We start from the raw sequence: 72,089 nt of genomic DNA, 5'->3' as shown, positions 1-72,089 counted from the left end.
TACCCTTGTGCTTGCACTAATTTTTTTGGTGCCCACACTTGTTGATATGTTGGAGTTATTTGAGGAACTCGCATAGGCTTTTGTGGACGGTGTTGTGAAGTACTTTTATTTTTCCTTGGCCTCTGAGTGCTGCGTTGAGGAAGAGGCTTTGATTGATTGAGGCACCCAAATTGGATTGGTGCCTTTGTAGTAGCTTTGACCTACAAGTAGCTACTTCTCGACCCATATTTTGATAGCATTAAGATACCTTGATTTCTGTTGTCTTGGTGGATTTTTCTTTTTGGTGGAAGTGGAAGGTTTTGGGCCCTCCTTCACATTGGTTGGCGCTAAGGCTACCTATTTGAGACTCATGGGCGTTGTTGATGACGAGATGAGGTTTGAGTCTCTTGCAAAGTGGTGGTTTTGCTGATGTGGAGCGTTTTGAGCATGCAGCCCCCTCTTTTGGTGAGGTTGGTTGATGAAGAGGTGTTTGCTCCGGTGCTTTTCCCTTGAGTTCCTTCTTTTAAGATAGATGGTTTCGGTTGGGGATCTTCTTTAGGAATAGCGGTTGATTGTGTGGTTTTGGCATTATACTTTGTTGGGTGAGGATGGAGTGGAAGGGGTAGATGCTTTGTCTGAGTTGGTCATTAATACAGATGGTAGGTCATTGTGTAGAGGGGCTTATGTGGAAGAGGCTAGTAACTTTTTGCGTTTAGCATCATAGAAATCCAATAGCGTTGGATCCGAGCTTCCGTGCATTATGGTATTGTTAACTCTATGTTGTTGACCGTCATGATGACTGCTAGCAAAGCACAGTGGTGCTTAGGTAGCAATAGTCCATTTATGCTCCAAGATCAAATCTACTTCCAACACATACTCAACCACAAAAAACTTGCAACAAGTAGGGAGTTAGTTTCAATATACATTGTAGGCTCAAAGTACCCCAGACATGGCATGTTCAAGTCTTTTGTAAATGAAATTCTTTTAGGATGAGCCGTGAGTGTTAGTTAACCTAACAAATCCCATAACTCAAGGGTCATAAGATTCTGCTCACATGTTGGATGAAGATGTGCTTGAATTGTGGTGATTTTATTGGAAAGTTCCAATCCAACCATAATTCTTAGGATATTCTCAGTAAGATATGTTGGAAGTTCCAGCTCTTCCAAGGTCTCTTCCTCCCATTAAGAGCAATTTCACAATACCTGCAGGAGTGTTCAAGGTGACTATTTACATGGATTCATCAAGTAAATACGAGTCACGTATCCAAGTTCCACCAACGACAACATCATACTCAAGGGTATCTGGGGTAACATGGAATCTAAATTCCACATCTCCACCGATTGTTTGAGTAGCATAGCTAAAGTAACTTGAAACTTCAATGTTTTGTCCATTGGCTCCTCTTGTTGCAAGACCATTGTCTTTAGGGATGAGTTTAGGTTGCCCCAATGACACCCAAGTGTCTATTGTCAGAATGTTATGAGACTAGCTTGAGGGCTAATCAACACGCATTTGCGCTTAACATCATTACCCCCGCCACAGGGAAATCTAACCATACCACCATGATAAAATCTTCAAGAGAAACCATGGATGTTTCAGTTTTTGTTTCAACTTCTGATCTCGTTTTTGGTTTCATATTCCCATTCACTTTCATCCTTTTTTTGGCTCTCAATTTTTTCAATAGTACCCAATGTGTACAATGGTACACTCGGTCCTTTAATAATTCTAGCTGAGGTCTATTTGGAAACTAGTGAATCCATATAGTCTCATTCTATGTAGCTCTTAATGTCCTTGTATAACTCATGTTTAGCTATTAAAGGTGCAAGTGCTGACGCTATGTTGGCTTCAGAGAGAAGAGAAATCCTCCAAATGAGGATTTGAGAGATTGCTTTAAGGGATTCATCGAATTCCTCATGTGCTTTTTCAACCGCATAATTCGTGCAATCTATCTCTAATGACTCTTCTATAGAGAGTATGTCTTCCTCTTGAAAGGGAAAGCGATACTTCTCAGGGTTTAGTATTTTGGTTGCTTTTTTAGGATTGGCATTAGGAGGTTCAATCACAACCGGTGATCATGTATGACACTCAGCAATGCTAAGCATGCTCTCCTGAGCTTACCTGTTACGTTCCGCATATATCATGTGATCATGATTTTCAATGTGGGGTGGTTGGGCTGGTTCTAGTTTCTTGATTGTCCTATGAGGTGCACCTAGTGTGCCGAATCAAAATTTGTTTCATTCTCACTTAGCAACGTACTAGAACTTGTTTCATCTTCTGACTTTCTTTGGATCATCAAGTTTTCATTATGTTTACCCATGCGACGAGAACGAAATTTCTTTCGGGCTTTATGATTATGTGTCACACATATGGGTGTTGTGGTTTGTGTGGTAGCCTTTGAGGTGGATGCTTCTGCATAATGTGTAGCTTTTGGCTCTTTTGGGGTTGTGTCCTCCACAAGCTCTTTTTCCATGTCCTTTATTTCAGCTTTGGTTTCAATAGTTTGTTGCCCTTTGTCTTTCTTGGGTTTAGAAGGTTTTTCTTTTCCGTTTTCTTTTAGTTTCTGTTTTTAAGCATGTTCTTCTACCCATTTCAAAGTGTTTACTTTTGCATTCTTTTTAACTGTCTCTCGTGCCTTGTCTTGTAAGTGTGTAGGCACATTCAAGGGTACCGAGGACAATTACCCATTTTGTACACTTAAAATGTTAAGAGTTGTATTTTGTGAGACAAGTTGCATTGAAGTACCTTGGGAAATCTTGGAACATGTGATCAATGCCACATCATTCACACATGGGTTGCAAAGTATCAGTGACTATGGGCATCAAAGTATTCCAAACTGTGCATTTTGCCACTTTGTGAGGTCCACGACAATAGAAACACTGAAGTGTTTGCTTAACTGCTTCTTGAGCGGTTTCCACCCTTTGGACTATTCCTGTTTTGTGCGCATGAAATGGAGGTTTTGAGTTAATTATTGATGAATTGTTATATAGGGTTTGTCGACCAAAGGTTTTGCAATATATGTAGTACAAAAAAACAGGCACCTTGTATGCACAATGGGGATTAGGATGGTCATAGAGTGATTGCACTGAACACAAGGCATTTCGCTCATCACTTGAAGAGGCATTAAGGATATTTGGTTTTGAAGAGTCTCATCCTCTCTTAAAGATGTCGGTTGTAAGCTTTTAAGAAAGGTTGCATAGAATTTAGGGGATGACAACTCCGAGATCAATTTTTCATTATCCATTGCTTCACTTGGTTTAGATGAGGAACATCTTGTATCATGATCATCTTTCATCATCTTGTCATCTAATCGTATTGCTTCTTTACAACATTGATCGAATGTTTCCGGGTTGGATACAATGATCAAGTTGTGTAAGATGTTATTCTTTAAGCCCATCATGAAACATCTCTTCAATTGAGCATCATTTAGTTTCTCCCATGGCTCACGTCGTGAGTCCAAGAGTTTTATCCGAAGAATAAAATCCCAAATGGTTTCGTTCTATTTCCGCTCAATTGAATAGAGTTCTGTCGCTTCACTCCACTGATCACCTTGTCTTAAAAAGCCATGGATAAAGGCTTTTTTCAAGGTCCTAAAGTTTGTCTTGATCTCGTCGGCATCAATGTGATGAACCATTGACTAGCCTTTCCCACTAAGCATAGGTCAATGCATTTACCTTGGTGGGGCAGTTTGGATTTCCAAAGGCTTCACATCTTTGTTCAAACATTTGAATGAATTAAACAGGATCAGTTGTTTCATCATATTTGCCCACATGATTTTTGAAATCTGTTGGTAATGTTTTTGTATGAGTCACTGAGGCAGTGTGTGAGTGCTCTTGTGGGTAGGTACTCACTTAGTCCTTGGGCAATCCCCCTTCCTAGATTAGTCAATATATCCAAGAGGGTTGGTACCTATAGGATTTGTGGGAGCGTCAGGCAAAGGATGAAAGCCTGTTGGGATTGAAGCGATAGGGGATGTAAATCCCAATGACATGTTTGTTGTTGGCATGGCAATTGGTATTGGGAGTTACAGTTGGGGCATGGATCTCAATGGCTCGAAAATGTCAACCATTGGGTTCAGTGAGGGTGCTGGCCCATCATTGCCATGTCTTGACGCTGCCAATTGCTCCTTTACTAAGCAAGTATAAATATATTTTTTTTTGCTTTTGAGGTTTTCTTACAACTCGTTACAACCTCAGGAGGCTTGGTGTACTCTTCATTGGGTCAAACGAGGTTTTCTTATAACTCGTTACAACCTCAGGAGACTTGGTGTACTCTTCATCGGGTCAAACGAGTGTTCGTTTACCCTACAACACGCACGTGAACGATCTCTTAGAGATATTTTTTCAAAAAAAGTACATGCTAGTAGCATCCCAGATAGAAGAGGAGGTCTCAAAACCTATTTTCCATCACAGTCTAAAGATGTACTTTTTTTGGAAAGATTTTTCTTGTTTTGCAGAAGGTGTTCCAAAAGGAATTTGAAAAAACTATATATGAGAGAGTTCTAGTATTTTGGAGTGCTACAACTTTGTCTCTTTGAGTTTTTCGTGATTTTGTCGTTTAAACCCTCAAAAAGAAGCCTGAATATGGTCCGTGATTATTTTAGGCGACTTTTAGTGTTTTAAGGACCGTTTTTTGCCTCGATTTTTGGGTCAAATTTGGAGGCTGATGGTCGGAGGCCAAAATAATGGATTTTGCCCTCGAACGCTCGGGACCAATTTCAGAGAGCTTGATGTCGACTTTTCGATGAGCACTAGAGCACCTTCAAAACGGATTCACGATTTAGGAGATATAAGCCTCCAAACAGGGCTGTTTTTCGGAGTCGTAAAACAGCATGGCACAGTTCAAGTTGTGAAACGCTGGACTTCATGAAAAGATTTTTTTTTTCGCGAGACGACGAGGACTGTTTCACGCCATGAGATGCTTAAGGGTGTGAAACAGACTTCACGAGTTTTATCCAAAATAAATAAATTTACGTGAAACCCTAAGGCATGAAATGCCGATTTTTTATTTTTTATTTTGGGCCACGTGAGGCCTTAAGGTGTGAACGGCTTAAGGCATGAAATGTCGATTTTTATTTTTATTTTTTTTATTTTTTTATTTTTATTTTTTGTCGCGTCGTGAGGCCTTAAGGTGTGAAACGCCGATTTTTTATTTTTTATTTTGCCGCGTGAGGCCTTAAGGTGTAAACATCTTAAGGCATGAAACGCCAATTTTTTATTTTTTTTTTATTTTTTTAAATTCTAGAGGGAAATTCAAATTTTCTTCTTTGGGGTTTTTTTTAAATTAGGGAGATATTGGAATTTTCCCAAAAAGACAAGTGGGAATCAAAAAAGTCTTTTATGACACCCTTACACCCTTCATAAATGATCCCCCACATGGACAATTTGACAACGCATTGGCATCTTCTCATTTAATGCTCATTAGCCTTAATGAGTTATGTAAAAAAGTGTTTAGAAATTAATCAAAGATTAATCTTTCCACTAATCCTTTTCTCTTTTAGACTAATCAAGAGCTCTAATTAACCACTAATCACTAATGAAATCACACCATTGAGCACATCATTGGATAGAGCATGAAATTGCTAAGCTATGTGCATCAACAAATGTGTAAATTAATTTATAATTAGAGATTAATTAAGCTCTTAATCAATGGCTCTTCTCTTTAAGAAAAATTAAGCAAAAGAAAGGAAAATTCATCCAATTGATGTAATTAGGTGTTTTGATGTATCTAGATGCTCTCAAAACACTCAAAAACACTAATTTTGACTTCTTACATGATTAATTTGGACCCCAAAAAACACTTTTTCTAAATTTTTTACCTCTTGAATTGGATTAATCACCCTTAATGACAAAAACCAGTCAATTAAGAAAGATTAATCGATTTCAAGGGTATTTTGATGGTTTTGTGAATTTTTTTGAAGAATTAAGCTACTCCTAATACTTGCTAATACTCTAATGCATACAAATCAAACAAAAAACAAACAAATCAAGCAAAAATTAATGATTCTAACTCTATGTTTAACTGTAAAGAGAGCTAAAATTCAGTAAAAATTACATTCTATTGCATTATTTGATGCATGGATGCAAACTAAGCCTAATACACTCTATGTGCAAGCCCTAGGAACATTAAAAATCACATTACAACAACAAAAACAACAAATTAAGCTAAAAATTAAGCAAAAAAACATTCTTTACAAAACAAAAAAGAGAGCTATTTCTTACAAAATCACACACAAATCTCCATCAAATCCACATCTTTTTCATGGGAAACCATTAATCAAGACAATGGGCAATGGGTAATGCGTAGATTAGAGAAAAACGATGGAAAAAGCCAAGGGATGGCTCCCCCTGATAGCGGCGCTAAAAATGTTAATGGCTCACCCTAACCCTCTTTAAAACACATCCACAACAAGAGATTACGTGGTGAACCGAAACTGTCGTAAGGATCTTTCCAATGGCCGATCTCGTAACCCTTGAGGTCTCTAAGCTCTACAATTCTTTGAGAAGAAATTCCAACGCATCTCTCACAACAAGTGTCGTCACACCACCGTGCATTGCACTATGTGTACTCGTCCCTCCTCTCACCTCACATCACTCACACATACTCACTAGCATACATTAAAGAGAGAGCTTAGCAAGACTCTATTGTACAATGGGAGAGTATGCTTGTATTTTGAAAGATATTCACTTATATACATAGCCATAAGTGTTCACACTCACTTAAATTGTGGCCGACCAGGTACTTTAAGCTCATAAGAGGCCTAATGCTATTACAATGACTACTCTCATAATATATCCATGAAGTACATCACTTGTTGGTACTTCATCCTAACTTGCTACCACATGCTCTTGAAGCAAGAATCGCCTTAAGTATTCCATCGAACCATTACAAGTGCCCGTCCAAGTTATAGATTTGGACACCATTGCTTTTATCTTAAATGTATGACCTTTTGGTGTATCTACCTTAACTCCTTGATGTAAGATAAAAGTGGTAGCTCTTGTTAATCCTAGGAATGGGTTAACATGAGTACAAGGGCACTACATGTGAGGTAGCTTAGTTGTAAAAGCTCTTAATAGATATGACTGAGCCCATGGATAGAGATACTATCATATATTATAACAATATGAGCACATTGTAGCCCAGTGTATCATTTTAAAATGAAGCATAAAAGCTTCTTATGGTCTTAAGCATGCTCCTAGAGCATGGTATGAGAAGATATAGGCATACTTGGTTGAACAAGGGTTTTATAGTTATACTAACACTACCCTCTACATTAAGAGGACTAAAGATGAATTTTTGGTCATCATGCTATACATTGATGACATGCTGCTCTTTCACAGGCCTTGTTGATGATCATATTTCAGCATGTGGGTCAAAGGGCAATGCATGCACCAACTTCTACCCCAAGAATAGCGGAGCCGTCTCATGAATAAATCAACCACGGTTTTTCCTTTCGTAAACAAGACGTTAAAGAAATATTTACCAAGGTAGAAGATCTATGAAACCACCTTTTTGTGAAAAATATCATCTTGCAACCACTTCCCTAAATCCACCTTACTTGATGGTCTACGAGGATAGAAGAGAATAGCATTGCACATAGTGCATTACCACTGGAGAAGGTCCTCGCAAATAGGGGACATGGATTTGTTGTATGTTAACACAAAAGGGTCAGGTAGATTCAAGGCATTAGGTACAAAGAAGCTCCATAGATATAATAGCTTACTTAAAATGTAAGTTATGCAGTTAAGCTTAACGGTGGGAAGTGTTGAGATATCAAGCTTGACTATTACAGATATTAGACATGCCAGGATGATAGCTCCACACTTACACCACTAGCAAGGTTTGTAATATTATGGTTAATATGCTAGCTAGTGGTGATGGGATGACAGACTGTATGATAGCATCCACATTTGGATTACTAGAGTATGTCATTATAACGTCAGCTCATATAGTCAAATTCACACTATGGACCAGCCTTTGTGTGATATAGTAAAAAAGAATAGAACAAAATTCAGCCATCCGTCTCTCTTATGTGCTTGTCTACTTGTGTGTGTGTGTGTGTTTTCTTGCAAAACGAGCTCAAGATCATTCTCTCCCCTACATTATTCTCATTATCCCCTAGGGTACTAGCTTTTGGAGTAGCTTTTTCCTTTAGTACAAATGACAAGAATTGATCTAATGTAATGTTTACCTTCATTTTGTTGAGATCCAAGAGAAGTACCACCCCAATCATGGAGTAAGGTGGAACTAGCAAGTCTTGCCAAGAGTAGCAAACAAATGATAAGACCCTAGCACAATGTCTTGATAAAAGAATGAAAGAAATAGCTCCAAGAAAAAAACCTATGGCAAGGGAGACTCACAGGTGCGAGAGTCATAGTAAAGGAGGAGCTAGAGTGCCAAAAAGAGCCTAAAGCAACCTAAAGAAAGATGGGCATTAAACTCATTAAACCAAACATGGGTAATAAACTCATTAAACCAAACATGTTGGGATAGATGGGTAATAAAGTGATTAAACCAAACCTGGTGGGATATAACTAGCAAGAAATAAAGAGAAATACCACCTCAAATAGGGAGCAAGGTGGTGCCAAGAGTAAGAAACAAATAAGAAAACCCTAGCAAGAAGGGACATCTTGCATTCTTCCTTGGTGTGACCTTGATTCTTACACTTTTTGCACAAGACATATCCATCCTTACTCTAGAACTATCGATCTTATGTGTCCTTTGGTTATCTTGGTTATGGTGGCTTTCAGTTCTTCCTAAACATCCACTGCCTACTTTCTACCTTTCTTCTTCTGGGGCTTTTACTCTTCGTTGGTTTCTGAATCCAAGCTGGTATCTTTGCTTAAAGTATCCTCTCCATAATCTGGCTCTGAGGAAGATTCCTCTATTCCTTTGCCTTTCTAATCCCTTCTTCCTTTTACTCTTCGTTGAATCCAAGCTGGTATCTTTGCTTAAAGTGTCCTCTCCACAATCTGGCTCTGAGGAAGATTCCTCTATTCCTTTGCCTTTCTAAGCCCTTCTTCTTCTTATTCTTGGGCGTTTTCTTCAATAATCTCTTTACTCTGATAGTTGTTTGCTACCACCACTTGCTCGAATGTAAGTGTGCCCAGATCTATGGATGTCATTGATACCATCACTTGTTTGAATGTGACTCTGTCTAAATCTATAGTAGATGCCATTGATACCACCACTTGTTTGAATGTGAGTATATTGCCAGTCCAGTTAGGCTCATCCAACTTCAGCAGAAAGGTACAAAGTCCCATCCCATGGAGATCAAGGCTACAGTACCAAGGCTCCATCACTAAGAGCCAAAAGTTCTACCTAGATTGCACATGGCGATAGTTATCTTCTTGGGATTTTTTTGGGTGTTTTTAGTTTGTTTTTTATTTTAACTCGTTCACTTTTACAATTCATGTAGAAGGCTCTATTATAAATAAAGAGGGCATACTAAGGAAGGCGAAGTATTTGGGATACTTTAAGGTCGATCTCAGAAAGGATTAAGCTAGGACCAAACCCTGAATAGTTATCCAAGTAATAACTAGAAAAGTGATAGACCGGTCACAGAATGATGCAAGAAAGCACTCAAACAAACATTAATTAAAGAATAATAAAAAAGATTGAAATTCAAAACAATAGCATTAGTTAAGGATGGGTTTAGAATACACATGGTTTGTTGTTTGGTTTGGAAGTAGATCTTGCGAATTGTACTTGTAATGTTGAGAAATTCCCTTGTGCTTCTTGTGAACCTTAAAAAATCTTAAAAATCAATGCAATAGATCATCACGTCAAATATTCTAGCTCATTATCCTCACGGTTTTCTTCTAATATATATGTCTCCTCTGGTAGTCGAGGTAACGATCTGAGTGCATCCTCACTCTGTGATGATATAGCATGGGTACTATAGGTAAGTGAGCTAAGTAGATACCATTGGCTAAGCTATCTAAGTACTGGCCCACGATGCTTCAAAAGGGACAAGAAGTTGGTAACATTATTTCATAGAATGACAATGTAAGTCCATAAGTTCTTGCCCTCGTCCCCTACTCTACAAGCTCTTCCTGTGCATTTCTTACTTGATAGGGTTCTCCCACTGGTGGGTAAAAGTACAGTCATGCATCATTATGTTCTTATAGTGTCTCTCCTACTACCACGGACTGTAATAGTCATGTCCCATAGCACCTAAAATAGGTTTTACAATGCCAACATAAGTAGGACATTGTGTGCAACATGCGACACTCAGGTAAAACATGGTGCAAGGGAATAGATTTTGAAAGGAGGAATACATAGATGCCCTTGATAGTACCATTCCAGGCAATCCGAGTCCAGGATAGGGTCACTCATATTAATCCACAAAATTCCATGCTCATAGCCTGTAGTAGTCACAGCAGAGTCATACTTCATTTTGTTATTTTGACATGTGCTCTTTCTCATCATCTTTTTTAAAAAAACTTTTTATGGTTAGTCGTATTTTTAGTATGTGTATGTGTTATGTTGCTATACATGTTGGTACAAGTTATATTGTCATGGGTTAGCTTTTTCCAATAGGCTCCCTCTCGATATGGACATAAACTTTGTCGGGGAGCAAAATGTGGAGGGTAAAAGTAATGATATTAGCATAAGTCTCCCCTTCCTTCTTTCTATCATACCTTGACCTCATAGGGTATTGTAGGTTTTTTGTAACCATACCTTCCAACTGTGCTTCATTAGTGTCTATTGGCTAGGAGTACCCTTTCTTACTTGTTGTGGGCATGTTAGTTTCTAGCTTTAATGCAGTAGAGGGCTCTTATAAGACCATTTGGAGCTTATCGGTTCTCCCTTATAGATGAGCAATGGAGTTAACACTTGGCAATGAAATTTATACTTGTAAAGTGGGGTGCTCTAGGGAAACCAATGGGGTTGACCAACAATGGTTTTGTAACATTTTGTGACGTAAAAACTTTACCATTAATCACCATGTGTCGTATGGTAGGGTTTCTCTTTGGGATCCATACTTGTTTAGGCATTGGTGGTGGTGAAGGTTATTTTACAATAGTTTTCCCTTTGTTGGCATTTGAGCTATTGAAGCGTTTATCCATCACACTGAGGAGACTTGGGAATTTGTAAGTGGCAGTAGTGAGACTAGTGGTATACATTTATGTTTTGGTATCAAAATATAATGGTTACCCTTGTGGTAGCCTTGAGTTTTCAATAAGCATTTGGGTATCCATTTTGGGATAGTTTGTAATTTGGACTTCCTGCGCTGATTATTGTGTTGAGGCTCTCTTTGTTTTGTTGGTTGAGGTGGTATATATGGAGAACTTTTGGCAACCCATTTCAAAGTAGATTTGGGTTGTCACTCTTTTTTAGCTCGTCATATCTTGTCATCCTTTTGACATGCAGGTGTTTGATGTGTGGAGATAAAAGAATTGGGAGTTCCTTAAAGAGTGAACACCGAAGTGGAGGGGGTTTTCTTGAAGAGTGGACACCGAAGTGGAGGAGGTTTCCTTGAACAGTGGACACCGCGAAGTGGAGGAGGTTTCCTTGAACAGTGGACACCGAAGTGGAGGAGGTTCCTTGGAGAGTGGACACCAAAGTGGAGGAGGTTTCCTTAGATTTTGTGGATGTTGAAGCTTCCTTCTCGTGCAATTGTCAATAATAGTGAGAGGTGGCAGGGGTTTATGAGTAGAATGTTTAGCTTTGGGATCATCCATAGAGACACATCCTATTAACCAATCAATCATAGTGAGAGGTGGCAGGGGTTTATGAGTAGAATGTTTAGCTTTGGGATCATCCATAGAGACACATCCTATCAACCGATCAATCATACATCCAGCCATCTTCATCCATGTACGACTAAGTATTACCAATTCAGGTAATGTTCTAATCAGGAAGTCTCCCCACCAGGGGCTTGTTACCATCACAATGTGTCTCTATTTGTAGTAGCCCAAGAATCTTAGTATTTCTACCATGGATACTTTTCACCTTTAAGGTATCCGTAAGTTAAGCTTCTCCCAAAACTGGTTCCATGTATTGAAGGAAATTAGATTGTGATAGCTTCCATATCAAGTAATGCGTTATAAAGCACTTTACCATAAGGGCTAGGAAATTGAATGGATGTTCGTAGAGGTGCTAGATGCTTCTATGTGTCTCCTTCAACTTCTCCCATGAATGTAGATCCCATAATAGCTTCTTGTCGTCGTTGTTATTGCTATTGCATTTGCCTTTCTTTAGTCTTTTTCAAGTTGGAGCTTTCTTTAGTTCTACTTTCTCCTTGGCTGCCTTCTTATCATGTGCAACCCGCAAGGCTTCCTCGATAAAAGGACCATAATACTTTTTTAATTTACTACCATTAAGCAAATCAACATTTTCAACTTCATTAATACTCTCAACACATATAGTACCTTGTGGAGTAAATTTTGCAAACCCTAAATGGTCCCTTCCCATTATATTTGAGCTTTTTCTTTTCACTATGGACCCCATACATGAGTACAAGATCTCCTACGTTGATCTCCTTGTCTTTGAGATTTTAGTCAAACCACTTCTTTCTTCGGTCCTTTTCTGTTAGCATGTTTTGCACTGCAATTTATCTTTCCTCAGTAAGTTGTTATAAAATAAACAATTAGTAAGCCAATTCATTACCATCAAGCTTTTCATTTATAGCTACTCGTAAGCTAGGGATCATGAACTCCTAAGGCATTACTTTCTCAAGTCCATACACCATCTTAAATGGCTTGCAACCAATTTCAACTTTGTATGTTGTGTGATAGGCTCATAAAGTTGCTGTGAGATTAGACTCCTAGTTAGTGCATCGAGCCTTAACAGTCTTTGTCAATATCGAAATAAGAACCTTGTTGTTCTCTCTGCAGCTTGGCCATTTTCCTATGGTAAGATAGTGTTGACTTACGGTGTGCCATCATGAATGTGTTAGTGAGATTTTTTATTACATCGTTGATGAAATGCTTACCTTGATCACTCATCACTAGATCAAACAGGTAATGATGTTCTTGAATAGAGAAACTTAGCAGTCGCCATGGCATCTGCTTTTCATGAAGCTCTTGCCTCAGTCCATTTGGTTGCATAATCTATGGTAACGATGATGAATTATGCTTGTGTGCCACATGCAGCATGATTGATAGGGCCAATGAAATCCAAGCCCCATTTTCAAAGGGTTTGTTGACTCTAACAGGATGCAATGCCATCACGTCCTTCTTCTATGGCTTTACACAATGTTGGCACTCGTCACATCCTTTGACAAATAGTGCATAATCTTTGAAAAGCGTGAGCCACCACCAATACCCCGATTAAAGTATGTTTTTTGCCATAACATCACTTCTAAAGTGTCCACCAGCTACCCCTTGTTGGTGTTCTTATCGATGATGTAAAAGTATTCATCCTACCTATTGGGGAAACGTCTTAATATGTCATCCTTACCACATTTATAAAGCATTCCAACAATTGTGGTAAGGTTCTGCTTCTTTAAGCAACTTCTGTGCTAGATATTTCCTTAACTTTCTTTCCTCTGTAAAACCATTACCTAGAAAGTTAACAATTCTCTCACTCCACTCTAATATAGTCTCCACTTTAAATAGTGTAGCATCAAGTAGATCATCATCTATTCCAGTTGGTGCTTCACCATTGTGAGATCCCTCTACCCCCTCCGTGCACCAGACTCCCGGTAGGTAGCTGATAGCGGAAGCAGCCCTCTCATGCGCGGGGCAGGGTTTCTCACTCGCGGGGCCTCGCCCACGAATGTCCGGGCACGAGACTAGGCTGGTGGTCACTCCAAAAACCGAAACCGGAAAAATTTCCCATGCCCGAAAAGCGGGGACGATTCCACCTTTTTGAATTTTCTTAACGAATTTTTCTAACGAGATCAATTCTAAACTATCCTTCACTTGAATAAACCAGATAGAAGGAAACTATCACTGATATAATTTGATCATCTGAGTAAATTCAATGCTTTTTTCCTAATCAAGATTAGGCATAGTCGTTGATCCACTCAATTGAGAAATTTATCAGGGAATTAATTAGCTACTCGAATCCTAGCGTAATCCTAAGATTTTTCAGTTTGATTATTAAAACTCCACTGATTCCAGCCTAACCCCATCCGGCCCATGGGTTAGCCACCACCCTACCACTGAAATCGGTAGAACCAAACAAGTACTCACCCACCCATAATTGAAATGCCTTTCTTAACTTTAGCTTTAGAAAACAGATACGCACACACTCCTCTTTAAAACTTTAATAAAAGAAATAATCCATTGACAAAACAGATATGATCACAGATTTCATAAGTTAAAATTTTCATTCAATCCCTTGTTTCGCAAAAATAGTACCACTCTGGACTCTCTGTTGGGATGACCAGCTGGTCAGCAAACGAGATCCAGTAAACAGATTACAATAATCATTTTCATCTTAGTGAATATGAAACGGTAGAATTTCCTCTCACATATTATTTGCTTATTCATTTTTCTAATTTTTACGAAAATTAAGAGAGGATTAAGGAGAACCCTTATTTAATTATAAAGATTCTATATGCATCTAATTATGCATAAAATCCAATTCTGATGAAGGTCACACTTTTATCATCATAAAAATCATTTATGATGAAAATCACTCTTTTAACATGAAAGAACTTCTTTTATGCATATGTTTATGCATACAAATCATTTATGATGAAAATCACACTTTTAATATAAAAATATCTTTTATGCATATGTTTATGCATAAAAATCATTTATGATGAAAATCACACTTTTAATATAAAAAAAATATCTTTTATGCATATCATTTATGATGAAAATCACACTTTTAATTTAAAAAAATTATCCTTTTATGCATACTTTTATGCATAGAAATCAATAATGATAAAAGTAACACTTTTATAATAAAAAAATATTCTTTTATGCATACTTTTATGCATAGAAATCAATAATGATCAAAGTAACACTTTTATAATAAAACAATATTCTTTTATGCATAAAAATCAATAATGATAAAAGTAACACTTTTATAATTAAAAAATATTCTTTTATGCATACTTTTATACATAAAAATCAATAATGATAAAAGTAACACTTTTATAATAAAAAAATATTCTTTTATTCTATGCATACTTTTATGCATAGAAATCAATAATGATAAAAGTAACACTTTTATAATAAAAAAATATTCTTTTATATGCATACTTTTATGCATAGAAATCAATAATAATAAAAGTAACACTTTTATAATAAAAAAATATTCTTTTGAGGTCCTTCTGAGTAAAGATCCACTTTAAGCTCTAATGATCAGTCATCAAAGTGAATCTTTTTCCCAGTAGGTAGTGTCTCCACAACTTTAAGGCATAGACTACTGAAAGTAATTCCAAGTCGTTGGACAGCATAATTCCTCTCATGCGTTCGGAGCTTTTGGATTTCATAGGCCACTGCATGACCTTCCTGCATGAGTGCACCTCCCAGGGCAAAACCACTTGCATCCATTACTACCTCAAAGGGTAGAGAGAAATCTGGCAGCTTCAGAACGGGACTGGTTACCAAGGCGGTCTTCAGCTTATCAAAAGCACTCTGGCACCTACCATTGAAACGGGATATTCTTCTTGAGAAGATTAGTCAGGGGGGAAGCTATGAGAGCATACTTTGGTATAAAAATTCTATACCAACCAGTCAATCCCAAGAATCCTCTGACTTCTTTCATTGTCTTTGGTTCAGGCCAATCTATGACTGCTTGGACTTTTCCAGAATCTGGAGAAATTCCATCTTTGGATACCAGAAAGCCCAAGTATTCAACATGGTCGGCAGAGAAAGTGCATTTGCTCTTTTTGGCAAAGAGTTGGTGCTTCCTTAGAATCTCAAGGACTTTTCGGACATGAGTCTCATGGTCAGCTACATTCTTTGAGTAAATCACAATGTCATCAAAGAAAACTAGAACAAAATCATCCAAGTATTCTCTGAGGATGTCCTGCATTAGGCGATTGAATGTAGCTGGGGCATTAGTTAATCCGAACAGCATGACAGTAAATTCATAATGCCCATAGCGAGTATTGATGGTTGTTTTCAATATATCTTGATCATTGATCCTGATATGGTAATACCCGGATTTGAGATATATCTTTGTGAAGATCTGGTCTCCATTTACCCTGTCCAAAAGCTCATCAATTCTTGGGATAGGATACTTATTCTTAACTGTCAGCTGATTTAGACCTTTGTAGTCCACATAGAGTCTAAGTCGTTCCATCTTTCTTTTTCTGAAAGAGAACTGGCGCACCCCAAGGTGAAACACTGGTTCTTACAAACCCTTGTTCTAACAGCTGTCTAAGGGTCAATTCAATCACATGATCTACTTCCCGAATTGGAGGCATTTCAGTCAGCTCTGTTGGGAATAGATCATCAAATTCACTTAACCATTCTAGTTCTTTAGCCTTAAGCTTTGAGTCTACTGGGTTCATTTTGATAACATAAATTCGCTGCTTCTTCCTAAGTCCTTTCAGCAACCTGGAAGCTTTTACTAACTGAAGGTCTGGGGATCCGAAAACTCCAGTTCCTTGAACTTTGTTCCCGTGAAGGTCATGGAAGGAAATGGTTCCATTGTGAGACAGTGTATGTCAGCTTGATTTTTGTGGAGCCAATCCATTCCAAGGATCCCATCAAAAACTCCCAGAGGTAAGACTTTGAACTGACAGTCGGCCATCTATATTGAACTAGATAAGATTTGTCTCATGGTGAGTGAAAAGAATCTTCCCACCGGCCAATTCAACATGCATAGGTTTTCCTGATTTCTGTTCTAAGACTAGCTTACGCAAGCATCCAGGGGAAATGAATGAATGAGAACTGCCTGAATCAATCAAAAGCTTAAAAAGCTTACCCTGATATTCTGCTAGAGTATGGATGACTAAGAACTGACGGTTAGGTCCTTGGTTTTCAATTGCAGCAAAGATCTGCCCTCTTTCCTCTTCTACTACATCTGAAATTGTGACTGCTCTTGCTGCTGCAGTCTGAGGAGGTGGAACTCTTTCTCTTTGGTTGCCCCAATTCTGGGAAGGAGTTCTGAGGTTACTCTGGACAGAGGAAGATGGCTGAGCTAGAGTTCTTCTGGGGTTTCCCTGGCTTGGGCGAGACGGGACCCTGATTAGTAGACAGGTATGAAGGGGTTGGTCTCTGAATTCGGGGTCCTTGACTTCCCTGTCCCCTTGACATGGTAGGAGTCGGGCAGTCTTTCAGTTGGTGACCAAAACCTTGGCATCCAAAACATCGGTTTTCACTTCTGAGTTCATCCCTTTGATTTCTTGAAAGAGGTGGGGCTCCTGAGAAAAAGTATTCTGGGGGAAGGGTCTTCCTTCACTTCAGAATCTTCCTGCATCCTGATTTTGATTCGGGCCTTGCTGCCTCTTCGGGGGTAGAAAGTTTGAAGTACTTCCCTAGGCTTGGAATTTTTTAAAGTTAGAGGGTACAGGCTTTGGCGAGACCTTTACTACAAAGGCTTTGGCAAAATCCTTTGCCATTCTTACTGCTTCAGCCATGGACACTAGCTTGGCATTTTTGACCAGTGTGTCCAAGGGTTCGTTCATTCCCCGAATGAACCTGGCCATGAGTTGTTCTTCATCTAGAGGTGGTGAATATTTGAGTAGAAGAGCAAAGGCCTGGTGATATTCCTCGATGGTTTTGCTCTCCTGCTTTAGCTCTAAGAATTCATTCATTTTGATTTCCAAAAATCCAGGGGGACAAAATCTCTTTCTTAGATAAGTTTTTAGGTCATTCCAGGACTGAGTATTTCTATCCAGACGATTGGTGTCACAGTGGTTCCTCCATGCTACCCTGGCTGTTTCCAGTATTTTCAGCCGACGGGCAAGAGCCATTTTGCTCCACTCATTGTAGCCTGTGATGTCAAAATATTCTTCCATGGCTTCCACCCATTTCTCCACAGCCTCGCCTAGGTTCTCCCCTTCTCCTTTGAAGGGACCTGGCTGAGTCCTATGAAGAGCCTTGCGAACATCAGGGTCAAGCTCGTCATCTTCAGAGAGAGGGTCTGGCTGACGCCACGGTTTCCTCGTCTCATGATTCTATCAAAAATTTATATATTAATAAATTTTTATTTTGATATCATCCACGAGATCCTAAGACTTAAGAGGTTCGGAAAATAATTTCTTAAACAAGACAATGATCTTATTGGAGATCTATGACATATGTCCAATAACAGATTTTTCTTTATCAAATCGTCCGTAAACAATCTCTTATACAATAGGAAATTTTTCTTCAGAAAACATTTTTATATTTATATAAAAGTTGCAATATGTACATAGAGCAGCTCGGCTCTAGAATCACTGCCTCAGATGTAATCGTATAAAGAAGCGAAACTGTGAAGAAGACATACCATGGTACACACGATTCATTACACAAAGAGGTGCTGTCTCGTAGTCAGCTAGCAATTGTAGGCCAGCTACCACATAATCAATGACACATCATCAATATCATGGTAGTGCCATGTGTCACTTGTGCTATCTGACCCTACATGTTGGTTGCTATTTGATGTCTGGCTATGCCCTGCATACTCGCAGATGTGTCACATTCTCCCCTACTTGCATTGTAGCTGTCCTCATCAACTACACAGTGTCGATATAGAGTGCCCTTCCATAAAATAAAAAGATCCAAGCAAAGCTCATCCAAGATACCCAAGATCCCAAACACTGTGAGACCACTTTGTGTCCACTACTACTGCTATAAAGGCTCACATTCTCTCCTCACCATGTCAACACAAAGAGCTACAAAAAACTTGTGGATGACCAACTTCCACCTGAAAGCAGAACCAAGAACCATACTCCTCAGAAACATTGCACCAAATATGTATGCATAATTACTTTGTCTACACCACCTGTGTCATGTAGAACATACTCCAAGTAATACATTTGTTGATACACCGAAGTCAAAACTCAGACTGTTGTCGGTACAGTTTTCAAAAAATCAGTGTACTGTGACGATACTCACACTTTTAATATAAAAAATATCTTTTATGCATATATTTATGCATAAAAATTATTTATGATGAAAATCACACTTTTAATATAAAAATATATATCTTTTATGCATAAAAATCATTTATGATAAAAATCACACTTTTAATCAAAAAAATTATCCTTTTATGCATAGAAATCAATAATGATAAAAGTAACACTTTTATAATAAAAAAAATATTATTTTATGCATATTTTTATGCATAAAAATTAATAATGATAAAAGTAACACTTTTATAATAAAAATATATTCTTTTATGCATAGAAATCAATAATGATAAAAGTAACACTTTTATAATAAAAAATATTCTTTTATGCATAAAAATCAACAATGATAAAAAGTAACACTTTTATAATAAAAAAATATTCTTTTATGCATACTTTTATGCATAGAAATCAATAATGATAAAAGTAACACTTTTGTAATAAAAAAATATTCTTTTATGCATAGAAATCAATAATGATAAAAGTAACACTTTTATAATAAAAAAATATTCTTTTATGCATACTTTTATGCATAAAAATCAATATGATGAAAGTAACTCTTTTGTAATTTAAAAAAAATACTTTTATGCATAAAAATCCATAATGAAGAAAGTAACACTTTCATAATAAAAAAATTATCAATAAGTATATTTCATAGAATTTAATTCTATTGAAAATCATTCTTTTATAAAAATTAATCAATATGCATCTTTCTATGCATGAATGAAAATGACACTTTAGAATGCTCTAACGATGGGGATTACTCTTTTTGATTAATAAAAGATGAAATTTATTTCATAAATTTTCAAAAAATTTTGCCATAATCTCCTTTGTATGGCTGACCATTTTTCAATTTTTAACTCACTAAAATTAATTAGAAGTTCACCAAGAGTATTTAAATCATTCTAGTGTAAACATTTTCTACCTATTTAAGAGAACATTATGAAAAACTTGATTTCATCCAATAATCAATCATCTAGGATAAAGAATGGTTGGATTTATTAAAGAAGAGAGGGGAATGCCTTTTTTCAATGAGGCATAACATCCATTCAATTTAGAGAAGACAAAAATCATAAAAAACCATTAAAAATAGAAAAGAGAAGAATTTCCAACTTACATGGATAATTTGAGAGCTTTCCTTTGGCTTGATGGTTTGAGGGTTCTACTCTTGTTTGAAACAAGAGTGGCCACCAATCTTTTAGAAGAGGGAAGGTCAAAAACTAATGAATTATGAGTAAAATTCACAGTTTTTGGCACTTGGGAGAGGCAGGGTAACAGTGCAAAACACTATTGAGTTTCAACAAAGGGGAAGGCTTCTATTTATAGGAAAAAGTGAGCTTCTAACCAAGCCAACTGATTCTAGAATTTTCCAGATCAGTTTGGTCAATTTTTGACCATTTTTGGGTCAGTTTTGCTCACTTTTTGGATCTCGTTGAAACAGGAGAGAGGAGAGATAAAAATATCTCATTATTTGGGAGTTTAAAACTCATTCAAGCATGTGAAATAGGTGCCTCCTTCATGAGGGGAATTCCCCCATACTGAGGTGTCAAAAATGCATCATTTCACCTAAATATCTCTCTTTTTTAACTATTAACCTTGTCCTTAGTCAACTCTTCATCTTATGTGAGTATTTATTCATTTTTGGGAGATTTTTCTTTTATTCTTCTATTTATCTCCTCCCTACATTTGGATGAATCTTATTGGTCCATAGGAACCTTAATTTAAAATTTTGAAAAAATCTTGACCCCCAGGATAATGTCTCTTGAACAGATTATACTCAATTTCTAATGCACCTTCTGAAAATCTTTTTGAACTTCTGTTTCAGGGGAACTTATTTTAATAAGATGAGTTATTTTTCTATCTAAAAATATTTAAAATCTGAATTACCACTCTCTAGAAGATTTTCTCTCTCTAGGCCAAAACTGCTGGTAGAAACAAGATCTTTTATATTTCTGAAGAGGGATTTGATTAGAGGGGAAGATGCTGGACATCTTGAGAGCTTGGGGAGGAATCTTACAACCATTAGGTACACAAGATAGATGATCAGCCATGACATTTCTTGCCAAGCTGTACCACCACTATGAAATCAAATTATAAAAGTCACCTAGTGATTCTTCTAGGTATAGCAAGGCTTGAAGTTGAACATTAAAAAAAAAATATTATCTAGAAGGTAATGTCATGATTTTTTTAACGGCATATGCCATTCCTAAACCCTCATGCTCTGTGGTGGTATAATTCATCTCATATTTGTCGACTGGCAAAACTTATACTGTAGTCTAGTTTGTGTTCACCTGGCTGGGCTAGGACATATCTAATTGCAAAGTTATAAGCATCAATATGCACATAGAAGATAACATCCCAGTTTGGCACTTGTAGTATGGGAGCACTAGCCAAAGCTTACTTTAACGTGTCATAGGCTTGTTGGCATTCTTCTGTCCACTCAAATATAATGAGAAGCTTGTATAAGGGACACATAATCTTAGCATAGAACATGATGAATCACCTATCTATAGGTAGCCTACATGTCCTTGGACTCCCTTATAGTTTGTTGGTGGGGGTAGTTCCAAGATAATTTGCTCTCATCTGTGGATATCTCATTTTTGGGCACTATATGTCCTAAGATGAATCCGTGTTTAACCCAAAATAGGCATTTGAATGGGTTTAGAGATATGCAATAAAGTCTGCATCGTTTAAATACCTTTCATAAATAGGATAAATACTCCTTCCATGACAAATGAATACATAAATCATCAAAGAAAGCTTTAAGAAATGTCCTTAAAAAAATCTTTAAAGGCAGTATTCATAAGCCGTTTAAATGTGGCTGGTGCATTTGTTAAGCCACTTGGCATAACTCTATAAGCATAAAGGCTCCATGCTCTATAATAAAATAAATATTTGCTTGATCCTCCAAAGCAATGGAAATTTATTTATATCCTAAATAGCCATCCAAGAAGCTATATGCTTCCTTGCTGGCTCCTTGTTCGAGTACGTGTTTTGAATACGGCAAGGGGTAATGATCTCATCTTGTTACTACATTAACTTTTTTGAGATCGGCATACTTGTAATTTCCCATTCTTTTTAGGCACAACCACAATGGGTGTGAAACCCAGTCTGAATGTTCGATTTCATAGATGAATCCATATTTGATGAGCTTGTCTATCTCTTCTTTAACAATGTTATCATACTTTGGATTCATTGGATAAGGTCGCTAATGGATAGGTTATTGTTGGAATTAGGGTTGCAGGAATGCACACACAACTTCAAGAAGATGAGGAAGCTTGAGCACAACACAGTAGTGTATTATGAGTGCCAAAAATGAAAGATAACAAGCCCTAGAAGATAATGGGCGTATATACAATGCACGGGGGAAAAAACCTCCTAGTGAGGGAAAAAGTGCCCCGGCGGTCCTAAGTGTGTTCACACACATCACTACTATAATATGGTAACAAATCCCCCCTGGAGTGATGCGGTGAACAAGAGCTAGCACTCATGTATAGGGAAGTGTCTAGCTATGTGGACGAATCCACAAAAGGGAGTAAGCCCAAAGCTTTGCGAAAAGCTTCGAACTTCTCACGAGGCAGAGCCTTTGTGAAAAGGTCTGCAAGGTTATCCTGTGTTGGCACATAAGCCAAACTGATCTCTCCTGCAGAGAGTCTCTCCCTGACATAATGGTAGTGCACCTCAATGTGCTTCGTACGAGCATGGAACACTGGGTTCCGCGCAACTGCCAATGCGCTCTGACTGTCAGTGAAGATGGTGGTGGCAGATGGCTGCCCAACACCCAAATCAGCCATAAGGCGTCTGAGCCACACACACTCAACCGTAGCTGTGAAAGCTGCCATGTACTCAGCTTCACAACTAGAAGTGGCCACAGTAGGCTGCTTCTTGCTCAACCATGATATGCATGAGCTTCCAAGCATGAAGCAAAAACCACTCGTGGACACGCGTGTGTCATAACAACCAGCCCAGTCAGAATCTGAAAAAACATGTAAATCTGGCGGCAATGATCCCCCCTTGGGATAAAACAACCCAAGATGCCGAGTACCACTCAAATAGCGAAAGATACGCTTCACTGCCTGCCAATGCTTAATGCCTGGGCTATGCATAAATCTGCTCACCTGTGAGACTGCAAACTGAATGTTTGGCCTCGTAATGCATACATAAATGAGGCAACCAACAGCTGTCTGATAGAGTGTGACATCAAAGTGATCTCCAGCATCATGAAGACTCAACTTCAAACCTGTCTCCATTGGAGTAGCAATAGGCTTGCAGTCTTCAAGGCCAAATCTCCGCAACAATGTTTCAATATACTTTGTCTGACACAAAGCAATACCTCCATCACACTGCTTAAATTATATCCCCAAATAATGATGCAAATGCCCCAAATCTGACATCTCAAAAGAGGCATTCAAATCAGCCTTAAAATCAGCAATATGACTCTCATTTGGTCCTGTGAGCAGCATGTCATCGACATAGAGAGCAATGATTAGATGTACACCATCCACACGTTTAACATATAAAGTGCTTTCTGTTGGACTATTCTGAAACCCATGTGCAGTCAAATATGCATGTATTTTTTCATACCAAGCTCGTGGAGCTTGCTTTAAACCATATAAAGCCTTTTTTAACCTGCACACTTTGTTTTCCTGCCCTCTTTGAACAAAACCACGAGGCTGCGATACATACACCTCCTCATGCAAATCTCCATTTAAGAACGCAGTCTTTATGTCCAGCTGATGTACATTCCAACCATTATGAGCTGCTAATGCACAGATGCTACGAACAGTGGTCATACGACATGTGGGAGCAAAAGTCTCATCAAAATCAATGCCCTTCTCTTGAGCATAACCTTTTGCAACAAGCCTAGCCTTATGGCGATCCACTGTGCCATCAGGCTTACGCTTCAATTTGTATACCCACTTAGTGCCAATGGCCTTCTTGCCAAGGGGCAAGTCACATAAAGACCATGTACTATTCTTCATAATAGCATCGTATTCTGCTTGCATAGCAGCCATCCAATTTTCTGAACTTTGTGCCTCATCAAATGAAACAGGCTCACTTTCATCGCACATACTAGAAACAGCCAATGCATAACAATCTGACGCATAAGAGGCACCATGAGAGCCAGAACGAGTGCGACTAGACAAAGGGGCATCCAACTTGCTGTCACGCAAAGTCTGCACCAGCCATCTAGGCATGTTCCTAGAGCCCTCAATCTCTTGTCTCTCATCCTCAAGTGCATCATGCACATCTGCATCAGATATAGGCTGATCTGTGCCATCATTTAAAACCTGCATAGGCTGAAAAACTGCCTCATGAGGTATTGTACTTGACTGTGCACCACTGAAAAGAGGCAACAATGTATCATAGACATCACGTGAGCTGATATCTGTCTCCTTAGTACATGAAACCAAGGGCTGAACTGCATCTTCCACAAATACAACATCACGGCTAACCAAAATGCGCTTTGTCTGTGGATGATACAAACGATAGCCTTTGCTCTCAGCACTATATCCAACAAAAATACATTTGACAGCTTTGTCATCCAATTTTCTGCGATGTTGCACAGGCACTAATGCATATGCCAGGCAACCAAAAACACGTAAATGGCCAACAGATGGCTTGCGGCTATGCCAAGCCTCATATGGAGTGACAACCTGTAATGCTTTGGTGGGACACCTGTTTAGTACATAAGTGGCACACATGACAGCCTCAAGCCAAAAACCATGTGGTAGACTTTGACTCTTAACCATACATCTTGCCATTTCCATGAGAGACCTGTTTTTTCTCTCAGCCACACCATTTTGCTGTGGTGTATACGGCACTGTACATTGGTGTTTTATCCCACGCTCAGCCAGAAATGCATTAAATTCTGAAGACATATACTCCCCCCCTCGATCTGAACGGAGGGTGCCCATCTTACTTTCTGACACATTTTCAGCCATAACCAAAAACTGTTTGAAGCACAAAAACACTTCGGACTTTGCCTTCAAAGGATATACCCATGCATGCCTGGTAAAATCATCAATGAAAGTCACGAAGTAAAGGTAATTTCCAAATGATGGAGTTTGCATGGGACCACAAACATCACTGTGAACAAGCTGCAATCTGCGTTCAGCTCTCACTGATCCATCTTTGGGAAAGGAAGCACGCTGCATTTTACCCAATATGCAGCCCTCACAAACATGCTTGACAGGTGCCTCAAGCTTAGGCAAAGAAGACACCATTTCAGATTTCTGCAGGCGCAGCAAACTTGCAAAATTCAGATGACCAAAACGTGCATGCCACAGTTTTGCATTTGAAATAGCCTGCGTATCCATAATAGCACATGCTGAATCCTCTACACATTTGCCATCCATATTGAGCTTATACAGCCCTCGACATAGTGAACCAGATGCTACAATGATGTCACCACAAGAGAGATCATGAACAGTACATCTGTCATCCACAAATTTTACAACCAAACCTGTTTTGGCAAATGCGGAGACTGACAGCAGATTCTTTTTGATCCCTGGCACATACAATGCATCAAAAAGTGTAAAGGTGTTGCAATTTGCAACATTCAGCACAATCTGTCCAACTCCTTTAACGGGATAAGAGGAGTTATTGGCACAAGTGACAGTATTCCCTGTGGGAGCAGACTCAAGGAAAGTGAATAAACTGCGCTGCGAGGTGATATGCTTAGTGGCACCACTGTCAAAGTACCATACATCTGAATCTACTGCAGACATACATGTGTCATGCAAAGATGGGTCATAACTGCACTGCGCATTGAATGCCCATTCTGTATCTTGAACAACATTAGCAGATTCATTGTTAGAAGGAGAGGCATCTGCAACAGCCATACCAGCCTCTTTCTTCTTAGCCTCTTTCGCAGCCAGCTTAGGACACGCTTTGATGACATGATCATTTCCCTTACAGTACTTGCAAAATGTCTTCTGTTTGTCACCCTTCTTCTCATCTTTGTCTTCCTTCTTTGGTTGCGCAGCATTTGCAGATTTCTGCTTACTAGAAGAAAAGCCAGCTTTACCTTTCCCGCTTCTCTGACTAGCAACGAAAGCTTGATCTGCGACACGCATAATATTCCTGTTTTGCCTTGACTGGTCTTCTTGCAGCAAAACAGAAACTAACTCCTCAAATGATAAGGCATTGGGATTGCCTTTCATCATCAAGCGAAGAGTGGAAGCAAAACCCTGATAAGAATCTGGTAGACCATTCAAAACAGTCTGCACAAGTGAACTGTCTGACAGGATTTCATCTGCAGAAATGAGCTGCTCTTTGAAATCCTTGATCTTTGTCAAAAAGCTATCCATAGAATCACCTTCGTTCATATGCTCACTCTCCAACTGTTTTCGGAGGTAAGCAACACGAGCCTCATTTCTTGCCTGATACAATGTGGCAAGTACATCCCAAGCATCCTTAGAAGTCCTGCAGGAGCGAATATGTGGGATAATGGTACGTTTGACAGACAGCGCAATCAAGGCATGAGCCTGCGCATCTCTACCATCCCAACGAATCTGCTCTGCTGAAAGTGGTGGTTCTCGAACAGCTGCTACAGCACTTGTGCCTGCACCATCATCAACAGTACCTGTTTCTGATGTGTTTGCAGCATTCCCAGCCACAATAGGACGTGCATCAATACCCTGCACAATGTTCCATAACCCCTTTGCTACCAATACATGTCGCATCATATATGCCCACAATGGATAGTTGGTGCCATCCAACTTATCCTCAGCAGCCAACATGCGGAATACATCATTGTTGTCAGCCATGGCCAATGACTGTACTACTAGATGTAAATGCTGTCTGTAAGAGGTAAACCTGTATAAAATCGACCTGTGCTATGTAGCACAGCCCAAAACAGACGAATGGGCACCTGTCCTGCAGATTTTAATCTTGACAGAAAATCTGCACAGTAGGACGATTTTGCCTGCGCAGTACTTGGAATGCAAAAACGGAGGGCGAAATGACTTCAGATCAAAATTCTGAAACGAACGAGCCCTACGGGCTCGCCCACGGCATATACTAACCTGCAGACGCTCGTGAAACCTCGTCGCAATCGGAGGAGATGAAGCGGCAGGTGCCGGTGATGCTGCCCGGGAGGAGGAAGCCTGCTCTGATACCAATTGTTGGAATTAGGGTTGCAGGAATGCACACACAACTTCAAGAAGATGAGGAAGCTTGAGCACAACACAGTAGTGTATTATGAGTGCCAAAAATGAAAGATAACAAGCCCTAGAAGATAATGGGCGTATATACAATGCACGGGGGAAAAAACCTCCTAGTGAGGGAAAAAGTGCCCCGGCGGTCCTAAGTGTGTTCACACACATCACTACTATAATATGGTAACAGTTTAGTGGTTGGTACCATGGGGATTGTGTGCTACACAACCTCAGCAAGTACTCCCTTCATATCATGGTAAGTCCATGTGAAACAATTCTTATATTCCTTGTTGAGGAGATCAATAAGTTCAGCTTCCCGATTTTGAGTGAGGTCTTTTGCTATAAAGACTGGCTTAGGATCTTTCCGAGGTTTAGCAAAGTCTACTTCCTTTACTTTAGCAAGACCATCATAAACTCCTTCTACCTCACTTGTTGGTTTATGTGTGGCATTATCAAACACTAACTTGTGTTCCCCTATGGTGTATGACTTGTAATACTCAGGTGCAGTGCGTAAGTTAGGTGTTGGCTCTTGATTTTCTTTAGTTACCTTAGCTGTGCGGTCAGGCAAAGCCCCATGACTTTGGCTAGTTCCTACACTCTTTCTATGGAGCAAGGGCTTCCCACTAAAGCTTAAGCTTTAAAAAAAACAACGTTTCTTCACAGCTGTTCATCCCCCTGGCGCACGACTATGAGAGAGAGAGAGAGAAATAGCCAGCCCTTCGCTATTTTTCCAACGCTCATGGTTGGAGAGAGAAGGGAAGAAGAAGAAAAAATAAAGCTTTGATAGCCTTGAATTTCCCCTTGCTTAAGCTTTCATCTAAGGATTTATAGACTCTAAAAAGCTAGTAAGCATTTTCTTCTCAAATTGATTTATGGGCGGATATCCACCATCCATTATAGAATTATGTCATAGCAAGTGGTTTAGCAATCTAAAAGTGAAGCCTAATCCTCCTTTATATGCTGATTTCATCTGTACAGACGGATTAACAAAAGGTTAGAAGTTGAGGAAAACTATTTTTCATCAAGATGGGTGGTTTTTGGCTTCATAGAAGTGGTTTTGGGAGTAAAGGTGACATGAATTGCTAGGCTTTGATCTAGTTCTCCATCCAATGGTCCACAAAGTTCCCATATACCATTTTTGTCCAAGATTCCTTAAGCTTTTACCTTCATTATCCTTTGGATTTTTGTGAGCTTTTCTCCATTCTTCAAGTGCAAGTACCCATAGCTCTGATACCACTGGCAGAGGACCTCATGTACTTCTTGAAGAATTAATCAAATCTCACATACACAATGAACTAAGCATAGACTTGAATTAAACTCACAAGATTAAAGCTTAACAGAGAACATGAAAAGAGAGTAGACATCACCATCAACACACTATTGGGTGCAATCTCCCCCCTCATGTGTGCAACTCCCTTTTACAACATGAGTATTTTGAGAATTGTATTCAATATATAGGCCAAGGAGCTAATAGTGGTGGTGCATACAAAAATAGGGCTTTCTTTTCCACTTTTACAAAAATAAGTCAAGCACTAAAACTTATTCATACATTAAGTGTAAATAACCAAAATTTCTCTAACATGCGTGCTAGTAATATAGCAACACCACAAGTGTGCATAAATGATATGTACAATCATTTGGCACATGGTTAATAAAATAATTCATACGAAATAATAATAATTCGAGATGACATAGACAAGATCCTCCATGTGCGACACACACACTCCTCATCACCTATCTCACAAACGTAAACACATTAGTTGTTCCAATTAATTGCTATCGCAATAATTAACCCCAATATGAAACGTTGATGATAGGTACAAACACAACATACACTCACCACTTATTACACTTTGATGAGAGTATCATTATACGCATCATCTAGCATGGCGTGTCTTACCACTTGTTACACTTCGATGAGCGTATCACTATACACATCATCTAGCATGGCATGCCATTTGCATAAATCACTTGTTTCACTTAGACCATGCAATTGTCTAGCGTAGTCCACTTGTTTCACTTCGACAACACACAATCGTCAAGCATGGCACTACTTGTTATACTTCAACAACATACACCCGTTAAGCATGGTCTTAAGCTATACCAATAACACTAGGTGACTAGTATTTAATGTGGGGTCACCCATGATCCCAATTAACTAGCATGGCACACTAGCATTCAGGCGTCCCGATTATGTAACAGGTTGAGAACATATTATGTGATTGCTTTTGTGGAACAACTGAGTTTGAGGTAGTTTCTATAATTGGCTCTCTACCTTTCCCCCGTGCTCCTGGTTCCTCGTTCAATCAAAAAGGAATTGAATAAATGTGATGAGTTATGTTTTTTAAGTTTATCATTTTTTTTGTCATGTCATCTATCATCGTAATGTTTATCAATAATTTGACATGGAATATCCTAAGACTAGGATCTCGTCCATATTTGACGCTATACTCTTATTGGCTCCACACACACACACACACACACACACATTGTGTGTTGTACCTGCACATGCACATGCTAACTCACTCACTCATTGAAATTGTTCTCCAAGAAAGTGCTCGGCAAAGGGCTGAAGATGGGATGAAGTCTAAAGCTTTGCCCTTTACTTCAACTCTGCCTAACACAAAAATTTTCATGTGGTGGCTTCTTTGAAAACACATTGGCTTTGAAGGTTTAAATGGATCTGCTTGCTCATCGAGGAGGAGAGGCTTTAAGAATGCAAACACCTCTCTGTTTTGGACATAAAGAGCCACAATACTCACCCAATTTACAACTATCACCTTGATTAATGAATGCTAAGGTTGAGTCTTAGCATGCACTAAGGTTAAAACTTAGTACTATTTTTGCCTATCCATCCATCTACTCTCCTTCTCCACCTCTACCAACCCTTGTCGTCTGCATCCTCTAGCTCTCCTACCCTCTACCTTGCTCTAGTGTTTTGCCTTAAGAGAGCCAATCCCAAATCAACCGCCACAATCCTCCTAGGCCTCCTTCGCACAACAAAATGAAAACCTTTGCTTATCCTTCCTCCTCTATGCAAATCAGCTCCCCCCCTTTGCCTGCCTCTAAAGCACACCCTTACCCTTCATTCACTTGTGTAGAAGCCATGGAAAGCCTTTCCCCCATTCTCTCACATACGAGAGAGAGTGAGAGACCGGCTTTTTTGATGCAAAGTCTCGCAAACTAGAGTTCTTAAAGTTTTCAAGTTTTCAATGTCAAGTAAGTGTTTAATGCAGCACACAAAAAATGTTTTGGTGCCGGTTAGTACGAGGAAAAAAAGGATGCAGGATACTTCAATGGCTTTTGTGAAGGCGAGGGAGTTTTTTTTGTCCCGCTGAGCCTTTCAGTCAAGGGACGGAAGCCTACGTGGCGGACATGACGGAACGTGAGGAAAAGTGCGGAGAGAATCTCCTCTGGAGAGCTGACACGTGGCGGACTACGACTCGTCGCTTTCTCGAATTGAGCTCAATAGATGCCCACACAAATGTGGACCGTTAACACACACTTTTTTTTTAATTACTTTTTTGGGGGTAAAAACAAAATCGCGGAGAGGGAGAGTGCAGGAGGGTGCCATGGAGAAAGCACAGGCTGATCTACCATCATCATCAGTGCTGGGATCATCATCAGAGGACGCAGACGAAGGGGAAACGGAAGCGCCGCCTCGCATGCAGCACCTTTTTGTTATGAGACATGGAGACCGCATGGACGACGCGGATCGCAACTGGGTGCTCACGGCACCACGCCCGTGGGATCCCCCGCTCACGGAGCTGGGCAAGTGGAGGGCGCGCGACGTCGGGCGGAGGCTGAGGCGGGAGGGCTGGAACATAACACGTGTCGTCTGCTCGCCCTTCCTCAGATGCGTGCAGACCGCCTCTGAGGCCATCACCGCCTTCTGTGCCCTCGACACCTCCACTGAAGGCACCCGCACCAGCCGTGAGGTTGCTATCGATCCCTCCAAAGTCAAGGTAGCCCTTCTGCTTGCTTTAAAAAGGGGGAAAAAAAATGTCTCTCTCCTGCAAATTTTGCATATTTTTTGATTTAACACGAGAGAGAGAGAGAGTAGAGAGAGGGAGTAGTGTTAACGTCTTCAAAAGACCCAGTGGGTCTACAAGAATTTGTACAACAATTCATGGGAATACTGAGTCATGGAAAATTGGAGAGAGAGAGAGAGAGAAAGAGAGAGAAGGTGAACATCACCAAGTAGTTGTGGACCCAAAAAAGAGGATAGAGAGTTGACTTTCAATCTGGTATTGAGCCTCCCTCTAGAGGTTTGTTAGTTTTGAAGCCTTAGATACTTTAAGAGTTGACTAGTAACTCTATGTCCTCTTATAGTCCAAGCTTAGTTGTTACCAAGCATGTCAGACATCCACACATTTGCAGTTCAAAATGGGTCTTAGACTGTGAACATGTCGTGCTTGAACGTGTTGAAATGCAAGCAAGAGTGGGCTATGGTGGATCAAATGCAAGAATCAATATAATTAACAAGCAATTAGATGATGATTAAGAGGAGATTAGTGAGTAATTAATCTAATAGCTTAATGTAGGCATGGATACTAAAAAACTAGCAATTTCTCATCAGTGATTCTTTTCACCTTTTCATTACTACCCACTTAATTACAGACTCCCTTTTACAGTCTCTTGCTAAGGGCTTGTTCCCGCACACACCCATTCACTTGCATATTTCAACACCTCTCCTCAAGTGAATAACTCTAGCACACCTGGACCCTATACCAAGTTTCCCTCTTACTTGGTAGTCTTCGACCAGTGCCTCAAGTCCCTAACTCAGTCTTTGACACTCTCTATGTGTCCAAGGCTACTACAAGTGCTCGTGACCTTGACTAAAGTACTCACACCTATATCTACCACATGGCCTGTATCATCGGTGGCTCAGAGGTGGTTTTACTCTGCTGGGGCAGGTTACATTGGATTGTGGGGTTTCTCTCTCTTTCTCTCTCAGAAAAGATGTTCTGACTCCTCTACCTTAGGAGTCTTCATGAAGTTTGCCAATGTTGATCCTTCTTCATTTGGTTTGCTGTAACAGTATCTAGCTATATGTCCTGGCTTCCCACAGTTGTGGCAAGTGAAGGTCCTTCCTCCTCCCTTGCCTCTTCCTCGTCCTCGATCTCGTTCTCGTGCGAGGTCTCCTCGGGTGTAGAATGCTTTCTCCTCTCCAGTTGTTGCGTCCAACCCTTTCTTCTCTTTGACCTTGTTCTCTTGCTCTAGTAGAGCTCCTTCTATCTCATGCAGCTTCAAATCTGATACTTCTTTAAGGTTGCCACAATGTTCTCATACTTTTCCTTGTCCATACTCTTCAGAAGCACTGCTAGTGTCTCGTCATCTGCTACCTTCTTCCCAATGGCTGAAGCACTGCTAGTGTCTCGTCATCTGCTACCTTCTTCCCAATGGCTGGCAGTTGTTGCTTAATGCTTTTGTATTTGTTCAAGTGTATGGTTAGAGGTTTACTTTCCTTCATGTCAAGTTTGTAGAATTGTATTAGCAGATTTATCTTTGAATTTTTTGCTTGAGTGCCAAATAATTTGTTAAGTTCATCCCATGCATCTTTAGCTCATTGTATCCTTGCAATGTGGTGAATGATTTCATCATTTAAGCTAAGTGTAATGAGTCCTAATGCTTTCTCATTCTTGTTCTTCCACTCATTCTTCCCAATCTTCTATGGACATTCATCTCTTCCCTCAACTAGCTCCCACAAATTTTTTTTCATGAGCAAATACATGGTCTTTGTTTGCCATGTATGGAACTGCTCCCCGTTAAATTTAGCTCATGATGATGTGAAGGGGGTCTTACCTCTTGATCTAATTCAAGATTCAAGGGTAGTGTCTATCCTTTTATAACTCCAATCTGGTGTTAAATGATGATTACAATAAATTTATAAACATGAATACACCAAAAATTGCATAAAGCCAAGGATAACTGATTCGTACTGAATGATTGGGATATCAAACCATCTCCGAATTGCAATCTAAAGTGATAGAGATCTGTATCAGATACTCAATGGTAAATTTGAACCATCAATTGCATCAAAATGTAGTGATTAGTGCTAATTAATCACTGATTAGTGAAATAATCTCTTGTTTTGTGTGCGAAAAATAGAATATACGGGGAGGCCAGATCTGGTGCCTTAGAGTTCAAATGAGCTCAGATCCTTTCAAGGGCATCAATAGCAGTTAGTCTAGTAGAGGATCAAGCTAAGAAACAAAAGATTTGACCAAACATTGAATGCTTAATCTCTGTTTTATCAAAGTCACTTGCAGATTTGTTGCAGAGCTCGATGCCACTTCTCCTTGAGGAATTTCTCAAATCTGTTACCAACATGTTCAGCACACCCAAAAATCCTTTGGTCTAGCTCCAATAGCTCCAATTCCAAGTAGTGATGATGTATTTGAAGTTTTTCTCAAAAAACAAGGCGCCGACGGATTCACGAAAATCAGCTCCATCCGATGGCGGTTTGACGAATTGACCTAACAGGTTGAAGCGTGGTGAAGATGGCTATGCTTGGCTGAGAGGATTTAGTCTAATGTTAAGGATGGAGGGAGATCAAGCCCCTCCACCAGTTGGGAGTGCAGAGGTTTAGTTAAAGAGAGCTAAAAAAATGGATTAACTCCCAATTATGATTAGTAAAGTAATTAGTAGGGTAATTAGGCTCAAAAATCAGATGAATCCTAAGCTTAGCTCTGATACCATGTTGAGATGCAAGCAAGAGTGGACTATGGTGGATCAATTTGCAAGAATCAACATAATTAACAAGTAGATTATTAAGATGAGATTAGTGAGCAATTAATCTAATAGCTTAATGTAAGCATGGATACTCAAAAACTAGCAATTTCTTATTAGGCCAATGCCTCAATTTATAGGTTTTACATCCACAAGATGCCAAGCATCTAATCCCACTGATTTCTCCTTGAGTTGTGCCACCTCCCCTACATCTGGGGGCACCTTTTCTTGGAATCTTTCCACACCCCTATATTCACTCATGCTACCCTTGATTCTTTCATCAGTAGATTCTTCTCACTGCTACCCACTTAATTACATATTCCCTTTTATAGTCTCTTGCTAAGGGCTTGTTCCTGCACACACCCATTCACTTGCATATTTCAACAGAATGCTTTAATTAAAAATAATAATTTTGATTAACTTGGCGTGCCATTGTAACATAATCACGTTTGCTGTCGATTGTGCAGGTCTCTATTGAGTATGGCTTATGTGAAGTGATGAATTCGTTAGTAATACAAATACGAAATCTCCCTCCGGAGGGCCCTTCAACCTTGGATGTGAAGGATTTGGAGGTGCTCTTACCTGCTGGCACTGTGGATGTTACAGTGAAAAAATTAATGACTAAGGTGATTTCTTTTGAAATTTTGGTTTGCACTCATGGTTCAATGGTCTTTTGCTTATGCCAGCCTGTTCTAGTCTGAATTGTACTGACCAGGTCAGAACTGGGCTTGATCCCTGTGTGCAACTCATTAGGGAAAAGATCTTTACCGCCTGAGCCACTAAGCAAGGGGAGAACTCTAGAGCTTTGTTTGTAAGAACTTTAGTCTTTAAATCAGCAGGAAGCTTTGCCAAAAGGACACCTCGGGCACTTGGGTTTCGCTAGACCACCCAAATGAGAGGGCAAATAGCCGTGAACAATAGATGTGTACTCGGGAACATCTCCAACAACCACCAGCAGGTACAGGGAAGATTTCCGTACGAATAATGACATCAGTAGTCTGTACAAATGATGTCAACCCTGGATTTCACAGGTTCAGAACTGTTGAGAGCAAGTACATGTTGGGTATAAGGTCTGGATACTGAGCAGAAGCTGTGGTACACAGTCCATGCAGTAAAATGACGTTGCAGATGGCTGTACAACAGAAGGGGGTGCAGATGATCAGGTCGTACAGTTCCTTAGAGGGTTCAACTGTTTAGAAGCTGAGGTAGATGTCACGGTTTGGTCCTGATCCCTGGGGTTCTCTGGACAGTGCCAGTGAGAATGGATGTCCACACGACATTGTACAAGCTAAGAGAACAAGAGATTCACATTGCATTAAAGTGCATCATGCATGTGAGCATGTTTTACTTAGAGATTTCGTAGCTATATGACTTGTGTTTTGGTGGCTGGGTGCATTGCGCTGATGGCCTGGGATGCCTACCTGCCAGCCAGTGTGTGTGGTCCTTGAAGACCAGACCTAGGATTAGGGTCTAGCATGAACAACGATGGTGGGTGAAACTCCATCATGCATGTGTGTATGGAGAGATAGAGAGAGAGAGAAGAGAGAAAAAGATAGAGAGAACAAAGCTCAAAACTGCAGGACTCAATAAAGCTTAGATTAATGTGTATAAGCTTACACCAAGTACATGCTTTTGTAGGTTTAGAACCTTATCCTTTGACCCTTACAAATCACACTCACATATGGGGACATGACAAATGGCATACACTTATCTTATCTAGTTATAAGGGTGTTCACCGCTAGCAGGTGTTCACACACACACATATACATTAATAATGTCACACACACACATAGGGTGGATACACACACACATACACTTAACTTACACATAAAACATAAATATTTTGGAAGTTTTAGAAACTTCCGGGGTGTTTGCCGATGTCATGTGCACCCTGCACTAGGGTACATAGTGACACATTGGCATGATCTTCAGTGCAGCATTTGTACAGAAGTAGAACCTTTTCTTGGATTATTTGTCATACGTCGTGACCCCATTGTGAGTCCTCAGTTCAGGGACAATTAGGCAGGAGCTACGTAGGTCAGTCTCTAAGTTTTAACGGTTAGTTAGTTGTCAGTCCTCTTAACCCACTTGGAGAAAGCATCATTCAGGAGTATATATGTGTTAAGTGTTAGCTTTAGATGCATGTAGAGCATTGTAGGTGCATCCACATAGTAGGGGGCCAGTCCTAAGGCCAGCCCACCTCAGATTGGAGTAAACCGAGACATCTTGGTCAACCTGTCCACTACAACCCAGATGGCATCATGACCTCTGCTAGCTGTAGGTAGACCTACAATAAAATCCATAGAGATGCTTTCCCACTTACCATTAGGGATCTCTAATGGTTGTAACAGCCTGCCTATCTTAAGACGCTCAGCCTTATTGACCTGGCATTTTTGACAATGCAAAACATATTCTTGGACGTCCCTGTGAAGTCGAGGCCAATAGAATTGTCTTCTCACTAAGGCATAGGTCTTCCTAATTCCAGGATGACCTACACTTGGGACTATCATGACAACTCATAAAGTATTTGGCGCCTAGTGTTTGAGTCCGAGGGTACACATACTCTTCCTTTGTGTAACAAGTACCTATTATCGATGGAAAAATGCTTCCAACGATTAAGCGCGTCCCTAGAAAGAGAAGAGCTGGATGTGGAACTATCGTCTACACTCGCTACTACGGAGTGTGAGGGATCCCGACATTTAACAAATTTCCACACCTTTGCATATGATTGATCATGTTCGCACTTGCCTTTGAGTGAATCTAAAAATTCACTTTTCAACTTCGTGAAACTCAACGATTTGACTTGAGGCATGCGACTTAAGGCATCAGCCACCACGACATTGTATCAGCCCTTGGGATACCTTAATTGAAAGTCGAATTCTTGGAGGATTTCTGCCAACCGAGCTTTACGACCTTTCAAATCAGTTTGAGTTGTCAACCATTTGATGCTCTCATGATCAAAGACAATCTCAGCATCGTGGAGATAATGTCTCCACTTCCCTAGAGCATAAATGATGGCATAAACCTCACTTTCATATGCAGAATAATTCCGCTGAGCGCTATCCAACTTCTTGCTCTCAAAAGCTACCGGTTTTCCTCCTTGAAGAAGTACAGCACCAACTGCATGGTCACTAGCATCCATTTCAACCATGAACGGTTGATAGGATCTACTATTGCCAACACAGGTGCGGTAGCTATGGCAACCTTAAGACGATCGAAACTTTGTTGTTGGGTATCACCCCAAGCAAAGTTGTGACCCTTAGATTTTAATTGGTCCATCATTGGAACCACTAACTTAGCATAATCTCGGATGAATTGACGATAGAACCCTGCCAACCCAATGAATATTTGTAATTCCTCCAGATTGGTTGGATGACGCCACTTAAGGATTGCATCTACCTTCGCAGGATCCATCTGAATTCCCTCTGCCAAGATTATGTGACCCAAATAATGGATCTTCGAGGCAAAAATCTCACACTTGCTCTCTTTAGCATAAAGTGCATTTTGCCTTAGTAAATCGAATACTAATTGTAAGTGTTGCAAATGCTCTTCCTCGGTGCAACTAAAGATCAAAATATCATCAAGAAATACTACAACGAATCGACCAAGATACGGGCATAACACGCTATCCATAAGCGTCAGAAACGTAGCTGGAGCATTAGTTAGACCAAACGACATAACAAAAAACTCATAATGCCCAAATTTGGTACAAAAAGCTGTCTTAGGCACATTCTCCATGCGGATGCGAACTTGATGATAGCCTCTTAAGTCAATCTTGCTAAAGTATCGCGCACCTTGTAGTTGATCAAAAAGCTCATCAACTCGCGGTAATGGATACTTATTCTTTATCGTGATTGCATTCAAACCACGATAGTCCACGCATAAACGCATAGACCCATCTTTTTTTCTTCACCAATAAAATTGGTGATGCCCATGGCGAATTGCTAGACCTAATGAAGTCCCTGGTGAGGTAGTCAGGAAGGTGACGCTCTACCTCACTAGCTTCACTAGCGCTAAGCTGATACAGAGGTTTGCAGATTGGTTTAGCATCCTTGAACACTTCAATGGCATGCTGGACATTGTGCTCTAGGGGCAAACTAGACGGCAAGTCGCTTGGAAACACATCACGAAATTCAAGCAAAAGACTTTGCAAAGAATTAGAAAGTTGTTGAGTGAGCTTAGGAAAAATTTAAGCTTGTTCATTACTATGCATAGCACTAACATGTTGTTTACATATGATAGAATTGAGAGAGTTAATACACTGTAAATCATGAAGAGAAGTATCCCTTTTTGTACCCTTGGTAGAGATATACAAACTGGAATTAAAATTACCACCACTAGTATCATCATGAGACAAAACTGAAGGAAACATGTAACACAAAAATAGATTTTCTATTTCATGAGCATATACAAGGTGGTCCACCTCAACAGAACAAATGAGTGGAGATGGGGACACATTGTGCTCACCTTGCAAACGAACTTGTTTACCATTGACCTCAAAATCAAAAGTATTATCTAGATAACTACGAGAAAGAGATGGTCCTAAATAAAAACAACCATTTACGACCCAAAATAACATTAGCTCTAGTAATATGCATAACCTGAAAATCTAAGTGCATTTCATGTCCCTGAATAATGAGCTTAACCACCGTGTCCCATACATGCTTATTATGCCCATTAGCAAGAGATACCATGTATTTATGATCACTAGGGCTTTGTGGCAATTTTAATTTTTTAACTAAGTGATAATTCAAAAAGTTATGTGTAGCCCCATTGTCAATCATGACATGAGCTATTCGTTCGTTGATGTGTCCATGCATCCGAACCAAATCATAAGGCCCGAAAGAGGGTATCCACATCGTAGAGGTTACACAACACTCATGCGTGGCATCGGTATAGCATACTTGAACTTCATAAAACTTTTGAGAACCCTCAAGTGTGGCAAGACTTGCACCATGTGCACTGCCTGACTACCGCCCTTATCGACATCCTTGCAATGGTTCTTTGGACAATTCTCTTTATTGTGATCAACAGCCATGCAAATAAAACATAATTTTTCCTTTTTACCTCGCTCATAATCTTGCAGAGACAAGGGGCTCCTTGGTCCCTTAGTCTTCTTAACCGCATCACTATCTTGTTTGGCCCCCTTTCGTTTGTTTCCCTTAGAACTAATGAAGTTGGATGTTCCAACCCAAGGTGTCTTGGCCGTGCGTTTCTTCTTAATATTATCATCGAAGATTTGCGCACTCTTGATGGCCTCTTCTAAAGTTTTAGGATATTGGGTTTTAACCTTGGTCTTATATTCATTATCTAAACCACACAGAATACCTCGTACTTTTTGAAAATCATCCAAACCCTCAAGCTTGAGAATTATCTCGCGATACTTAGAAATTCAACATAAGACCTTCCATCTTACAGTTGTCCCAAGCACTCCAATTGCGATCCTTCTCGTTCTTAGGTAAGAATTCTTTCCGAAAAAATGTCTCAAAAGAAGCCCATGACGTAGGTCGATTGCTCTCACCGAGGCTCATACGCCACTTGTAGGCCTTGCCCTCAAGCGTAAGACTTGCCTTGAGAGCGCGAATAGCATTAGGAGAACGCTTCAAAAGGTGCAAGTTCGTCCACTTTTGTAAAAAAGTATTCACTGCATCTTTATTACGCTCATTCTCTTTCCCGTGAAACACATGAGGCTTCATGCTCTTGAGCATAGCTGCCACTTCCTGATTCCCGGGCGTTTCGGTGTCTTGAGTTGACCCCTAGCGGTAGATGCCCTTGGAGTATCAACCGAGACGCTTTGAAACCTGAATTAGCGACCAACTACTGGAGAGTCGCTTGCATGGTCTGTAGTAAACTTTGAGAAAGAACAAGTAAACTTTGTTCAATACGTTGTGTGCGTGATTCCAATAAAGTGTGTGCGTGTAAATCCACAAATCTGTGATCACCCGCATCGAGATCAACAATATTGGTATCCATAGATGGATGACTGCCATGCTGTTGACCCTCGGGGTTCTCGGAAACTTCAGAGGTCATGGTAACAAATCAAATTCGTGTGCAAGATGAAGACTAGTACCTGACCAAAACCAGCTCACCGAAAATCTTGCTAGTGATTTTGATGCTACAATGCTTGAGAACAAGCGATACGCAAGGACGAGGAAGACCGTGCATCGGGTGAGTATCCACCAATCCAAGGGCTTTGCAGGAGACTCTTCGGGGCCACTTATGCAAGTCCAGAATAGTTGTAGGACTGCACATATGCTGGCTGAGAATGGAAGAGGAGCTTCAATGTTAGCCAAACTTGTATGCTAACTTGCCAAACTTGTATGCTAACTTGAGACTTCGTTGACAATGAATGATTTATGCTGAATTTATGTGACTGCTTATATATGGAACTAAGCTGCTGATCCGCCAGTTCTAGGGCTGTCGGCCAGTAGCTGTGGACAAATATTATAAAAAAATAAATGTTTAATGCATGCACGTTTCTAAAAGGTGAATTTGGGCATGTTCTTGGATTCATCTAGGTATATAATTCGGCTGTATTAACGGACATGCAGATTTCACATTGTGAAGTTTTCGTCCGAGTTGCGGCCAGTTGATATTGTGCTTATTCTTTCTATCTTTAGTGGTGCATTTGCCCTATCAACTACTTATTTGCTGAACTCATTCTTTCTATTTGCTACTTCCCTTAGTGCTAGGCTTCATTATGGCTGAGTCTGCCCTGCATCTCCGGAGGTTTGACAGAAACTCAGTACAAAGAGCTTTGTGTCAATATATGCTCTTATGTGTGTGTGTGTGTGTGTGTGGAGTGCGTGTGTGAGAGCATATCTTGATACAAAGTTCTACACCCACTATTGGGCACTGATGACGTTAGTGGGGATGTCGTAGTATCTAGTCCATACTATGCATAATGGAGTTGATAGTTGTATAGTCTTGTGGGTTGACTACCATGAGTATATAACATGCACGTTCCTAAAAGGTGAATTTGGGCATGTTCCTGCATTCATCTAGGTATAATTCGGTTATATTAGCGGACATGTAGATTTCACATTGTGAAGTTTTTGTCCGAGTTGCGGCCAGTTGGTATTGTGCTTATTCTTTCTATCTTTAGTGGTGCATTTGCTCTATCAACTACTTATTTGCTGAACTAATTCTTTCTATTTGCTACTTCCCTTAGTGCTAGGCTTCATTATGGCTGAGTCTGCCCTACATCTCCGGAGGTTTGACAGAAACTCAGTACGAAGGGTTTTGTGTGAATATATGCTCTTATGTGTGTGTGTGTGTGTGTGGAGTGCGTGTGTGAGCATATCTTGATACAGTGTTCTACACCCACTATTGGGCACTGATGACGTTAGTGGGGATGTCGTAGTATCTAGTCCATACTATGCATAATGGATTTGATAGTTGTATAGTCTTGTGGGTTGACTACCATGAGTATATAACATGCACGTTCCTAAAAGGTGAATTTGGGCATGTTCTTGGATTCATCTAGGTATATATTGAATGCCGGGCAGACATTTGGCTGTCCTTTTCATGCTTGGCCGACTGCTCTACTGATCTTGACATGTTGCGGTTGTGTCCCATGGCTGGCCAACTGGAGGATAATCACCAGATAGGTTGTCCACCTGCTGTATATGCTGGCCGACTAGAGCCCGATTGCTCCAAATGCCTGTCGGCTGGCCCTATTAGCTGTCCAGGGCTGTAAACAGCCCTTGGACAGGATGATGAAGCCATGGGCTGGCCCATAGGCATGCAATGATTTTATTTATGCTACTAATGCATATCTATTGCTAAGGCTAACTGTTGCATCCACTAACTTGATGAATTCTCCAAGTGGGTTAAGAGGATGGACTCCAGACTGATCTCTGGCTCAGAGGAGGCTGACCTACGTAGTTCATTGCCTAATTGTCCCTGGATTGAGGGCTCACAGTGGGGTCACGGCATATGACAAATATTCCTAGAAAAAGGTATAACTTCTGTACAAATGTTGCACTGATGATGATGCCAGTGTGTCGCTGTGTAACCCAGTGCAGGGTGCACGTGACAGTCCACATCACTGAAGGCAATATCAAATTGAGTAATAAAAGCCATAACCTTGGAAGCATCATACTCCCCGCGATATGACTCAAACTAGAACGATTTCTAACCTGCCTTGACTTCCTTGAACTTCTTGGCATGGTACCCATCATCACCATGCTTTCTCTTCCCCTTGTCCAATGGGGCTTCAGCTCTATCTCTTTATTCAAGAATTAAATAGACTCACTCAAACATAAAGGTATAAAGAAGGCCTTGCTGTGTGTTACACGATCATACCAGTTTCATGCTACATTGCTATCAAGGCTTCTAGCAATGACCCAGCTTGGCTACCTAAAGTGAGAGCATCCCGTGGATGGTAAAATTGAGGTCGACAAAACCCACCTGACCATCCACCAGCGTGTCAAGAGAAGAAGAAAGCTTCAAACAAGACACCATTGAAGAAGAAAGCAACAAAGACACCACCAAAGAAGAAACAATGCTTCCGCAAAGCAACAAAGATTTCATCCAAGAGTTGATGGAGAAAAACAAACCGCGAAAGCTACAACTTCAACAAGCAAAAGAGGCAGAAAAGCCTAAAGAGCAGGGCCCCACAGAATTTTAATACATGCTTCTCCTAATGGGAACTTGCTAAGGAACGGAAAGTCGAGGAAGCCAAACACAGGGTTGAAGAAGACCGACAACGTGCAGAACTCGCGGCTTTGGAGCGTCAACACTTCATGCACCTCTAGCATCAGCGAACACTAGCAACTTTACAGGCCAGTCTGGTAGCGGCATGTCCCCAAATGGCACCTCCTAGTTCCTCAACCACCCCATCCACCACCGTCCTCCGTGCTCAACCGAACTTTAGTATGATGGTAAAGTGTGATCAATCTACAATTACACATTTTATTCATCAATTTGTTGCATATTTTCCATTGCATATTCATCAGTTTGTTGCATATTTTCCATTGCATATTCATCAATTTGTTGCAAATTTCCCATTGGCTAAGATCACAAATCCACAAACAAAATCCACTTGGTGGCACCACCTCATTGGGGAGGTTGCTACCTGGTGGCAGCATTAGTCGTGTCTTCATGTAGATCCATCCACAAGGGCACCGAATTACGTATGGGACACCTTTGTGTTTGACCTCAAAACTAGTTTCCTCCCACCCCAGTACATGACCAATCTTGAGGACGAGTTTCACCAACGAGTTTCACCGACTCTCCCAAAATGGGTCACCCATACTGACATACTCCAACAAAGTCATCACCATGGCACAACAGTTGGGAAAATCCAAGGAAGAAAAGTAAGCAATTCTTCAAGGGGTTGGATACCAACATCAAGTTTACCATACGGAATTTCGAGCCTCAATCTTACGATCGGGCTTTGACTCTGGCTCAAAATCAAGAGATGATGTTGAATGGAGGCAAGCCCAAACCCCAGCGAAACAATAGTAGCAACAATCATCTCAGCAAGGTAAGGGATCATAGAATAACAAGAATAATAAGAGAAGTAAGAAAGATTCTTAGAGCACCTGAGGCAATCAGCAAGACAAAGGTTTAAAACCTAAGAAAGTGCTTGAGGAGAAGGCTAAGGACGACATTACAAGATATTCTCTCCACCCAGAAGAGAAAAACGATACTAGGCAGAGAACCGATGTTTTTTCTGCCATCATAAGGGGCGTAGTAAGAAGGATTGTCCAAGTGGCAAGTTGAGAAGGCCACCAAGCAGCCATTCTCTACGATGGCCACCGCCGAAGTTACACCTACACCCCCAACCTCGGTTTCTAATGCCGTTCAACTTTTGTCCACTTTGAATCAGTATTTGATGATAAGCAGGAGGGCGAGGCTACAGGGCAAAAGAAAGCTTTGATCCGTGCCTATGGTGCAGCGAAGGGACAACAGTTCATTGTCCTCTTTGACTTGGGCAACTTTGAGGACACCACGTTGGCTGCTAAGACGGGTTGTACCTCATGGGGTGTGACATGCTTCTTGGCATCTAGTGGTTTAGAGAGTTTGCACCATTCCTGATTGGAGGCAGGACACCCTCAATATGGTTGACAGCTTACGTGAGTCTATCATGATTCCTGAGAATAGGAGCATTCCTAAAATTCCACTCCATTTCTCATATCCAGACCCGATGAGCAATTAGAAGTGGAGCTGACTCTGTGTTGATCCATGTCCATAGTCAACAATCCATTGTTCAGACAACAAAACCTTTAGAGCAATGGATGATAGGTCTCCTTCCGCAACTTCAAGACATTAGGTTGAGGAAAGACCTCTCCTTGCTTAGGTGTAAACACCCCTTATAACTAGATAAGATAAGTGTATGCCATGTGTCATGTCTTGTCACATGCACTCTGCACTCAGTGCATGGTGACAAACTGGCTCATCATCAGCAGTGCAACATTTGTACATTATTAGAACCCAGTAGGATGATATTTGTTGTACGCCGTGACCCCATTGTACATCCTCAGTCCAGGATAAGTCAGGCACGAGCTACGTAGGTCATTCCTTAGCCTTAGCGGGTCAGTCAGTCAGTCAAGTCCCTTAACCCACTTGGAGAGAATCATTCATGCATGTAGAGTCAGTAGAAGCCTTAGGGTTTGCATCAAAAAGCACTCTGCATCCTGCATAATATGCATTCATATGCCTGCATCATTTAGAACATCCCAGAAGCCTTAGGGAATTTACTAGGATTTATCTGGTGTTTTTTTCCATATTTTATGGTATTTATTTAGCATTTAATGTCATTTATAAACGTAAACTTTATTAAATAAATGACCAGCCAACTTGACCAGCCCCTAGTTGACCAGCCAACTTGACCAGCCCCTAGTTAGTATAAATAGGCTTGCATATGGCTTAGCTCTCCCATTCAGTCTCCAGTATGCTAGGCGCCTTCATCCTCAGCCTTAGGAGCATCCACGCCTTCAGCCCTAGACTAATCCAACCCTATTGGAGCTTCTGCATTTGCTTCTCCACCCTGGAGATCTTGCGTTTGCTTCCAATCAGCCCGTGCAGTTCAACGCAGCAGTCCAGGCACACTGCCCAGCAGCTCTACAGTCCTTGCAGATCCTAGGCGCAGCCAGTCAGGTCATAGGCGCAGCTAGTCAGCACTTCTACAGGCCCCAAACAGCACATATCTCTACGTTTCTGCACAGATCAGAGCCGGCTGCAGTTCAGTCCAGACCAGCCTGCGTTTTTAGTCCAGCATCAGTCCTACAACAGTGCCTCCGCCCTCTGTGCATCATCCATACATGCTACAGTCATCATCTGGTGAAGGTAACATATCATTCATAAGCATTTACAGCATAGTTACAAAGCTTAGAACAGTCCATCGCAGTCCTTTCTCAGCCTCAGGTATTGTTGAGATATCGAGCTCGTCTAGTGAGGCGATGGCCACTGATGACCCGCCTGGGGGATAGGCCCCACACTTACACCACTGGCATGGTTGGTGAGATCATGGGAGATATGCGGCCAGTGGGATGACAGGCTGTGTGACAGCCATTCTAGAGACTGGCATAGTTATAACGCCAGCTCATTTAGTCGGGTTCACACTATAGAGAACCCATGTATGTATTTGGTTGAGTACCTTTCATATGTGTGTACTCTTATCTTGTATATGGTGTGTTGAGTGTTGAGTAGAGAAGAAGAAGATTTCAACCTCTCACCTTGTGTGTTCTCTATTAGGGTTTTGTGAGTGTGTGTGTGTGCTTGCAAGAGCTCAAGCTCTCTTCCTCCCTGCATCTTTTCATGGTATCAGAGCCTGGTTCGTGCTAAGGGCTGAGCTGCAAGCAAGAGAACCACAGGAAGCGGTACGAGGGTAAGAGCTTCAACTACTCTTCCCTATTGTGTTGGTGACTACACCCTTGTCGGGAGCTCTACGGGAGGCACCGGCAAACGGTCTCTGATTGAGGAGCTTTCTTCGCGGGAGTAAAGCTATAGGGCAACTATACAGTCCTATCGGATTGATATATATCAGGGCCGAAAACACGTTTCGGGCGCGTCTGGACCTCCGTTTTTCAGAAATCAGGCGATTTCGAGCACTGCGGGTAAGTCATCGATTCTCTGCAGAACTCTGTTTTAAGAACTGCAGAAACACAGATTGACTGTGCAGACACTGTGGGTGCTGCAAAGAGGTCTACAGTTGCCATTGGGTGTATGTATGCACATTGAAGTCACTGGTTATGACATTTGAGAGTACTACAGTACCGCTGCAGAAAATACAGTAGTTTGTGCAGAAAAACCAGAGTGCTGGTTCTGGTAAAATTGTGTGTTTGGCAAGATGTCAAATGATGGGATAACTCAGATTGTGGCCGAGAAGCTTGACAAGAATAACTTCCATGCTTGGAGGTTCAGGTTGACGAATTTCTTGATGGGAAAAGGCTATTGGGACTACATAGAAGGTGAGCATGAAGAGGCACCGGAGATACCGGATATAAATCCGACTGCTGCAGATGTGAAAGAGTTTAAAGACTGGAACCAAGGAGCCAGGAAAGTTATGTATTGGCTTTCCATTAGTATACAGGACACCATGATTGGGCACATTCAGGATGCCAAGTCCCCCAAGGAAGCGTGGGACACCTTGGTAAAGCTCTATGAAACAAATACCAAGGCACGTAAGATACAGTTGAAGAATGAACTTCATACTGTGGAGAAAAAGAGCATGTCTGTGAATGACTATGCACTGAAGATAAAGGGTATTGTGGAATCGCTTGCATCTATTGGTGTGTCAGTAGATGATGATGATAAGGTGGAAGTCTGTCTACGTGGTCTCGGGCCACAATACAAGGCGTTCAAGACGTCCATTCAGACTCGGGAAAACATTCCCAACTTTACAGATTTGGTGTCTATGCTGATTATCGAAGAGAAGAGCTTGGGTGAAGACCAACAGTCTTCACAAAGCAAAAACAGTTCAGAGCAACAGGTCTTCTACACGAGTTCAGGAAGAGGACGAGGTAGAGGAGGCCGTGGACGCGGTCAAGGAGGTGGCCGAACAGGTAATCAGAATTATGGTCAGCAGCAGCAGCAACAACAACAGTCCCAGAATCAACAACAACAACAACAACACACAGGTGGAAGAGGCAAATTCAGAGGCAGGGGGAGTCAAAGAGGCTGTGGAAATTGGTAAAGGCAATATAATGATGCACGTGAATGCTATTATTGTGGTAAGCCCGGACATGTGCAGGCAGAATATTATAAGAAGCAGGCTGACATGCAAAATGGGAAAGTGCAGCAAAACAACTATGCATCCTCAAGCAGAAATAATGAGGATAATGAAAGGTTGTTTGTTATGCAGCATGTCGTGAATGCCATGTCTGAAAATGCTGATGCAGCACAAAAAGATAATGTATGGTATGTGGATTCAGGCGCTTCGAACCACATGACGAGTCATGGGGAGTGGTTCAAGGAGATGAAAAACCCGGAAAGACCAGGTTTTGTGGAAACAGGGGATGACACGGCTCATCCAATTGCCCATGTTGGAGAGGTGCCATTGTCTATGCAGGATGGCAAAGTGAAGTACCTTGCAGATGTACTTCATGTACCGAACATAACAAAGAATCTGGTTTCAGTTGGCCAGATGATTGAGCAGGGTTTGCAGGTTCGGTTTAACCCTGATGGATGTTATGTTGAAGACTTTAAAGACAAGTGTAGGTTGGTTGCAAAAGGCAACAGAGTAGGCAGAATGTTTACGTTGGATGTAGACATGCCTGAGATGAGTGCTGCGATGTTTGCAAATGGTTCAGGAATTGTTGCAGACACAGACATTTGGCATAAAAGGATTGGACATGTAAATGTGCAGAGATTGAAGTCTATGCAGACAAAAGGAATTGTGACAGGGCTGCCAAAATTTAAAGTGGAAGGTATGCAGAAAATATGTGAAGCATGCCAATTTGGGAAGCAAACAAAGCATGTGTTTCCACGTAACAGATATGTGAGCAGAAATGCACTAGATGTTGTGCATTCAGATGTATGGGGTCCTACGAAGACCATATCTATGGGAGGCTGCAAGTATTATGTGACTTTCATTGATGACCACACAAGGAAAGTGTGGGTATATTTCATGAAAGAGAAGAGTGAGGTGTTCACTCACTTTCAGAATTTCAGAGTTTTGGTTGAAAAGCAAACAGGGAAATATGTAAAGTGCCTAAGGTCAGATGGAGGGGGAGAGTACTTCTCCAAAGAGTTCTCTGAATTCTTGAAGAAGAATGGTATTCGGAGACAGTTGACATGCAGATACACTCCGCAGCAAAATGGAGTTGCTGAGCGGAAAAACAGGCACATTGCTGAGATTGCGCGAGCATTGATGGAAGAGAAGAATATGCCGCATTGCTATTGGGCTGAGGCTGTTTCTACAGCAGTATACATCATGAACAAGACTCCAATTGCAGCCATACATGATGTAACTCCAGAGGAGAGGTTTACTGGCAGAAAACGAGATTTGTCTCATCTGAAAGTTTTTGGATGCATTGCATATGTGCATGTGCCAGATGAGCTGAGAACTAAGCTGGATCCAAAAGCTGAAAAATGTGTGTTTATTGGATACTCCCTTGAGCAAAAGGGATACAGGTGTTATAACCCTGCTACACGTCAGTTGAGGGTAAGCAGGGATGTTGTCTTTGATGAGATGAGCAGCTGGTATGCTGCTGAAAAAGAAGCTGTCGGGGCTGATGTCAGTGGAAGTGTGGTTGCACAGAATGCAGGTCAGCAATCACAGTCTTTGAGTGGACCAGGAGAGTCCTCATCTAGTGGGTCTGTTGATAGACCATGGAGTGGCAGGCTGCGTCATAATACCAGTCCTGCAAATGTGATTAGTACATCACGTAAAGGAAAAGAGAAAGTGGTTGAGCCCCTTGGTATGCCTGACATTTCTGCAGGGCATTCTCATGTTGATGGAGAGTCTAGTGGCTCAGATATGAGCCTTGATGAGGAGCTTGGGATCCCAGCTATGAGAACACCTGGTGTAAAGAAGGCTATGGAAGCCATGAATGAAAAGCTGCGAAGATCAGGGAGAGTGAAGAACCCTGTGCAGAGATTTACATATGATGGTTATGTGGCACATCACTATGCATATATGGCAAAGGTTGTGCAGGTTGTAGAGCCCACATGCATTGATGAGGCTGTTGGAAATGTGTATTGGGAGAAAGCTATGGATGAGGAGATGGATGCACTATATGGAAATGAGACTTGGGATTTAGTGCAATTGCCTGAAGGCAAGAAAGCCATTGGATGCAAGTGGGTATACAAAGTTAAACATAACAGTGATGGAAGCATAAACAGGTACAAGTCTAGATTGGTAGCCAAAGGATATGCGCAGACATATGGGATTGATTATGAGGAAACTTTCAGCCCAGTTGCCAAGATGGCAACGGTGAGAGTTGTGATAGCAGTGGCTGCGTCAAAGCAATGGTCTTTACATCAGATGGATGTAAAGAATGCATTCTTGCATGGGGATTTGCAAGAAGAAGTGTATATGTTGCAGCCACCTGGTTATGAGGATGTGGGTCACCCCGAGCATGTTTGCAGGTTGAAGAAAGCCTTGTATAGCTTAAAGCAAGCACCAAGAGCGTGGTCTGACAAGATTTCTGAATATCTTGTCACTATTGGCTTTCATGTAGTCAATGCAGATTTCTCGCTGTATGTGAGACATGGTGATAGAGGAGTTGTGCTTGTTGTCATCTATGTAGATGACTTGATCATTACGGGGGACCATGATGCAGAGATCTTTGATGTAAAGATCTTGCTTAGACAGAAGTTCGAGATGAAGGATCTGGGGGAGCTCAGATATTTCTTGGGCATTGAGGTGATTAGGTCACCACATGGTATTGGATTACTGCAGAGACAGTATAGCTTGGACATGTTGTCCAAGTATGGTATGACAGGCTGTAAGCCTATTTCTGTGCCATTGGATCAGAATGGCAAGTTGAGTGCAGATTCAGGAGAGATCTTGGAGGATCCTACTATGTATAGGCGCATAGTAGGAAGTTTGATCTACATGACGATCACCAGACCAGATTTGAGCTATGCTGTTGGGTTGGTGAGTCAGTTTATGCAGGTTCCACGGAAACCGCATTTGGATACAGTGAGACGCATACTGAGGTATGTGAAGTCTACTTTGCATTGTGGACTATTCTATGAGACTGGGACAGAGATATGTGTACATGGGTACACAGATGCTGATTGGGCTGGTAGTATCTCAGATAGAAGATCTACCAGTGGATTCATGTTTTCTTTGGGGAGTGCTGTTGTGACTTGGAGCAGCAAGAAGCAGCCTACGGTTGCTCTATCCAGTACAGAGGCCGAGTACAGAGGAGCTGCTATGGCAGCATGTGAGATAGCTTGGTTGAGAAAGCTACTTGCAGATTTGGGTCTATCAGTGGATAGACAAGTTGTCATTTTTTGTGACAACATTAGCAGTATACAGTTGGCCAGGAACCCAGTTTTTCATGCTCGTACGAAGCACATAGAGGTCCACTACCACTTCGTCAGAGAGAAGGTCTTGGCAGGAGACCTTGACCTTGTTTATGTTAGTACAGAGGATCAGGTAGCTGACATCTTCACCAAAGCATTGGGTACAGAGAAGCTCCACAGATTCAGGGCTTCGCTTGGTGTACATGAGATGGAGTTGAGCTCGAGGGGGAGTGTTGAGATATCGAGCTCGTCTAGTGAGGCGGTGGCCACTGATGACCTGCCTGGGGGATAGGCCCCACACTTACACCACTGGCATGGTTGGTGAGATCATGGGAGATATGCGGCCAGTGGGATGACAGGCTGTGTGACAGCCATTCTAGAGACTAGCATAGTTATAACGCCAGCTCATTTAGTCGGGTTCACACTATAGAGAACCCGTGTATGTATTTGGTTGAGTACCTTTCATATGTGTGTACTCTTATCTTGTATATGGTGTGTTGAGTGTTGAGTAGAGAAGAAGAAGATTTCAACCTCTCACCCTGTGTGTGTTCTCTATTAGGGTTTTGTGAGTGTGTGTGTGCGCTTGCAAGAGCTCAAGCTCTCTTCCTCCCTGCATCTTTTCAGGTGTGCAGCCCTTCCTCATGCCCTTGGGAACAGTGCATAGGCTCGAGATCAGTTCATTGAGGTGTTTCTACAGTCGTGTACAGTTCAGCCAGGCTTTCGATCCTCCGAGATCTTGCGTTTGGCTTATCTACAGTCCATAGTCATTCTCTCTAAAGTAATAAAGCAAATACTATCTCGTTGTCGGGATAGGGGGCCCTTCAGTGGGTAATTTAAGACCCAATCTGGTGTACAGTTCTCATATATCTCTCTCTCATCTCTTTAAAGTTTGAATTATTAAAGTGGATTGCTAAACTCACGGCGCACAACAATCGGAACGCCGCCATCAACAGTGCCCACGGCAATATCACTGGACAAGCTGTACATAACTCTGACGTGAGGAGAGTAATCTCTCTCTTTCTTTGCGCAATCTATAGCTCGCACACAGCTGGCTATCAAAGGTGACAAGATCTATCATCCAGAAGAGTAACATAACGACGTCTCGCCAACAGCGGGGGCAACAGCGGGGCAACAGCAGCTGCCACCAAACCGGCGAGCATATCACAGAGAACAACCCGCTACAATAGTGAAATAACGCTACAACACTTGTACAGCCGTTGTTGCACGTCACCAACAACGGGCAACAGTAGCAGCACCGCACAGAAATGGCGACCACAATCATGGCCAGCGTGAGGAGATCAACAGCAGCGCAACAGCTCGTGGCAAGCGTGCACAACAGCGCAACAGGCACCACAATCTTCCAAGCCACGACAAGCAGCAATGCTAGGACAGCAGCAGACGGGTGCAAACAACAACGTGTTGATTTTCTGAGAGCGTCAAATCACTGAGATGAGCAGTTATAAGAGAAGAGAGTGTTGAGAGTTTGTAAATCCCATTCTCCACTCTACCTTCCCAAAAAACTTTGCCTATTGCTTTGCCCCGGAGAGCAACAAAACGCTCATCAAACTCCACTCGCATGCCAGTCTTGCAAACGTCATGCACTAACAAAAGATGAAAACCAAGAGAGAGAACATAAAGAACCGGGGAGGAATGCTTCCCCCCTCTGCCATCGGGAATGATCTCCAACCTGCTCCTCTCACTATGAATCGAGATAGTGGATTTGTCACCAATAAAGATGTGACCTGTTTGCCTTCGAAGATCCTATAACACTCTTGGGATGGAGTCATGTGCTTGGAAGCATCGTTGTCTAGAATCCACTCCGGAGTATACCCAACGGTGAGAGCAACTGCCTCCATGCTCGAAGAAGATGAAGCTTCGGTGTCCATAATCTCCAAGTGCACAAAAGCTGGAATCTTTGCGGTCTCAGTTGAGGAATCAACACCTTTCTTAGTACTCCGCTGAGGACATTTCCTCCAATAATGACCCTTCTGGCCACAATGGTTATAGGTCTGCTCGGCCTTCAAAGCATCATGCTCTGAGTCGGCTTCTTCTCAGAAGACTTCACCCGTGAAGACTTGCCTTTGCCATTGTTGTTGTTGCAGCCTTTCGACCGCTGGCCAGTGAAAGCCTCAGAACCTCCACCCTGTGGAGGGTTCAAAAACTGTTCTTCTTGGTCCAAAACCATCGGCACAAGCTCCTCCCATGTAATGGTGCTAAGCCTTCCACTGGTGATCAAAGAAGAATAGAAAGTTGAGTACTAAGGGGATAGATGAGACAGGAAAGTGATGGCCATATCCTTTGATGATATCTCCTTCCAAGCCTATTTGATGATATCTCCTTCCTAGCCTGAAGAACCTCCTGCTGAAGAGCTTGGAGTTTGTTGATGTGCTCTTGCTTCGTCGAAGACTTTGCAGGATTCATCACTCGCATCTGCACTTCCAAGGAAATTCTCTTCATGGGTGACACCCTATCGTACAAAGAAGCGAAGTGCTGCCAAATCCCGCGGGCCAGTGTCACGTGTTTGATGTGGTTGATCACTTGGGGTGTGCAATTGAGGAAGATAAAATAACGCACATGGGCATTGACATGATCCGACAATTGTGCGTGAGCCTCCCGCTCTTTCTTGGTGTATAGTGAAAGCTCTTCCTCCAACTCTGGCCTTGGAACTCCAACCACAATGATCATAAGGCTCCAAGACAGATTCCATCATTACCTTCCAGATGCCATAGTTGTTCCCGTCCAACTGTTGGTCCACTGGGAATGTTGGGAGGGTGGGGATCTTCACATGTTTCTTTGCCATCTCGAGGAAATCTACCATCTCGGGGGTTTACTTGGTCTTGTGAAGGGAGGGTGGGTGGGAAAAAAAATATGAAGAAGAGGCTACAAATAAATGTAAGGTGGCTGTCTAACAGTGATGCCCCTTCTCCACGTCCCGAACAGCCCAGCAATACTCCAGTCAGCACTAAACGCAGCAGTCCCGAATGCTCTCACCGTCTCTGAATCTTCAAGCCACCTGGGGCTTTGACACCATGTCAAAATGGGCAGAAATGAGACAAAGTACTGAGAGCAGAAGTACAGAAATGAAAGAGAGGAGAAGGTGGTATAAACTCTGCTATATAGACCAGAATCCAGTACAAACTGAGTGAGGGGGCAAGGCATGCTATATATACAAGTAGGGCAGCCAGTCGGCCAGTAGCAACTGGGCCGACAGCCCTGAATGGGTCCACGATTGGAAGCATAAAAGCAGTCGACCAACAAAATATGAGTCGGACAGCAGAAAAACACCAATCGGCCTGGAGATACACGTCAGCCAGCAGGTACAGCAGTCGGCCAGCTCATACAGCCCCCCCACTCCTAGCAAAACTGGGAAAAAACATGGACAATGGGGGAAAATGGAGAAAGCTCCTATACGGGCGGGCACACCCACAACAATGGCCCTCACTCCCTACTGAGTAATATGGTACAGACAGGAGATGTCTGCTAACAAGAACAATCTAGTCTTTCTTTGGGCACCCCACATATCCCATGGGAAGGGCGTCTTGGCCAAAGTAAGGGGGAGGTGCCCAATTGCTTAGAATGATTGGTATCCATCATGTTATGTTCAAACTTCACACACCATAATAAATGTGTGTGAACACAATGATATAACTTCATAAAATACTTCCTTCAAATTATCATCTATTCCAAGTTTCTCCTCTACTTAAACCATTGTTTCTACTCTTTTCTTCCCCAATTTTACTTTTCATATATACTACAGACAGTTAAATTCCTGCTGTTACTACCTGGCTGTTTCATTGCCTAATTTTAGGCTTCCCATCCTTATGCCTGTGAACGTTCTGCTATGGGTCAAACACTGGCATCAATGCCATCATCATCTTGTTGAAGGATGACTGTGCATTGGCGAGACCAAAATCATTACTTTGAATGAGTAGTGCCCTTTTTTCATGTGAAATGTTGTTTGTTGATGCCTTTTTCGCGGTTGCCATAGTGAAATTGTTATGGGATTGATGGATTTGAAATGTTTGTGCAGCTGCCTAACTGGCCAGAGACTCTTGATGCCGCTTATAAGAGATATGTAGAGACATTTCATGCTATTGCAGATATGTTTCCAAAAGAGAACGTTTTGTGTGTCACACATGGTAAGTGAATTACTACATTTTATTTATTTTTGGAGGCTATCTATTTATTTAGCTACAGGCAGCTATATGGGCTATGCACAAGTTTAGGCTGGAGGGATACAAAACCAGGTTTCCATGCTTGCAGACGAAACCCCTCACCCACTAGGCTTCATGGGTAGTTCTTTTAATAAAATTGAAGCCATGCTTTTGTCAATTTTGAGTTTTGAGGTGTTCAAGCCATTAAACGAATTTTAGCGATATAACACATGACCCATCACTTGCTTGTATTTATCAGAGTAAAGGATCTAATGTTGGGGTAAAGGCATTATGCCCACCCTTATAGTGTGTACAAGCCCATAAGTTATAGTACATAGTACACTTTTAATGTACTAAGTGCACTATGTGTACTAGTGCAATATACATGTGTGATAGGGGAGTCACACACTCATTCTCATGAGTTGACTTATCCCCACAACTCTCTCTCTCTCTCTCCCTTGTTGTTCTCTCTGTGTGTGTCTCCCACACATGAACTCTAACCCTAATTCTCCTTTTCCCATTCAACTGGTATCAGAGCTTAGGTAGCTGGCTTGATCCTCTCCCTCTTGGTGCTGATTTTTCTCTACTGGTTTAAAAGCCATTCTGCTGTCGTACCCTGATTTCTCTGCTGGTCACCATCCAGACACACGGCAGCAGTGCTGCGTGTGTAGAACTATTGCTGGCGTTAGACGAGTTGAGTCCTGGAGAAGAAGCGCAAGGACACGACAGTGGCAGCAAAGTGTTGGGCGCTGCAAGACAGTGGAAGTCGCCTGTGTGCGTTGGTGGCCACAAGGCGTAAGGCAGCGTGAGAAAGAGCAGCGAAGTGTGTAGCGCTACCAGACGAAGGCGTAATTATCACTCCCATGGGCGTTAGACGGCGTAAAACCACCGGGCGCATAAGCGCATGCGTGGTGCAGGCTGGCAACCGTTAGCCACTTGGGCGGACACCTCGCCTTCTTGCTAGCTGAAGAAGTCTGCGAAAGATCGCCACGCTTGGCATGGTGTGCCTCTTAAGCTTGTTGGCGAAAGCGTTCTCTTTTTTTTAAAGGTGTCGACTTTCCAGCTGCATGTGCTCTGGAGTATTCTGATTCAGAGGCGTTTATTGTATCTCAATGGGGAAAAACAGGCATTTCCTAGCTTGCTGGGGTTTTCTTGGCAGTGTTGCATAAGACTTCTCGGAAGAAGGTGGTGTTCCCCTGCAAAATTTCTCATTCGTTTCCGGGGATCTCTTGGACTTGGAGAGTGGTTTTACTGACTTCATTCCTGAACGCCATAACGTGGCTGGAGAAGTGTTCGTCTTTCATCTTTACAGACAAGCACCTGGATCGAAATTGCCCACCTGCACAGCAGCAAATACGAAGCCCTCCCCCCTTTCCTGCAACAAAAAATCAGAAAATTACCTGAGGTATTTGCTTCAATCTTTTGGAATTTGCATGTCCAATTTGCAATTGAGCAGGTACAGGTGCCGAATTGCTCAATTTTGAGCAAAATTGGCAAAATTGGGTGACATTGGTCACAATCAGGATCAATTTGCAGGAAATTGGTCACAATCAGGATCAATTTGCAAGAAATTGGATGTCGAAATTTGGGGCTTTTGATGTAATTGTGCAATTAAGCAGTCATACATGCTGTATGATGTGAGAAATCGCACATTTGGGCAAAATTGCAGCAAATTGCAGTGCAAATCAAGGGGCTTTTGTGCCGATTTGGTTGATTTGCATGCAGGCACTCGCATTTGATGCTGTGGATAATGTGTTGATGCCTGAAGCACTCAATGTGCCTGTAAATCAAGGGGGTTTCATGTATTTGATGTATATGTGGCCAGGGGGAAGCATCGCAAAGACTTTGGATGCCTTCATGTGCGTCAATGTACCATGTATGATCAGAAATTGATCTTAAATCAAGGGGCTTTTCAAGATTTTATGCTTGTTGAGCTCGGCAAAGCAGCAGGCAAGACTTTTATGCCTTGAATCCTCAGAAATCAGCTTGCAGTCAAGGGGCTTTTGCCCAATTTCTGTTCGGAACTGTTGTATGCAGTGTACGGGACTGTAAAAGTCTGATTTTCACTCATTTGGACAGCCAGGATAGCATTTATTGCTATTGTACCTGTTGGTACAGATTTGGTACAGTTTTGTACAAGTTTTGGCATGGCTGTACACTGATTTGAGTGAGGAAAAGGTTTAATTTCAGCTGCTGTACTTGCCGGTACAAGTTTGGTACATCATTGGTGAGCACTTAGTACTGCTGTACAGTACTTTGGAAGGGCAACAGAGCGCATTTAAGGTGCTGTCCTAAATCTGCAGCAACCAGATTTTGGTGATTTCATCACTTACAGTGGGAGAAAAGTTGCATTTGTGCTTCCGCAGTGGGAGATAAAGCTTGGGAGAACAACTGTAAGCACTTTGTGTGCTTTTGGTGCAGTATTTGCACATTTTGCAGTGAGTCAGGCATTGACAGGTTGCATATTGCTATGGCAACCACAGGTGAGAGCTCTTCATTGCTTCACATCAAGAAGCTTGAAGGCTCACATAACTATGATATTTGGCAAACCCAGTGCTATAATGTGTTGCTCTAGAAGAAGCAGCACAAGCCTATCAAAGAAAGGGGTGTAATGCCCGCTTCTCTTACTGCTGAAGAGTGGGAAGATATGGATGAGCTGGCAAGATCTACTATCATGTTGTCTGTGTCGGACTCATTACTTTTCAGCATTCGTGAAGAAAAGACAGCTTGGGGAATGTGGCAGAGATTGCAGGACTTGTATGCTCAGCAAAGTGCCTCAAGCAAAGTGTATTGGTTGAAGAAACTCATAGGTCTTCAGATGAAGGAAGGGGCGTCTATGACAGCCCATCTAAATGAGTTTAATGGTATTGTCAGCCAAGTTATTAATCAAAAGTTTGCAATGGACGATGAGTTCAAAGCCACTTTTCTCTTATGCACTTTGCCAGAGAGTTGGGACACATTCAGGACAGCCACTAGCAATTCGAATGCTATGCTGTCATATGCAGATGTTGAGGGTGCTCTTCTTCAAGAAGAGATGAACAGGAAAAACAACTCTGTTGGAAAGTCCAATGCAATGAATGCACGTGGGATCTGTTGTTGGGGTAAAGGCATTATGCCCACCCTTATAGTGTGTACAAGCCCATAAGTTATAGTACATAGTACACTTAGTACTTTTAATGTACTAAGTGCACTATGTGTACTAGTGCAATATACATGTGTGATAGGGGAGTCACACACTCATTCTCATGAGTTGACTTATCCCCACAACTCTCTCTCTCTCTCCCCCTTGTTGTTCTCTCTGTGTGTGTCTCCCACACATGAACTCTAACCCTAATTCTCCTTCTCCCATTCATCTAACAGGAATGTGAGCCCTTTTTTTGTGGCTTGACTTCAAGAGCTCTTTACAATGTTTAACCACACAAATTGCTGCCAACTTGGTGGTGTAAAAGTTTGTTGAAGCCTGTAGACCAAGTGTGGATTCATGCAGTCACATTGCAATTTGCGTATGAGAACATGCTTGAAAAAATGGGTGGAAGCTACCTTCATGTCTTGCCTAAGAGAACCGAAGTCTCTTTTGAAAGAACTCATTGCTAGTGTTTCTTAGAATCTCTAATGGGCTACCACAACTCATGCACGGTCAATTCATGCAAATGGTAAGAAGAGATGTCCTATGCATACTACACTAGGGACAATAACTGGTAGTCTGGTTAGGAGTATCTTTATTTCTTTGCAACCACACCAGGAGGGGCATTGCCCTAACAATCGAATCACAACAATTATTCAAGAAAAGAAATGGTTCAAAAGACACTGTTATTTCACATGTGCTCTTTGTGTGTTAACAAACCGGGAACTCGACCAGATTTCCATTGCCTTATGTCTGGTTCTTTCCATCAATCTGGTTCTGTCAGTCACCTGCAGCCGGTTCTATCTGCTGATGGAAATTCGCTTGCTTTTTTTGGGGCTGCTGAGGTGGGTGTAAATATCGTAAATGGGGAGCAAGTAAGGACGAAAGCGACCTTAACATCCCGAGACTGTTCCAGCAGGGGGTGGAATGAGCCTGCAATTTGGCCCTCCTAGCCTACACTTTTCATTCCACTCTTCTCCAGCCCCGTCTGTGCTTTGCCTCGGAGCACTGGTGAAGCCTTCCTTGGCGTGCACTTGAACTAACACTAATCCTTGCAGCTAAGAAACTGGTGTAGCTCACAAGCATCTTGAGGACGTGGCCAATCAACCAAGCCTTTAATCTTTGCCAGGTCCAAGGCAATGCCAATGATATACCATAAGTAGGAAACCTGCTCCTGAATGAATGCATACTTTTTCTTGTTGATGCAAGGCTTGTTTTCCTGAAGCAACTCCAAGACTTTCTTGAGGTGCTTCAAATGTTGTGGGAGCCCTGGAACAAACTGAATTTTGCCAAAGAATTCATTACAAAGACACACTTCTCCATCAATGGCTTGAAGACCAGCATTATTGTCTTAATGATATCCACATACACATGTATATACTGTACGCGTTTGTGTGTGTGTGTGTGTGTGTATGTGGAGAAGTTAAGACATATGTAAGTTCAGTCCATAACGACCTTTGTCTGGAAAGTGGTCTTGTGTACTTCCGTTTTTGGTGTCCTGAGTAGGAGTGATCTCATGACTTTTTCAATGCGGACTGAGGGTTAGAATTCTTTGTATATATGTAAGCATTGAGAATTTGGCTTTCTTGACTGTATACTCAAAAAAGGGAAAACGTTTTTAATAGAATTATTAGCATCAATTCACTCGTCCTCTCTTGCATCCCAATGAAAATAACGGACTGAGGAGATCTACAAAATTAAGAAAAGATAAAGTACTCAAGACACAACTTTTCTTCTTGAGGATGCGAGTTGTTCCTATTGAAAGCTAGATCCATTGCAACACGAGCTTTCAAGAGCAACATGTACCCTCAAGATCGAATAAGAAAGGAAAGTCCTAGGACAGTATTACATTCTTTTGTCTATGCATTGTTTAGCGTTAAAGGAGTCTAGTGTGATCATAGTATGCATTTATCTTCACAACATGCAATAGATTATGTGAATACTTCTTCCTTCTTCATGTATTCGCAGGATTATGTTCTTTTTTTAAAAGAAAAAGATCCTTCCATTAGTTAACAAAAAGAGTCCACCCAAGGGGACTACAACCCTCTGTAGAAGTACAACCCTCTGCAGAGGTTGAGTGCTGAGAAAAGTGCTCCCTTCCTGTTTGGCTCCCTCAGAGAGAAACTACAATCTGGGGGAGGGGGGAACAGCCACACTGGGGGCCTGTAGTGCCAAGTGATCCCTACTGACGAGGGAGGGAGGGACCATTACTCCAAATCCGCAAGAAGGCCGCGTGGCATTGCCACATGTGGTCTGAGTCTCTTGTCAATTGGTCCCGCTATCCACACATTGTGTGTATAATGTCTGTCCAAATGCAGCTAATAGTCTCTGCTGGAGGGGTGAGGGTACGATGGCCTCAATGTAGCATGCCTGCCAGATGTGCCAAGCTGTAATGCTGCTAATGATCTTCCACCTATGTTGAAACTCCTGGTGAAATCCGCACCTAGAGCAAGAGGCGGTGCCGACCACCACGAGGCCCATGTGTGATTAGCATTACTTAGCATCTCTATTGAGCGTTTAATTATTGCATAACTAGTAACACGTCTACATGCAACTTAAATGTTTCACCGTGCTCAGTAAAAAGACACAAAAGCACTATGCTTCACAAGCATTACAATACATTTGATGTTTCCATGACTCACATCCTATGAGTAATCCAAAGTCTTCTGATCCTAGGACCTACACTGTTGGAAGAGGAGCTTGAAGAGATATCGTTGTGCCTACAATTGGACCACAAGGAGAAAAGGAAGATATTCATTCTGATTCCTCAGCTCTGTCCATTTTGATAGGGAGTGTTGATCAGCTTCCCACAGGTGCCAAGTAGGCTCGGGATGCGCTTACTTCACTTTACCAGGTGCGTAACAAGGCACAAGTTGCCTACTTGCGCAAGCATTTAGAGTCCAAGCATATGAATGAGAGAGACTTAATGGATGAGTTTCTCACAAGGATCAAAGATCTCAAAGGAATAGCTTGCATGTAGTGATGAGGTCTATTCTAGCAGTTCATTTTTGGTGTCTACTATCCTCACAGCTTTATCGGATTCATACCAGGGTTTTGCATCCACACTTCGGCTCATGATGAAGGGTAACCCCAATGCCCTTACGTTTGATGAGTTGATTGGAGTGCTCTTGCAAGAAGAGCAATTTCGGCAAAACCAGATTAGTATGTGTGTGGGAGATTAGGCATTCACTGTTAGTCAAAAAGGTAAAGGCAAAGCCTTTCGTGAGGACGGCTATAAGCCAAAAGCAAGGATGCCAACAAGGGGGGTGATAAGCCTAAGAAGAAAGGCAAATGCAACTATTGTCGGAAGCCAAGCAATTATATCAATAAATGCAAAAAAAAAAAAAGATTAGAGAGAAGGAGAAGAAAGAGTGAGGCATGGTTGTGGACCGTGGTTGATGCATCAACACCAAGTGATGAAAAGAAGGAATCACCGAACAATGCACATGAAGATTAGGCACTCATTGTGCATTGCAACTATGACCTTTCTATCCATGTTGTATGCATGTTAGTGACAAATGAGTATGTTTGGTATTTTGATAGTGGTGCTAGTAAGCACATTACTTGTTGTGTGATTTGTTTTCCTCCCTCGAGTCTCCTCCTCAAGGAGGCACAGTCAACATGTGAAAACTATTTCTCATATCCAATGAAAAAAGTTGGTAAGGTTGTGCTCACTGCTGCAAATGGTGGGACAATCACTTTCTCAGAAGTCTTGTTTATTCGAGGCATTAAAAGAACTTGCTATTAGTCTTCGCCATTGCTAGGGCTGGCCTAGTGGTCAGATTTGTTGATGACATGTGTACAATTCATGACTGAAGTGATGGAGACATCATTGTGGTATCCGGTACTCTAAGCCATGGACTTTACAGGTTGGACATATATGAAAGATTAGCACATAATGCTTGTTTAGTTATTGCCACACGTGCTATGAGTGGCACGGAGCTATGGCATGCCTGCATCGGTCACTTGAATTTTGGTAATTTGTTACGCGTTAAAAGGCCAGAGATGGTGTGAAAGTTTTCAAAGCTTGAGGCATGTGTTAAACATGTATGTGAGGGGTGCATTTTGGGCAATATCATTCCTGAAAGATGGATCAGCAAGGGTTGTCCAGAATTTATAACTTATACATAGTGACTTTTATTGATGACTACTCCAGGCATACCTGGCTATATTAGTTGAAGGCAAAGCTAGAGGTTTTTACATGCTTTAGACACTTTGTTTCTATGGCTGAAAATTTATCTCCTTGTAAAGTTTGGTACCCTTTGTACAGATTGAGGGAGAGAGTACATGTCCAAAGAATTTAATGTATACTTGTCTGAGAGGGGAATTCAGCACCAATGTACCGTGTCTCATACACGTCAATGGAATGGTGTATTGGTGTAACATGTAGCGAAAGTATCCTCCAATACGAATACTTCCGTTGCTTGCTAAACTCGCGAAACTTAGGATACAGAAGACGGTGTGAGCATTTGTGTGACAGGATCCTCCAATACGAATACTTCCATTGCATGTTACAATTGGAAAGAAATTATAGGTGTCTTATGGAGATGGCACGATGTATGGTCAAAGGCCAGAATTTGCCTCATAGGTTTTGGACGGAAGTTGTTATTTGTGCAGCATATGTGCTAAACAGGTGTCCAACAAAAGCCTTGCAGACGATCACTCCTTACAAAGCTTGGCATGACAGAAAGCCATCAGTGGCTCATATGAGTGTCTTTGGTTGCTTGGCTTATGCTCGTGTTTGAATAGCACCTCACGAGCTTGTTGACAAGAGAGTGAAATGTATCTTTGTGGGATATAGTACGGTCTCTACCATCCTACTTCTCAACGGATTATGGTTAGTCGAGACATTGTTTTTGTAGAGAATTCATCTCAGCCCTTACTCGAACGCAAAAAACAGCAAACTGTTGGCTCACATGATCTCTTTGATACTCTCCTCCCCTTATATGAGGTGTTGGGCATTTCGACACTCAGCCTATGACTTGAAATCAGCCCATCGTTGCTGGAAATTAGTCCACAGATGCTGAAAATCGGCAACCAGAAATGCTAGACATCAAGTTCATTAGTCAGGTAGACATTGATGATGCAGTGGAAGAAGAAAAGACAGCAATTCAGCAAGCTAAATCATTGCCTCGTTGGCTGTTGCTAACCTTTTGGGACAGCAATGTGGGGGCTCCTTTGGCAGGTAGAACATGTGCTTGTTCTCACCATGCATCTGGGCATTACATGGATCATGCTCTTATGAGCAACTTGTGTGATGAAGGAGAGCTAGTCTCTTTTGATGAAGCACAAGAGGATTGGAATTGGATTCATGCCATGCAGCAAGAATTTGAAGAATGGCACTTGGGGTTTAGTTGACTCATCTTTCAGCAAGAAAGCTTTTGGTACGAAGTGGGTCTATAAGATCCAAGAGAAAGTATGATGGTAGCTATAAGACACGTAGCAAAGGGCTATGCACAACAAAAAGACATAGGTTACGATGGAACCTCTTCATGACCACGTCTCGTATGACCACTATCATGTGCACTATGGCAGCACATCATGGTTGGAATGTGCATCAATTGGACATTAAAACTGCCTTCTTGAACGGTTATTGCACGAGGAGGTATACATTTCTCAGCCTCATGGTTTTGTTCGGAAGGGTCAAGAACACAAAGTGTGCAGGTTATGGAAGGCTTTGTATGGCCTTGCAGGCTCCCAGGTATGGTATGAGAAGATACACGAATACTTGGTCTCTCATGGGTTATCTAACAGTCCAACAGAGAGCACCCTCTATGTGAGTTAGACAAAAGAGAGTTTGTTGGTCATCATTTACACATTGAGATCCATGTCCATGTGGCACTCACTTCTTTTGGAGTGGAGACAGAGGTAGCAACTCACACAGAGATGCAACAAGCAAGCAGAGATAGAGAGAAGGACAACACTCAAAGTAGATTGATGAGAATTAGTGAATTACAAATGAAGGCCATGACAAGGTCACTTACACACTCATAAGAGTGTACATAGGCTCAAGGGGAAAAACCTCCTTAGTAGGAAAAAGTGCCCCACCCTAGAAGTAGGTCCACACATCACTACCATATAAATGGCTACACATCCCTCCTATAGTGATGATGTGAACATGTACAAGGATCATCTGGTTGGTCAATCTCCAAATCCAAAGCTTTGCGAAAAACTTCGAACTTCTCTCGTGAGAGAGCCTTCGTGAACATATCTGCCACATTTTCCTCTGTAGAGACAATGAGCCTCTCCATGAGATAATGATAATGCACCTCAATGTGCTTTGTGCGAGCATGAAACACTGGGTTTCTCACAACGGCCAATGCACTATGGCTGTCATAGGAGATGGAGGTGGGGGGTTGCTGTCCAACACCAAGATTTGCCAAAAGGCGTCTGAGCCATACACACTCCACAATTGCTACCTGCACTCAGCTTCAAAGCTCGAAGTGGCCATCATCCGTTGTTTCTTTGCTGAGCCATGATATACATGAATCACCAAGATGAAACAAAATCCGCTAGTGAACACTCGGGTGTCCTAACATCCTACTTAGTCCAAATCACTTAAGGCATGCAGCTATGACTTCCACTCCACCCCCCCCCCCCCCGCGCGCGCGCGCGCGCACGCTCCGATAGAACAATCCAAGGAACTAGGTGCCTTGTAAGTAGCAGAAAACCCGCTTGATAGCCCACCAATTCTTGGTAATGCATAAATCTACTCAACTCTGACACCCCATACTGAATGTCTACCTGCATGTTGCATAGGTAGATCAGGCATCCAACACATAGTCACAGGGAATGGGCATTTTTAGACTCGGGAATGTTGGGGATGGCAGCATCTTCCCGTTCCCATTCCTGTCCCATGTCACTCTATAGTCACAGGGAATGGCCATTCTCAATCTTTTCCGTCCGCGTTCCCATTTCGCGTCCCATGTGACTATGATCCAACAGCCTGCTGATATGGTGTCTGATCAAAAGGCTCTCCAAAATCTTGAATGCTAAGCCTGGCACCTGTCTCAATAATGTAGACATGCTTGCAATCCTCAAGATTAAACCTTTTAAGTAGTCTTTGCATCATGACTATCCCATTATCACGATGTAAGAACTAAATGCCCAAATAAAACTACAACGGACCAAATCCAACATCTCAAAAGAAGCTTGTAATTTAGCCTAAAAGGCTAAAATCTTCTCAACATCGGTGCCATTGAGTAACATGGTTAAGTTTAGGGACTGTATTGGAGCAGATCAGGTGCTCAAGAAGGTACCCAAGTGCAGATCCAGTTGGAGGCATCTTTATGGGGATGTGTGCAATACCTCTACCGGGGTGTGCTCTGCCCACCAACCCTAGACTGGCCTGACCAGCAGTTATGCATCTATTTAAGGATGGGCCTTGGTTAGGCATTTAGTGCTAGATCTGCTAAGTTCAGCCATTGACCATCAGTGGGAGTACCTCTCAGCAATAATGCAGTCCCATGTGCAGTTTACATCAGCAGTATAACCTTTTGTCGTCGATGCATTGTTGCAGTAGGTGCGGCTTGCTGGCCTCGGGTTGGTCTTGCTGCTTGAAATTCTGCAGTAATGGCCTCAAGGGAAGCCATGGAGGTGGAAAGAAGCCTCTGAAAAAGGCAATAGCCTTGGTCAAGGATGACGGTGTGGATCCATGGAGTTATCTTTAAGGGAAAGCATCCGAAGCGAGACCAAACAATGGGAAATGAGTGTGAGAACTGTAGCATACTCTCCCAAAGAGGAGGGGAAACATGCCCCAGCTCTAGAGGTCGAGAACCAGAGGGAGAGCCTCGCTGTTGACAGAGAACTCTGATTGGACTCTTGGAGCTGTTTAGGACCTGGGCCGCGAGGCGAGACCAAACAATGGGAAATGAGTGTGAGAACTGTAGCATACTCTCTCAAAGAGGAGGGGAAACATGCCCCAGCTCTAGAGGTCGAGAACCAGAGGGAGAGCCTGGCTGTTGACATAGAACTCTGATTGGACTCTTGGAGCTGTTCAGGACCAGGGCTGCAAGGGCACACCATTAGGGGAAAGCAAGTGGATATACTTTCATGCTGTTTCTTTGTGTTCACATTCTGCTGAGTGTTTGCCTTGGATGACATGCTTGTGAAGGTTAAATGGTAAACATTGTTTTGTTTAATGTGAACAGGTGAAGGAGTGGGGGTATCAGTTTCACATTTCCGAGGGGTGACCGTGTATGAAGTAGGATATTGTGCGGTTTCTCATGTACAACGATCTGTTCATAACTTAGCAACTCCACCAGCATCAGGAAAGTTTGAGTTGCTTACTGAACCTGGGGATGAGTCAGGCATAAGCTTCAGCGAACATTAGTGTTCATGAGATTATGGTTTCTGACTGATTTTACAATAAAAAGGCTTATAATCTGACCTTGTAATCTCTATGCAGTCATGCAATTTATGGCCATATTGTTCAAGCATTAAGTTCTTTTGGTTACAAAGACTAAGGGGCTTTATAAACATAATGTCTGCCTGCTAGAAGGGGAGATCTCATCATGTGCAGGGGATTTCCCCAATTTAACCTCTGCCTGTCTGATGGGCGGGGGGGAGATGTCTGTAAAGACAACTCAATTTGGAGTAATTAAATTTTGTATGGTCTAAGTAGATTTCACTCATTTTTTTAAACTGCAGTTAATTTTTGTGATACCAGCATTTACATCCCTCTTGTGAAAGGGAAGAAATTTGGTGAATTAATTTAGGGCAACGTCATGAGTCATCATGAATATGCATAACAATGCTAAATAAGTAGAACATTTAGATACTTGGAAAGACTAAAGGAAACCTGAGACCCCCTATATTACTGGCATGTAAAAGGTATTAAAAATTAGGTCTATTTTACATGTTGGCATACTTTTAAGATGAACATTTGACACCATGCACTGCTTCTCTTTTGCATTTTGTCTTAAGCAATGATGTATCTTTCAGTGATTATGTATATTGTGGCTAGTTCATTTTAGTGTTGCCAAGCGTATTGTTCACGAGACGGTGCCCAAGGATGTTCACATCTATATCAAACACATTAAAAGCTAATATAATAAATGCCCTATAACTGTAAAGCTTGTAAGTACACCTAATAAAAAAGACCATCTCACAGGTGACATCCTACATGTTTTTTTATTAAACCTTGAGACTCAAGGTGTTTCAATGGCAGAATCACAAAGAAAGTAAAAATCCCTTTTTCACTAGGTGATCCAACTTGCACCCATCTTTGCAAACATTCAACAAATGTTCATTTTTCAAGAGGACATTTCCTTAAAGTTTCAGATTTCTTAATATCAACAAACACAAAGTATTGTAAAGTGATATATGAACCTCTTGTGGTATGAGCACACATCAAGAAAAATTGCGAACTGCAAGCATTAACCAATAAAATTGTGAACATTAGGTCCTTCCAAAGGCTTGGATTTCTTTGCAGTAACGATCCAATAGGAATGTTGATTTTAGAAGATGAAAAACACTAAGGAACCTAAGAATTATCTTTGATTTGATTTTTTGCATGTGCACTATGGGGTGTGTAATATTGCAATTGGTTGTGGGCCAATTGGCTACAACTTAAAAGTATTGGAACTAGAATATTTGGGCAATTGTGCCATGTGTTTTCTCAATCGGCATCTCCATATCAATTTTTGTAATGTCATATAGGAAGAGTCAATCTAAAAGATAGGAATGTGACAAAAGATGAATACATTTGCCCAATCATGTCCCACAAAAAAGAGTACATTATGACCTTTCAAAGGAAGGGTACTTTTGTCCCAAAAAAAAAGAGCACATATTGATCTATGAGGAGGAGGGTAACAAGAAAGAGGTGGACAGTAAGGGCTATTGCCCTACACCGCCATGGCCCTCTCCTCCTGCATGCCTAAATGGTATGTGGTCTGTCCATTCCCTCACTAAAAAATAAATTTTTTTAAAATATCCCTCGTAATATTTAAAAAAAAGAGTACTTGTACCTACCTTATCATATGAGTCTACTAAAAAGAGTATAGCTATCAATCTATAGAAGGAAGGGTACACTTATCCCATGTATCAACCAATTAAAGGAAAGGTATGCTTTTTTTAGAAGATCAATCTATCAAAGAAAGGGTACATGATTAAAGAGGAATAAATTTGCCGAGCAAACTAGAGAATGTGAATGTAAATGCTGAACCAAAGAAAGTGTATGCCGTACCAATGCATGAGAAGAGTATGCATATCAACCTATCAAAGAGAGAGTATGTGTGTCCCACAAGAGAGATTAAATATTTTGATGTATATAAGAAATGGCATGCCTACCCTAACAAAAGAAAGTATACATATTGATCTATACGATATACCACCTTAAAGATGAAAACGTGACTAGAGATGAGTACACGTACCAAATCATCAAAGGAAAGGTACATCTCTTGAAAGATTAGAATGTGGCTAAGGATGAGTACGTATGTCCAATCAACTAAGAATGAGTACATCTGTGAATGTGATGCCATGCATATACATTGTATCGATTCATGAGAAGGGTTTGTGTACCGACCTTTTCAAGGAAGGGTATGCTTGTCTTATACATGTCGACCTATCAATGGAAGGGTATATCTGTTCTAGGAAAAAGAAAAAATTTTAACGGGAAAACAATCTTTCTATTAGTTAACAAAAAACAACCATGAATGGCTAAGTACAACCACAAAGGGCTAGATACAAATTCGCACTCCATGTACGGGGTGAGGATCCAAAAATCAAGGGGTGGAGAAATATGCACTTCTCATCTGGCTGGTCGCACTATGAGGAGAAGGCTATCTCATACCAGGGGAGGGGAAGAGAATAACCACACAGGTTGTCTATAGTGCCAAGTGGTCGCAACCCCATCTACTGATCATTAGGCTTTGGGTTCGTGCTAGAGATGGGAGATTTGTAGAGCAGCATTACTGCTTGGCACATCTGGAGAGCTAGATTCAGCAAAGCCAGCGAAGGCATCCACACTCCGCTTGCGGAGTCCATGAGGAGCACTTGGCTGACATCATTCATAGCCTCCAGGACCAGTGGGGGAAGTTGCAGGGTGGCTCGGAAGCCGACAGGAAACATTCTTGAGGCTTTGGCATCCTGGCCCTTTTCTCACAAATAGAGGTGGCGAGCCCTCTAGAAAAAAGAATTTACGTAGGGATTTATGGAAAGAAGGGTGCATATGGTACATATGCCTCATAAGAAAGAGTACATATATCAATATATAAAAGGAAAGATAAAAGGGAAGAGTATGTGTATCGGCCTATCAAAGGAAGGGTGCACATATTTCACAAGAAAGGGTAAAGGCTGAAATTTACCGTGTGTTGTGGGCATGATAAGTGGAAGTTCAATATTTCAGCTCCATTTCCTCCACCTACCTTGGGATACTAAGCACTAGGTTTCGACTACAAAATAGGCATGCATTAGGAGAAGCATATCCCTCAAATTATGTATCTAATATTAATTTCTTTTGCAAAGCTATACTTAGTATAGGATATTACTTAGTTTTTAGAGTTTGGTAGGATTCAACTACATGAGCAAGGTATGACATATAGTAGCTTTCTATTTTCATCCTTTGTGCAATAAATTTTAGCATGCTTCTATACCAACTCTTAAAAAAGTCTGTCAAGCTTTAAAATGGTCACAACTTTACTAAATTTATGAGGAATGTAATATCTATACTATTTTTGTTCTCTTATATCATTTCAAAGCGTATCATTTGTGTTTAGATCCCATTTTCTTATCTCTTTGTAGCTCACTTATTACTAGTTTGTGATTGTAAATAGCTACAATAGCAATGCATACTATGGTACTTTTCCAAATATTATTTTCCTTAGACTTGTAATCTAAATTGGTACATCTTTAATCATTATGTGCAATTAAAACCTTGTTTATTTCCTAATTTGATGACATAATCTAACTTTTGTAATGGCAATTGACCCCACCTATGGTACAAATATTTCATGATGACATTGACTCTTAAGCTAGGCCTAGAACCCAATGAGTTAAAACCTTGTGAGATGAATGTAGATTGTCCCACTCCTTTATGTGGCAGGTGGGTACATACCCATACTAATTGCAAGTTTTACCTTCTAAAACATGTGGCAAGTTGTAAGTTTTACCTTCCAAAACATGTAGCAGGTGTGGTACATACCCATACTAGTTGCAAGTTTTACCTTCTAAAACATGTGGCATGTGGTAAATACCCATACTAGTTGCAAGTTTTACCAACTAAAACATGTTACAAAATGCCTTTGAATGATGTCCCTCATTTGTGCTAAGGTGAGGAAACCATTGAATCCATCCACAACCCCTTTACAAGATGTCCCTTCTTTTGTGCTAAGGTGAGGACATCATTGAATCCATCTACAACCACTATGCATGATATAGTTACTTTAGTCTATCACCTTGGTCTCTATACTTCTCCATATGATTTTTGCAGCAATGGTTAGTAGCCTTTATGCTTATCAAGCCATTAGATCCTGAGTGAGGTTTGTTATCCCTTGTTAGAATGGTTTGCTTCTTGAAATATAGTTAATATGGTTTGGTATGGGCGTGGCATCTCCAGGGTACGGGTGTATGCTTCATATGGTATTGCAGTGGCTTCTGAATTGATATGGGCATGGCTTCAGTTTGGTACGGCCATGGCAAGGTTTGGTACAGCCATGGCACAGTGAATGAAACGGGCGTATACTTCATTTTGGTACGGTCGTGGCAACCAAGATACAGAATGATACGACCGTGGCTTCTATTTGGTACGGTCATGGTAGTTGAGGTACAGGTTGGTACGACCGTGGCTTCTTTTGGTACAATCATGGTAAGTTTTTTTTTTGGGCACCCTGCAAAAAAACAGGTCTGCAAACAGGTTTTGTACCCTTGGGCTATGTAGCCAACACCCCATTGCCGGTTTTGTATTGACTCCATGCCTAGTTCACCAAATGGAGAAGACGGTTCCAATTGGGTGATGGCGAGGTTGGTATTGTTAAAATTACAGCAATGTGATGAGCTATGGTGGATCAAATGCTAGAATCAACATCATTAATAAAGAGATTAGATGATAACTAAGACGTAATTAGTGAGCAATCAACTGATAGCTTAATGTAGGCATGAATAATCAAAAACCAGCAAATTCTCATTAGGCCAATGCCTCAATTTATAGAGTTTACATAAAAGCATCTAATCCCACTGATTTCTCCTTGATTCACTCCACCTCTTTTGCTTGATTCTCTCCACCTCTCCCAGAATATCTCCACACCTCCTAAATCTCCTCATGCTACCCTTTATTTTATCCTAGTAGATTCTTCTCACCTTTTCACAGGTTCTCTCACATTTACAGATTCTCTTTTATAGCCTCTAGCCAAGGGCTTGTTCCCGTACACACCCTATTCACTTGTATATTTCAACACCTCCCCTCAAGTGAATACTCCTGGCGCACTTGGACCCTATACCAAGTTTCCCTCTTACTTGATAGTCTGCGGCGGCGACCAGTGCCTCAAGTCCCTAAACTAATAGTCCTTGACACACTCTCTCTCTCTCTCTCTATGTGTCCAAGGCTACAAGTGCCTGTGACCTTGACTAAAGTGCTCACACATACATCTACCACATGGCCTACATCATCGGTGGCTCAGAGGTGGTTTTACTTTGTTGGGGCAGGTTACATTGGGTTGTGGGGTTTCTCTCTCTCTCTCTCTTTCTCTCTCTCTCAGAGATTTTCACATGGCTCCTCACTTCTTGGAGCCTCACATCTTCTCTTGTCTTCAGTCTTCTTGTCGTGGCAGCTTCTCTTCACGTGTCCATGTCTTCCTCTTCTTTCAGTCTTCTTGTTGTGGAGGCATCTTCTCTTCACGTGCCCATGTCTTCCTTCAATGCTTCCTCTAGCTTTTCTTCTTGGTGTGGATCTTCCTCTTGGAAAGAGATGTTCTTCTTCTTTCATGTTTTGGCTAGGGCCATGAGCTTGACCGTCAGTTCTTGCTCCATGTGAGCAACATGTTTTAATGTTTTGTTGACAGTTCTTTTGTTTATCTTGTGTCATTATGCAATGCAAACCCAAATCTATGCGGGAGGTCTTGCCTCTTGCCTTATTCAGGACAGGGTAGTGTCTGATCCCATTTTTACATTGATGTAATGTGCCCAATACATAATGCATATAGCATTCATTCTTATGCACATTCTCAAATGCAACTTTGGCTATGAATAATCTTGAATTTGAGTGTGATTTCCAGGCATTAACCAAGGGTTAAATGCAAAATGATGATTACCACAAATTTATCAGCATAGTTTTACCAAAAATTACATTAAATCAAGGGTAACCAATTTGTACGGAATGGTTGGAGTATCAAACCATTTTCGAATTGAAATATGAACTTATAGGGATTTGTATCAGATACCTAATGGTTAATTTGAACCCTCAATTGCACCAAAAAATAGTGATTAGCATTGATTAATCACTGATTAGCAAATTAATCTCTATTTTGTGTGCAAAAAACAGAGTATGCAGGGAGCCCAGATCTAAGGCCTTAGAGTTCAAATGAGCTCAAATGCTTTCAAGGCCATCAATAGCAATT

The 72,089-nt window shown here is 41.4% G+C and overlaps 1 protein-coding gene across 2 annotated transcripts; it reads left to right on the top strand.

Moving 5' to 3' along the window:
* The first annotated feature begins 30,609 nt into the window (after nt 1-30,609).
* LOC147618160 (uncharacterized) lies at nt 30,610-66,153 on the top strand. Of its 2 annotated transcripts, XM_086774586.1 has the most exons (4): nt 30,611-31,067; nt 34,302-34,460; nt 54,290-54,398; nt 65,688-66,153. In XM_086774586.1, exons 1-4 carry the CDS (start codon nt 30,675-30,677, stop codon nt 65,867-65,869), a joined length of 843 nt encoding a protein of 280 aa, XP_086630712.1. In that variant the 5' UTR covers nt 30,611-30,674; the 3' UTR covers nt 65,870-66,153. The 2 variants fall into 2 exon arrangements, with proteins under 2 accessions (XP_086630713.1, XP_086630712.1); XM_086774587.1 differs by lacking the exon at nt 34,302-34,460 and having other exon boundaries at nt 30,610-31,067.
* Nucleotides 66,154-72,089: the final 5,936 nt, after the last annotated feature.

This window comes from Cibotium barometz, chromosome 35 (assembly GCF_041138505.1).
Source record: "Cibotium barometz isolate CiBa-2024 chromosome 35, ASM4113850v1, whole genome shotgun sequence".
NCBI classification, from domain to species: Eukaryota; Viridiplantae; Streptophyta; class Polypodiopsida; order Cyatheales; family Cibotiaceae; genus Cibotium; species Cibotium barometz.
This window is presented reverse-complemented; position numbering and strand designations above follow the sequence as displayed.

Excerpts from the sequence above, each read along its gene's own strand:
- LOC147618160 (XM_086774586.1), top strand. The coding sequence starts at position 30,675 with ATGGAGAAAGCACAGGCTGATCTACCATCATCATCAGTGCTGGGATCA. Across the intron at positions 31,068-34,301 it reads TCGATCCCTCCAAAGTCAAG|GTCTCTATTGAGTATGGCTT; the intron begins GTAGCCCTTCTG and ends TCGATTGTGCAG. Across the intron at positions 54,399-65,687 it reads CGTTTTGTGTGTCACACATG|GTGAAGGAGTGGGGGTATCA; the intron begins GTAAGTGAATTA and ends TAATGTGAACAG.